The 72,089-nt window shown below is 33.1% G+C and overlaps 1 protein-coding gene across 1 annotated transcript; it reads left to right on the top strand.

Moving 5' to 3' along the window:
* Positions 1-34,374: 34,374 nt before the first annotated feature.
* Positions 34,375-39,959, top strand: LOC149795784 (uncharacterized). The gene is made up of 2 exons (XM_089964136.1): positions 34,375-34,518; positions 39,087-39,959. Exons 1-2 carry the CDS (start codon positions 34,495-34,497, stop codon positions 39,393-39,395), a joined length of 333 nt encoding a protein of 110 aa, XP_089820262.1. The 5' UTR covers positions 34,375-34,494; the 3' UTR covers positions 39,396-39,959.
* Positions 39,960-72,089: the final 32,130 nt, after the last annotated feature.

Raw genomic sequence — 72,089 nt, 5'->3', positions numbered from 1 at the left:
AATCTAAAATTATTGACTATCATTGTGCTTGAATTGAACCACATGGCTTCAAGCCGTGATAATCCAGCGTACAATTAGATAATCGACATCCCTTCACTAGCCATATATCTCGCCAACTGAACTAAAGCAGGACCTTAATCACAACATGCAACCAAACATGTGTTTGGGTATACGTTAAGACCTACATATAACTGAGCAATCTAATTTATTCAAGTCTAAAGTTTACTTTTTATGTTTGTGAAACCGGAGCAATGTGTTCCAATCGTAATGTATAAGCAAAAATATGTGAGATGTGCACAAATAAAGCACATCACATGTTAATGTGACACGATTAAATTATGATAAACTTCTACTAATAAAACAATAGAAATAACCATTATTGAACAATATTTGGAGACCTTTTAGGACTCATTAACTTGTGCACATGATTGTAAGCGACATATAATGTAACATGACATTGTAAGCAAACGTTTCAACCGAGACCTATCAACACTGTACACGTGTTGGTACAGCAGGGTTTCGGGTATTGTTCGAAGATATAAATCATCCAAATAACACAGGAGAGACACAAATTAGGGTCTCTTTGATTTAGTATGAGATTCTGCTCACAATCAGAATACAAATGTAAACGCACGCAGGCGTCCATAAAAGTAAAACATCAAGAACTATAATACTGACATAAGCAAAAACAATACATACAAATCGGTTAGACACTAAAGAGGGGCAGATCCTAAGACACAAACAATAAAATTAAAAACTGATACAAAAATTAGATAAAATGTACTGGCAATCATTATCGACAGGTAAATATAGTTATTTGCGTGATAGTCTTTAAAATCAGGGGATTATATTAGTGGCATAATTAATACATGAACCGTGCTTATTCCAGGCTGTCGTTTATGGCGTTACGTTCTAATATCCTAGCTGAAAAATAAAATCGAGAAAAAAAAATCAAAAAAGATATGAAACATACCAAATGATATCTGATAATAAAAGACGGAATGAATTGGAGATTATGATATAAATGTAAACACAGTTAGCCATGTGAACAATTTTTTTAACCAACACTGACAAAAATGTAATGCATATAGAACATATAATAGGAAATGTGTAAGGTATTATTTATTCTAACCTAAGATTGAGGTACTCTTTAAAATGAAGATAATTAGGCAGTAGAAAATAATAACTATATTATAACGAAACTCAAGGTCATCGTAGGGCAGGAAGTCTTAACGCCGAAGATTGGATGTGGTCAAAACTAGCGCATGTGTAGGTAACTTGTTTAAGGATTTGCAGGTTGTAATGGTCTTCAAATGTCATGTAGACATTTACAGTGAGCACGTGAAAAGAAAGCAACTAGCGTATATGATTTATGTGCATTTTAATAGTATAGTGTCTAAGTTTATGTGTGATATAAACAACTTTTACGGTCAAAAACTGTTCGGATGTACTTAACATCGGAAACAGATGTAGCATGTGTACAACATAAGAGACTTAAGATAGAAAGTGTGACAAGAAACACGTTATTATTTGAAACGAACTGAATGAAGATATATGACACTTTTTAAAACCCTAAGTGGATGTGAAGAAAAAACGCCGAGTATCCGTTCAAGGCTTCCATTGAAAAAAAACCAACATAATTAAAACTGAACTAAAATATAAAATGCAAACAAGAAAACATGATAATGAAATAAATAAAAATGAAGCAACTATATGATGCAAAAAATAATTCAGTAAAAAGCTAAAAGCTAACGACGTTGTATTGTGTAGTTTGTGAACACATTAATCCATATAGAGAATGCTGCATCTAGAGTCTAGATAATATTTTCACGAATCAAAAGATATGAAATGATCTATAAGAAACAATAAAGGAAAGATGCGAATAAAGCTTTGTATTCCATCAACCATAAATACTTTCACGGTAACAATTGTGTTAGTAAAATCAAGAATTCTGTAAACTACGCGAAATATCAAACTCAAGAAAACTATAAAAGGGAATGTCTAAATATTGCAAACATTAGGAAGCATGTTGAAAAGTTATCATAACGTACTCGGAATATGTAATTAATGTGTTGCAAAAAGTGACAAGTAAAGATATTATTTCCGAACCACTAAGAATATATTTTAGCGTATCTATGTTGGTTGGTCCAAAATATGAAATAGTTTCAAATTCACTATTTTATAAAGGTACATATCTGCTGGATGAATATATTCAGTAGAAGATTGTCACAAGATTCCTTGAAAATATTTGGCTTTAAATATATAATTCGTTTATCTTCTGCATTATCCTGAGAGAGACTTCCCTGAAATGGTGTCGAACGGTAACGTGATTATATTTATTTCCTTTGGTTTGGATTGTTATGGTAAAAGGCACAAGTACGTTACTTTGAGACAGGCTGTTAGTGTTAAGACTCTCGCCCAACGACACATACTTGCTTTTCTGAATGAAGGATTCGACCCCTCATCCTTTCATTTGCGAAACCAGAAGCGAGACCACTGAGCCAAAATGTTATCTTCTTCAGTTAGTCATCTCTTAACACGGGAACTAGAATGCATACAATACGAAAAGATAACATACAGAAACTGATCATAGTAGATTTATTATACAAGACCGAAGCGCATTTGATGGTGTCAGAGATATGAGGGACTCTCCACTTAATCATTCAAATGAAATACAGACAACGGTCTTTAATATTTGTAACATAGCAAAACGAGTATGTTTCAAGTTAACGAAATTGCAATTTGGTTAAGAAGTAAAGCGACTCAAACTCAGTCATACATCGTGGTGAAAAGATTACATATAAACTGACACTTTTAATCTCAATCAATAACATTAAAGCCATTCAACTATGCTGTATCCAATGACACTAGGGATACGACAAAGTAAAGTCGGATACGTTTGACAGTGACATGTTTGTGAATGAAGTAAATGATAAATATAGTATCAATAATTAAACTAACACATATATGTTATAATGAAACAAAGAGCATATAGATCTGCTGCATACATTTTATTCAAGACAAACTTAATGCAATTAACGTTCCAAGCTAGTGGTTGAAATAAAGATTTTAATGTTAGGTGTATATCTTAGTAATGTATTAGACATTTAACAAAATAACAAACAAATACATTATGAATACAATAATGTGGGGACAAATTTTATTTAAACGTCTATCATTTCAGGCTATAAGAATAAACTTAAATTAATTCATCATGTAAGGAGGATATGTTGAGTGTTAACGCTATATAGATATTTGGGACACGATGAGAAATCGAATATTTTTTCGCAAGTAAAAATGAACTAATAACAACAATCCATCAGTTTCCAACGGTAAAGCAGATAAAAGAGCAACCCATAACTTCCCAGACACGATTCAACGATCGTGAACATTACTAATAATCCAAACTGTTAAAAATCATCTGATAAAGTTGCCAATATGGAAAGTAGAATAATACTTTATGGTGAGGAAAGAGTTTTACCTTACTGTAATTTTAAGAGCTTCTATTTGCAATGAAACAACTCAGGTCAAATAGAAACGTAAAGATCTTTGCAATAAAGATGCGCAAGTATAATTTTCAAGTAAAAACGAAGAACATTTTTATATTAAAGCAGTTAATCTGAAAATAGTTGTATATTGATTAACGAACATACAATTTGGCGAATAAGATAAAATGAAAAAACTTTTTGAAAATTAAGGAAAATATCACTGAAGATCAGTTCATTGATCACTAATATTTTATACATTGGCAAAGAAAACGTATACATTTTAAATTTATATGTACGTTTTTCTTGAAAGTCACAGACAAATATATTTAAAGGCATCTATGGCTGATGCAATTGCTAACACAATATTGTTAGAAATGTTTATAAAAATCATGGGATATAACTTGGAATATAATAATCAATACACAATCCATTTGTACAATTTGCAATCTGCAGTTTCAGAACCGAGAAAAGACTACTCACAAAATACAATATAGATCTGGTCAATGAAGTAATATGAATCTAGGCGGAAACTAAATTATCTGACTCAAATATAATACAGTAATTCACAGACACAGAAACACCTAGATGGTGATGAAGAATATTGTTACGCATACTATACTACCCAGACACCTAAGATGTTATAGAAGCTTCTACCCTTGTCAAACGGATTTAGCAAATATTCGCAGCACCTGTTATCAAACAATACATGCAAAACATCTTATTTGTTTACTACTGTGAACGTTTACACAAGTATTTGGCCTGATCAATACAAGTATTATATCTTTCATAAATTATGATCTTATGGATAGCACTACGTTTGTTTTAAGTCATATTTAAAATATCAAATTATTATATATCATTGCGTTTCAAGTGATCCATAGTACATCAAGCCGTGATTATCCGGCGTACAAATAGGCAATCAACATCATTTCACTAGCCATATATCTAGCCAACTGAACTGAAGTAGGACTTTATTCAGAACATGCAACCTAACATATGACTAGTTACAAGTTAAGACCTACATATAATTGAGCAATCTAATATATTCAAGTCTAAAGTTTACTTGTTATGTTTGTGAAACCGGAATAATGTGTTCGAACGTAATGGTTCAGAATATTTATATGCAATGAATATGTGAGATGTGTATAAAGACTAATTCAAATATAATCAAGAACATAATTGAATTCAAAGAATAAAGGTTACATTAATTTTTTTCAAAATAGCTGTTTTGTAATTGTTGAAGACAATATGCATTACAAACGCTATCAGAAACAATGAAAACATAAAGACTTCCTAACAATTTATCTCTATTCCACTGACATTCTCTCCTTCTCTCTCTTTCAACTTAGTCGTTATAAGATATTTGCTCTCAAAGTTTATGCAGTCCACGGCTACTTTTTGTCTACTTATATAACAAATACATAATTTAGACTTCTTTGAAAATGATGACATGATGAGACATTTGGACCGAAATATAGATTTATATGAGGTATCCACTGCAATTGTCAAAGTGATAAATGCAGATTGTCTAAAAAATATTCGACGTATCTTCTGGCAATGCAACCGATCTAAGGGCCTTACTGTTTTCTGTTTCAATCAATTGAGGTCATGACTTTTGATCTTGAATATGAGTGCATATATGCTGAACATTTTTGTGTTTGCCATTTTACGGCTGTGAAAATGTTCAATAATATCAATATATGTCCATGGAAGGCTGCTTATGAGACACCTCAGACGATAATGAAATGTGTTCATATTAATATTTGTTTGACTCATTCCTTGTTTTCCAAAACATACTTGACAGCTTTTATTATCAAACTCTTGTCAAACATAACCATTAATCTCTTTCTCAAAGTAAAATAAAGCTGTTAGTGTGTATTGAATGGAAGATGGAAGCTGTCAAAGCTAACCATCCCATATGATTAGCGAATTATATTACATGCTGACCAATTAATTTGGCAAATATGCTAATGCTTAAACTTATATCACACCATGGCGATTAAATTTGTAATGATTATCCACGCACAATTGGAAGATTAGGTGCATGTTAAATGAATATACACAACATTAATTGTCAGAAAATGTATGCTTAATTCATATTTTAGAAGCTTTAAAAATGTATAATTCTAATAAACTATGCTGATTATTATCTCTTTTTCAGGCAAACTAAAATCAAAACTATGCTTGCCATGGACAAAACTATAGTACTCAAAATGTGAACGCTTTATACGTAAGAATGGGATGAATATCTATTGAAAATGTGTATGAATACAATATGGTTACATTTTTTCTTGAATTATATATCTAAATAAGAAGACTCTGTATACAATAATCTCCAACGTAAGTTAATATATTTACTTTGATTATCTAACATACACATGTCTACTAGTTTATAATGTAGCAAAACAATGAGCATCAAGTCCATTTCGGTGCATAACTGGATGAATCTTTTCATATTGAATATCGTTTTACGTAGAAAGTTAGAAACTTTGCTATCATGAACAAGATGAGGATTATCTGTACACAGAATATTGTGGATCATATTTGTGCAACATTTATATTTTATATATATAAACATACGATTGATCCATGTGAAGTGACCCAAGACAGAGTCTGATAGTGACATAAAAATCGCCTAATATAAATTCGTTTTTATTTTACTCGAATTCATTCAAACGAAGACATACACGACAACCCACTATATAGCTGTAGACGACCTATACGTTTTGACTCTTTTCTCCAATTGCTAAGTGTCGTATGTACGAGGAGTGCCTAATATGCTGCCGGTTTTGAAGCTAAATCAATTGTTTCAACATCTTCGCGAGCATGCATCTACAAACGGCTTGGCATACGACTTCGGGATATCTGGTTGCGTAAATCCACAAGAGTAAGACTATACCGGTTCTTCCTTTTGGTAAATGATTGTATTGGTCCTACAATATCCACCGCCACTCTTTTAAACGGTGTATCTATTAATGACATCTGTCCTAAGGGCACACTTGTGACCCTTCCCTTACTTACGGCTTTCTGGCAAACGTCACAAGACCTACAGAACCGTGTGACATCGCCATTAACACCAGACCAGTATAATTCAGCGACTATTCTGCTGGTGATCTTCGCCTTACCTAGGTGTCCTGCCATGATAGTCTCATGTGACCACCCTGTGTACTTGAGATCTGTATCTCTGGGGTGCAACTATTTGCCAATACCTATTATCCTCCGGAGTGATAAACGCCCTATGAATTAGCTGGTTCCTCTGAACGACTCTTGAGTGCCCCCACACTTGCAGTGTTTAATTGCACCGGACGCGATTTTCTCAATAATAGTTTTGAAGGATACGTCACGTTCTTATTCTCGTCTGACTTAGTCGCGCGAAATTCCGGAGATCGATTCAGGGTCTATTAATTTCTGAAACACTATTTTCTCTCGTCAGGTTTGCGCTCGCGTTTCGATTGCCTGGGCCAAATGTATCGTGAAATCTGCCATGGTTGGAAGACGGGAACCTTCAACATTACTGATCGTCATATCGTAAATAGGGTTTTCCATACAAAGGGCGTCAATCCGGTTAGGAAAAGTGGTTCTACCGTGATACTTGCTACGGGAATGCGACCGATCGTCTGATCAAGTAGCATACATGGGGACTCCCACCCGACTATTTGGTCATCCTGCACAAGACTACGTTTGATTACTACACCCGTGCAGCCAGTGTCACGTAATGCTACGACATCTAAACCGTTCACGAAACCTCTCGCGGTTGGTACTCACGCTTCGGGGAAAGTACACGTGCCAAGTGAATAAATACACGGTTCTACCTGCACAAGATTATCAGATATACCTTTATTCTGTATAGCCAGGGCTATCTTATGTACAAGTCTTTTGTTTTAGGACATTTTGCTTGAACATGACCCCATTCCTTACACAAGTAACATTGTATACCCTGATGACCTGTATCCCTAATTGACCTACTTGCCGCAGCTGATTTCACAAGCTCCTATGCATCTGTCTCGAATACTGGTTTCCAGACTTAAAATCTTTTGAAGCCACGTTCTGGGTTCCCCCATGAGCCTCGGCAAAGAAATCGGCTTGCTTAGCCATGTCCTGTACATTTGAGAAGACTTTCTCTTTCAGAAAATGACTTTGTTCCCGCCCAGCTGTGTTCAACAATTGATCTCTGAGCAAGAAATCCGTCAACCCTTCAAACGTTTTCTCCGCTTTACCGCATTCAATACACCGCTGAAAATAGTTCGCTATTCTAACGATGAACTGACCAAAGGTTTCCCCCTTCTCCAGCTTGCTATACCTGAACTTTTTACGGAAACCCAGTTCAGTGAGCTCGTACATTTTTAGAAGTGCTAACTTCAGGACGTCGCATTTGAACACATCGTCTATGGGAAGTCGCGAGAGTACATCCAGCGCTTTACCTTTTAATAAATCACTGAGATGCAGTGTCCCGTCATTTCGACTCCACTTCTGGTTCTCGGCATACCGCTCAAACCGATGAAGATAACGATCCATGTTATCTTTTTCATCGTAAAAGGGGGGTAATTTGGGACACTTTAATTTACTAGAGACAGAATCGTGTTTTCCTTTTCTACATGTTGCTAACTCTACCTTACGTTCATGATTTCGTTGCCTTAATCTTTCTTCTATCTCCAAAACTTCTAACCTTGCTTGTTTTTTCTAACTCAATCTTCTCTCTCTCAGGTCCCCTTTCCCATTCTATCCTTTCCCTTTCGGCCTGTTTTTCTAGTGCTATATTTTCCTTCTCTAATTCTAATCTTGCCAGCTTTTCTAACTCTACCCGCGTTTCCTCTGTTTCCCTTTTTCCCCATTATATTTCCCTTTCCAATTAATTTGCCTTTACCCTTTCATCCCTCTACTTTAACGTTTGGTCCCTCTCCCGGGCATTTTCTTCCTGAATACATTTCCTTAAACTTTCTTCTTCATACCCAAGTTCTTTGAGTAAGGCGACCAAGTCCTTAAGGGATGACATGACTAATAGTAATGTAACAAATATAATTCTACAGAATAGACTAACATTATCTTCCTGATGAAAGCAACCAAAACAATGTTTTGAATGTGTATATACTGAACCCACAGACCTAGAAAAACTAAACAAAATAAAAAACTACTTGAAGATTATCATGTCAAGAAGGACAAACTCGAATATAAACAATACATGTAAACTTTCCCAAACAGGATGATGACGAAACACTTAATCCAACGATTTCACTTCTGACACCATTGTTGCAGAATAGAAACCGAGTGGGTTTTGGATTAAATGAATAACACAAACACAATGTGTGAAAGATCGAAATGTTTGAAATAAATTAATAATGAAAAATATATGGTGTATAGATGCAACGATTCTCTCACTCTCTCAACGTACAATTGATTCAATCACTCTACACAAACATTCACACATTGTAAATAAACCAAACATACGAAGTCAATATGAAATACAGATACAAAAAACCTCATGGACTACACATACGTTTCAAATAATATAATGCACTGTAAGTGAGATTCACATACTATCCTGGAATACAAGAAAGACTCAAACTAATCTCATGTAAATGAAAATGTACCCAATCGAAACAACAATTGGAACAGACATATGATTCTTGACACTTGTACAGTCGTACGATTCATAAGCTGATGAACCGCACAGTTTCACCTGGTCCTTGGGTTGGCCCACGCTTTTATCGGCCGCTCGCACCCTTCACGGATCCACCACATGTATAGTCATACGTATACACACGTGCAAACAAACCCTTGAATTAGCTACGTCTACATCCGTGGCTCCACCACATGTACAGGCATTTATATAAATACATACCTATCGACAGCACGTAGCCTTAAACACTCTGGAAACTCCAGACAGCTCAAAACAGGTCTAGACAGCTCCCGAGAACTCTAGACAGCTCTAGTCAGCTCTAGTTAGCTACAATAAAACCAAACTGACCATAATAAAGGGTTCTCAAAAATCTTTAGATATATGTTACTAATACATTAAACTCGAATATCAACTCTTAATTCATAGTTCACAACGTTTCAAATCTGCCTGGTAATAAATGCATCATTACACTATATGCCATTGCAAACTGACTAAGCTTCGCATATCAAATGAAATATACATTTAACACTTACCCATATGGTTGGAGAACACAATAGAGAGTGTACACTCCTTGACGAATTCCACAACGACCAGTGTGTCGGTTAGAAATTGATCTTCCTTAAATCCACTGGAGAGTGAGTAATAGTCAGGGTAAAATACCCGAGGATATCATGCTTTGAATGTCCTTCGTCGCAAGTAATTTCCGCCGAGGTACATTTTTGGTACAGTCGCGTGCCTGGAAACACACTTATCCACCTTAGATAACGTTGTACGCATGTACAAAGAAAATTAGTTCTCATGCAAAACCAAGTTATGTTTCTGCCTAATTATGTGACAGTATGGTTTTGTAGACCCCATACAATGGAACAGGTTTTGTTTAGGAAATATACACAATGACACCATCGACATCGTCATACAAACTAAACAGTCGTGTAGCCTAGAACGATCTCGAACTTGTTTATTTGCATTATCAACCGCCGCACTTTCTTAAACAGGGTTAAGCGGTTGCACTAGAACATGCCATATGAGACACGTTGCTAAAAACGATTTTTGCAGCGAGCATAGAGGAACTAAAATATCTGGTGTGCACAAGAGAACATGTTTCTTTGAAGTTGTAGACCTGCATGTTTTCAATAAGTTATTTTGATGGCCAAAGAAAGCATTCTGATCAAACTACGTTATGCAATATACAAAATGTTCCCCAATTGTATCTACAAAATTTGCTTTGATTATAGTACACTGGTAAGGAAACTCTTATAGAAATACCGATTTCACATTTGTTCCATCCAACTTCCCTGCCTCTCAAACACGGTGTATTGATATGGCAGTGTCGACAAAGTATAGCAGTCTCGGCTGCTGTATAAATTCATGCAAGTACTCTCAAAGACTTGTGTGCGTGTTTCTTTAAACACCATACTGCAAATTATTTAAAGTAGATATTGCAGGACGTGCGCTCTGCGTAGTGGCTTCTTCGTAGTTGGACTGTCCAGAATGCTTGGATTGGCAGTCCATATCTTCGAACATCTATTGATCCTGTCTTACCTGCTTCGTTGTCTACTACAACACCTTATATGCTGTTTTGTTGGATACTAGTTGGGGGAACAGAGGGCAATATATAGAACAATAGAGGATATATACAATTACAATATCGATATATTCCGCTGTGTCAATCAACAAAACAATGGATGCATATACATATCGTATTAGAGAATGAATGTAACTATTGCCTGAATACGAGCAGGAGAAAATCTTTGGATTTGCTGCTAGAATGCAATACTAGCATACCCTGGAATCGAGACATATCTTTAGAAATCTGTGCAGATCGGATAGTTTGTCTCTGGGCTGCCAAACGTTTTCCAGCATTTTTCAATGTACAGCTGTGTGTGCGTGTGTGTGTGTATGTGTGTGTGTGTGTGTGTGTGTGTGTGTGTGTGTGTGTTACAAGGAATTTTCAACGTCCGTGGGACTGTTTAACCCGGGTACCTGTGTAAATGATGTGGATGGTTACATGTATGTTACTGGTAACTCCGTGTGAGCTATCAAAGTATTGAGACCAGTGGGTCTATTTGGTATATGGTAGGGCGGTTCCCAAGTGATCATTCAGAAGGACTGGAGGAGCTGACTTCTCGAGATCATTCCTCGACCATTGAGTCATAATACCCAATCGGAAATATTCCTGTTCTTCGGTTGGATGCCACCAGATGGTATAGATTATTCATATTGATATATTAATAAATATAATATTGTATATTGTCTCTTTTTTCTTTTCTAACCCTTGAGTGTACTTCGAGCGATAAAATAAATGTATATAATTGCTTCTTATACAATGTCATAAAGAAGGATTCGCTTGGTTTTTTCGAGGTTACTGACGACTATGAGTTTATACAATCCTTTCAAAAAAATGCAGAACACGTGCAGTGCACGCCTGACTCGTATAACTTCAACAGTGCTGAATCTGATCATAAATTAGGGAACGTCAGTGCAATGACGATTATATGCATGCCATAAATAATATATTGTTGCAATCGATGCTACGGTGCTAATAATTAAAAAAGGATTATCTACCTGCAAAACCGGGAATATCTAAGACTGAAGTTTATAACATAATAACATAAATGCTGTAGGAAATAGTCAGAGAGCATGACGACCATACACCTAGCCATGTAAAATAAGTAACATAACGTGCATCGGTTTCATGATGTAATGACTGTGCCTTGGATACATATACATAACCCCACTTATATATATATATATATATATATATATATATATATATATATATATATATATATATATATATATATATATATATATAAACTGGACATTTCTTAGCATTAATATACACATAAATCTGCCACGTCTCATGTTTAGTAAATAAAGGGAAGACTAACAAGTTTAGACTAAACGTAGTACAGCTATATTTAATCTTGATGTGTTATTCGTATTCATAAATGTACAAATTACAAAGTTCTTATATCAATTGTTTTACTGGAAAAATAAAATTGTAAGATATAATCTATAACGTATAACTACTCTAAGGTGATGTGATTTGAAAATAATATATACTTAATTTACGAAGATTATCTAAATAAATGTAGCGGTGTATTACATGCAAACTTCGTGTACTACATCTTTCTTGCGCTTTACACGAAGAGACTGTACCTTATTTTATTTTCTGAATCACCACTTTGCCACGTTTTGTAGGATTAGTAGTACACGATCTATTTGTCGCACTCTTCATATACAGATTCGTAGAAATTCCGTAGTTCCGAATATTCCTTTCGGTGAACTAGATTCGATTGGAATATGTTACAAAATAGGTTTTAAGCAAACTGATGGGCAGAGCTTATGTAATGTTGTATATGCAGCATACATAGAACAATACATTTAACATCACTTTTCTGCCAAGCAATCGATAACACAAACAACATGTCATTACTTTGAAATCACGATTGCGAATCTGCAAATGAGATGATAAAGTCCATGTAAACCAAAGGTGAGGAGGAGACACACTATCAGGTAGAGGTTGAGAGATCAGATAACTCAATATGACTTTAGAACCGTAGTTCCAATAAAGGAATATAAACGAACAGTTAATGATCGTGAACGTTCATTTAATTACCAATATAAGAATCAACAGCAGGAGTAAATAAAAAGAGGCAGATATTCAAGTAAATAAGCCAAATTCAACTAGTGGTTAACAGAATATATACCTACACATTATACAGACAAGCGGTAGTAATGATTCAATACAAACATGCCTATGTAAATCTTGTGTATTACTAGTGGCGACGAGACGTTGTTGACGTTTAAGTGCACGTGACACAGAATCGTAAATGTAAATATCTTTTTGCAGCGATGGATGTTTTTTTTTTTTTCAGATTCCTCTTGCGCTAAATTAAATTGAACAAACCTGAAAGATCACATGCACGTTACTTAAACTGAATTCTCCGAAGTCAAGAATGATACCCTTTAACTTAGATAAAACAAATATCACAAGATTAAAACTTGGGATTAAGAAAGTATTGAACACATTTCAGCTTATTCTGTCCGAACATTTATTTAATGTAAAGATTTACCAAAGACCTAAGGACTACACTATGACATTATTTGGCTCCAAATATAAATGAGGGATTCAATTCAGATATAAATAAACATGACTTCAGTTCAAAGGAAGATGCACTACCACGTCCGTATAATAATGTGTTTACATTGCCAAAAACAAATATGTTGCTCACCATGCATTAGGAATTTTACTTTGGATGACACCATCATTGTCAAAAAGTAATTTTGATCTGTATATTGTATTATACGTTTGTTCTTTTGTATATAAACGATTCTTAGTTGTTTAGATTGGCGAAATACTGCTCGTTTATATGTATTGTATTGCTTACTTCAAACTGGATAGATCGTATCTTTTCCAGCTTGTTCACACTAGTATTAACCAGCAATTAACTGTCAATTATTTTCATCGTTATCTTTCTTATTTTGTTGAAGTTGAGATTATAGTGTATTATACTTTCTTAGACACTTCTTTATTTCTTCCAGATTAGTAATTAGCGCTACTTGCTTCACTGCTTTTGTTCGCTATATATAATAATACATTTCTTAAACTCTAGCTAAAAGCATTATGAGTCGATGAAATCTTTTCTTTTGAACATCTATTTTTTTTTTAAATTCTGAGAGTTTAGTATATTTTTTGATAAACTGTTCCACAAATATTCATTTGCTTTTACCATTGCTCAATATTTTTATATTGTTAAAAGTAATAGCATCCAAAGTATTACGTATTTTATTTGTTTATAATGCTCTTTGCAATTTCAAAAGATCTATTCAATTGAATAAATGCAGCGAGAGAGAAAAGGTGAAAGCACACATTTAGGAGACAATATGTTCAATAGCCATTCATCCATCCATGCATCCATTCAACCATCCATACACACACACATGTAAAGACATACATACATACATACACACACACATACATACATACATACATGCATACATACATACATACATACATACATACATACATACATACATACATACATACATACATACAGTCATGGATTCAGTCATGGTAGTGAAAATGATTTAAAAATGTTCCTTTGCAAGTAAAGCGTATCTAATAATCTCAACACAAATTATTTACAACACAATATAAACGTGCAGCAATACGCCTAATCACATTACAAAGTGTTGGTATACAATTATGCCTTATTCAAATCTGTGTGCAAGAAAAGCGTTTTGTTTTCAGTCAGCCATATTGAATCAGCTCACAGTGGTATGACGCGAAATAGTTGTGTCCCTTATTCAATATTATGACACTTGAATATCACAAGCGATCATTTATATTTAACGGCATTTCGACAGTTTGGAGGAAATGAGAGCTAAGTAACTTTATCTCCGACACATTGAGGCGGCCAACCCTGTTTTGATTAGACCGGTATCAAACCCATGAACCTATGTTTCTTGGATTAATGTTCCGACGTTCACACTCTGAGTTATCTGGGTTGTCTCTCGCCAGATTTATATAAAAGCATGCTCTATTTTCATTAGATTTAATAAACTCAAGAGATGTTTGAGCCTACTCGAGTTGTTTCTTTTTATAAAAAATAACAAGCAAAAACAAATAAGTCACACGTACTGATAACAATGAGCCTGCAAGGCCTTTACAATAGATATAATATATGTATGGAAATTGAGTGTACGTATAAAAGTCTTCAACAGAAGAAAACAATAATTCCAGATCGATATTATAGCATGGGCCAGATCGCAAACTCTTAAATACGGTTCAAATATTCATCAAGTTAGAAAATAATGCTACCTCGATCAGAATATAGGGGCATGAGTCCTATAGTAAATATGCAATCTATAAATAACCAGTCACACTAATAGTAATGATCATTTAAATATCAACTAAGTGAAATATCAAGATGTATATTAGACGTTTGCTAATAGGAAACATACGCTTGTCAAATGATCTGCTTAGAAAGTGTAGCTCACTCGTCCAGCCTACCATTTATGTTGTTCAGAAAGACACATAGGCGCGTGAAAGGTCGACGATTTTTTGCAATATATGTACACAACTATAGCATTATATGCAGTTTGAATGGGTGTTTCAGCAAACGTGCTTGGCTTTTTCTGGATTTAATATATGACAGCATTTTTTCCGATTGGTTTTACATTATTTAAATATTGTCAGCTTATATGAGTGCTAATGGATGAGAACGTGCATTACATGATTCAGTTTACAATGCATATACTTCTTGATTAAAATAGGTCTCATGTTCTGAGCAATACAAATATGTTGCTTAGGGATCTTCTCTAATGTAGGACTACAGGAATTAAAATGAAAATTGTTTACGTTCTTGAATCAAATCACAGGGATATTTTCGCCTGTAACTATAACGACATTGTTAAGAATGTTTTCAGATGTTTACCGGCTTCGAACATGAAACTGCTTCTATTAGAAGTCATTGGTGCGCGTCTAATGGCACATATACGATTTCCGAAGAATTAAGCATTTTAAATAGCATCTCATTAACAATGTTCTCAAACATTATGTTGTATACCTTTCTTGCACTGATATCACCTCTGAACTTCTAAAGTGATCTCCTTTGAAAGGGTCGATCACACATCCTGGCCTATGACTTACCTATTTCAAAAAGAGAACTCATAATTTTAAAAATATATGAACATATTTTAAACACCATTATGGCATTGTTCCATACCATCTGCATACCACTGATTCGTTTGCTATATTACAGGACCCCCAGATTGAGGTCTATACTTGGCACATTCTAGTCGCACTTGTACGACTGTAAAATGATCTGTTCAGAAGAGGAATATTAACAACAACATCTTCAAAATGACAACCACTATCATATTCTCCTTTGAAGCTTTTTCAGTATAAATAAATAGTGATGAGGATTTCTTGTTGTTTCATATTATTGTTATGTGTGGGTGCAACCACACTTTTTCAGCAAATAGTCGAGTATAACATTCCATGTAAAATGGGCTTTATCTGAAGATTTAAGCTGAAACACATTGAAGCTTCTGGACCAATCCAAATGATGATTTTTAAGTCTTAGACAGGTTATTTTATACTTGTGTGTGTCTTAGTGGTATAGAATTATATGTATGAAATTATCACGGCACGTTTAAGAACACTTTAAAATATCATTATTAACTTCTCAAATGACGTGTTTAGAGTGTTTTATAGGTATCAAATTAACTTCTCAAATGGTTTGTTTGCAGTGTTTCTTGATGAGAAGTTAAAAAATATATTGATAATGTAGTACATCCAGTTTTTTATAATAACTTTCTTAAAGTGCATGTTCAAAATGCTATGATACGCACTAAACATAGTTATACAATAACGTATATAATACAAATATATACTAATTATAATATGACTGACTTCAAATATTCGATCAACTCTGGAAATGCAACAATACGTATAATATATTATGTTTGTAACATATTTGTGTTTAACCTAATACGTAGGAACAAACATTTGTATTTAGTTAAGGCATTTTTCAGTGAAATAATATGCTGATAATTTTTTGTACTTTGTGAAATATTTTAAAACTAGAAGTGTCTTTTTTAAAAATTTGGAAACATAGGTTGGAGAGAATGAGATATGGAATTTTGCCCCCCTCACATATTGCACCATGTATTGTTCAATAACATTCCTTGTTGAATAGACTTGCGCGCCAAGCATGCTTATAGAGAGAGAGAGGGAGATAGAAAGACATACAGATATATATACATATATACATACATACATATATATATATATATATATATATATATATATATATATATATATATATATATATATATATATATATATATATATATATATATATATATATATATATATATATATATATATATGTATGTATGTATATATATCTATCTATATATATATATATATATATATATATATATATATATATATATATATATATATATATATATATAGAATGATGTGATGACTTAACCTGTGGACATTCAAAATTCAGTACACTTGACCAGTATGTTCCTGTATATAAATCTTTGTTAGGAATGACTTAATTGGCTTTAACCTTCAGTAAGACATAAACCTTTGCAGCACAGAAATAAAGTACAGCACAGTTAACCTGTATAATCTATTCAACCAACAAATTGTCTATGCAACAAGAATGTAAATGATGAAGGAAAAATGTTCAACTGATATTATGTCTTCATTTGAATATTTCATAAAAAGGGATAGGCGGCACATATTGGATGATATGATATAAGTCAGATAGAGTAATAAGAAGGAAGCATATTATCAAGCATGTAATCCATTTTATTTTTAAACCTGACATCACATAAGAAATGTGACTCCAGCTTTAAATATAATAGGAAACACAAACATAATGATATATGTGTTACAAGTTCAAATGTACATGTTCATAATTGTGTAAACACTTTGCTTCTAAATTGTTATATTTTGTAACATACTTAAATCTTATCACAGTTTTATCAGGATATATTCCATATGTTATCAGCATAAGAAATTCCATTTCACAGATTGCCTGAGGTTCAACTATTGTGACTTAAATTCAAGTGGTTAAATATTTAAATTTGTACACACCCTAAAGTCATGTCTTCTATTATAATTTAAAAATTAATTGATGTGACCTAGTGACTATACAGAGATGCTGTTTTACCCATTAATAACGATTCAGTTCTAGAATAATATGTTTCTTCGATAATAATCACCCAATCATGATACTTAGGAGAACTATTATTACCAGTCAAATCCAGTGCTCCCAAATTAAAACTTTTTAGCTAAAAGGAGAGAGGATACATTAAGGAGGCAGGTCTTACCTAAGAGATCCAACCAATGAAGTTCTTGAGAGTGGTTCAATAATTCATACCTGTGTTTAACTTTTTAATGTATATTGCAACTGCTTCCTTTATATGTTAATGTTCCTTTTCCAAACCACATATATGGTTGTTCGCTACCTCTGGTTCAAACTTGTTCATTAAATACATTTTGTTGATTTTCTGGATATCTTTCATATTTAATGTTGCTTCTAAACCATCAGCAAATTGAAATTCAAAATTTCCATTCTCAAGTTTCCCAAATGGCTTTTTGCAGTACACGTATGTCCTTTCTTTACCCTCCAGCAGTACCATGTAGATTGCACCAGCATTGTACTCCACCAGCCCAACAGCTGTTGGACAGATTGCCTACAAAGAAAATCATAATTGACAAATCATTTTCTTCTTTATCGTTGGGACTGGAAAATAAAGTATTTACTAAACAAATTAACCTTTTGTACATTATCCCATGTGGATTAATGTTACTTTAAAGATACAACTGTTTTCATAAAAGAAAGTCTATTGACTTTTATGTCCAAATTTCTTAAATATGATGTTGGTACCTGAAATGAATAGTCCTGTGCTGATGACAGTGAAGGAATCAATATAGAGTATATGATCACATCATACCATCAGTATTATTCAAGTTTTGTCATACCCTTAGCACTAAATAATCGTTTATTATTGCTATGTGGTATTGATAAACTGTATTCGACATACAACTAGTGATAGAAGAAAAACTGTCTTATTTTCGTCTGCAATCACAGAATGATAAGAAAGCACGTAAATCACAATTAATAAGTACACAAGCTTATGAAAACAATTGTTTTGCCAAACGACATTGCATTTTTTAAATGAAGTCAGTCATTTCTAAATCATATTGGTAGCTCCACCAGAAAACCCAAGGCAACCAATGTGACGTGTTAAGGCTGCACAAACAATATGAATACATTTTGACATCTTTGCAGTAAAGCTCTGGACCCATAAACCATGCCAGAGAATTATAAGCATGTGAAAATATCATGACAAAGAAAGCATGACAGACAGTTTTAGCTTGAATGACGCATGCTCTGTTTTGTTTGCTAACATTTTCAAATATTAGAGGAATACAAATTTATTTTGAGAAATATTATATATAACTGTTTCTTCTCATCACACTATTTACTAAGTTTTATGCCATAGACTATAACAAACTACAACACAAAAGCTAGAACTTAAAGTTAATAAAATGAGTTATATCCTCATCTATCCCAAGGAAAGTGTAAATATTGATAAAATAATACAGTCTTCCAGACATGTAAAGGTAAATTCAGTCATAAATGAATTTCCCTTACAAAACAAAATCAAAACAGATTAGCCTGTACACTGCTTCTCTGCATAATGACTTTATCTCTCTTAAGCATGATTATACAAGACACAGGGCATTTTTATTTCCTTGTAATTTTGGATGTAACAAATTAACTATTAGACTCTTGTGGTGGTTATCAGATGGTTAGTACACTGGACTCTGGTACCAGAGGATGCAGGCATGAACTGCCATGAGCATCACAGAAAGAGATCATGATAATGGTGTACAGGCAGTTCATTTGAGATGTCAAATGGTGGTCTTCAGTTAAGGAAGTGTTAAATCCAATGAAAGTCAAAAGTTCCATAGAGCTTTCCATTGGTATTTGAAAATGGGAGCTACTTATATGGCTGACCATGGAAAATCCCAGTGCTTTTTTATGACATTACTGAAACCTCCTGACCCCTACCTTTCATGACTATGACCAGTGAGTTCTAACTTGTAATGTGTTAAATACTAAAATATGTCATTGTAAATGAAATATTTGTACATAATAACATTGATCCCCTCCTAAGGTAGGTCCCCAAGAATAGGACAGACTCAATTACCATCATGGTTATTCAACATGTGGGTAGTGGTCACTCAGTGCATAAACTGGCACATTAATATCACTTATATTTTCAGGTTTATTAGTACAGACATGATCAGTGATAGTTGCACTATTATCTGTTACTCTAGCTGGGGAGTTAATTAATTGATTAAAGTTGTAAGTGTCCAAGTTACTTATCCAACTTCAAAGGTAATCAAGCTCACACAATATTTGGAGGGTGTGTGTGACTATCATTATAGGTGTCACAAACTAAGACTGTTATAACATGATTCTTTGGGAACTGTACCTTAAGTCACAGTCAGCAAGTTAATGGCAACTTGATTCTGTAGTAAAGAGTGGTGCAATTGATATCAGAGATTGGCTTCTCAGTCAAGATATTTGCTTGCTACTCACCCTGAACAAATTTGCATGCTGAATTTTTCTGGCTTACAAATTTACATATTAACATAAAAATGTATAATATATGAGATTTGATCAAAACTTAATATGATTTGAAAATGTTTTCAACAGATATTAGAACAGCTGAATATGTAATTTTTCAATAAATCAAATAATATAATTCTGTCATTATTGCCTGTAAGGATACACATTGCCATTTTGAATATTTTCTGCCAAGGTAAATTGTAATCCCTATTCCAGTTTATGTGCATTTTTAACTGCAATACATATCCACAGAAAAACATGTTTTCTTCTACAAAAGTCATCACCCTTACACATTATTTTTCCATCTCCCTAACTAGAATCTGGAGAAGAAAAACAAAAACACTAGTTGATAAGATTGTCTGGTCAAATATAAAAATATACTTACATTTCACTTTTATATAGGTATCAATATCTATGCCATCAAAATGTATGCAAATCTTTTCAAAGACGATCTGTTGAGGACAGAAATTCCTTACCCTACAAAAATTATAAATGTTTCTGTATATATTAGTAACAGCTGTGGTAATGTTCCTTTCTCTTTACATCACAAGTATTGTTATTATTATTATTATTATTATTATTATTATTATTATTATTATTATTATTATTATTATTAAGAAATCAAGAAAAAACAAACTTAATACATAACCCTGTCATTTCCATGGAAGAAACCTTCTAATTCTGCTAACATAGTGTGGATCTAGTGTCAGATAGAAATGTATTTATGGAGCTGAAATGGCCCTCTACAGTGCACACAAATCTGGTAGGTTGTCTGATTATTGTGTTGTTATATTATGTATCTATCATTGAATAATGGTTCTCATTTGCAGACAATTAAACCTTTCACTGAAATTTCAAAATAAAAGGTCACAAGTTCTTTAATTTGCGTATTTATTTGACACATAAGTATATATAAAAATTATTTCAAAATTGTTTCAAGTAGAAATATAGAAATTAGTTTAGTAATTTCCATTTTCTATGTAAAGAGTTTTAATAATGAAGTGTTTCAGCTGATTCATTTTGAGCAATTCTATTGCCTATAGCATTCATTTAAACAATATAAATTGTACTTACTCTCTCCTGTCAAACCAACCTCTACTGTCTCACAATCATTCTCCATTTCATCTTTTTCATGAAAATCATAAACCGATAACATTCTTAAACTGTATTTCTTCCTGGCTCAAGTGTGAATTACTAAGCTGGCATTTGCTAGATGAGCATACAATATTCAACCTCTCAAAGCCAATGTGCCTTAGTCCAATAAAATTCTGTACAGTCCTATAGAAGTTCTGACCTTTTGATCTTCGAGGTGGATCACATGGCCTATTACTCTGGCTTTTGATACTAATGGTGATGATATGGAGCTGTTGAAACTATGCTGATTGGACGATCAGTGTTGATTTGTTGGATGACACATTGCTTGTTACAAGATACTGAGTATTATAAAACAAATTATATAATACTGAAGTTCCCATGGTCAAAGTGCTGATCTCACAATGTGCAGGCATTATAACCACGTACAAATCATTTCTAAATTGTTAGTTTTCCTTTTCTTAGACAGTTTAAGAGCAAATATTTCCACCCCATTCCCCTTAATTATTTATTGCCCCCTCCCTTACAAACCATTAGTTCCCTCTTTAGTTAGTCACCCCTCCCTTCAACTCATTAGTTTCTTTTCAATAGTGGACTCTTTGGTAATAAGCTAACTGCCACATGTGAAATATATATGTAATGAGTCAATTAACAAATGGGGAAGGGGAAAAAGTCAGCTACCTCATTATTTTCCCCCTTCAACCAAATAATTTAATTTCATTAATGGGCCCTTTGGTAATACACTTAAGGCATACAAGTGAGATATCAAAATATAATGGTTCCTTTAACTAATGGGGGCGGGCAGAATCAGCTAGCTGATTCTTTCCCCACTACTAATAGTTAGTTCCTTATTAGAAATTGTCTCTTTGATATTAAACATAAGGAAATACCATACATTTAACAGGTCATACAATACATTCGGGGTACAGTGACAGAATCAGCTAGCTGATTATTTCTCCCTACAGCAATTTGTCTCTTTTTATTAATGGACTCTTTCCTAATCTGCTTAATGCCCACATTCTTCTCAGCAAACTAACACTACATTAAAAATGGGGACCACTCCAATGGCCTAAATGGTTAGAGTATTGTTGTGCGTTATACTCGAATAAACAATAACACAGAAAGAGTGAAAACAACAAGCTTTTTAAAATTTAACAATTCATTTATTTTCCTGGAAAAAAATCTGTAAAAATGAAAAAAGGAGAAGAACCTATGGTTTCAAGAATCAAATCCAAAAATAATCTAAGAATAATCCACAAATTAAATTGCAAAATTCCTAGTAACAAATGTTCTAATAATTTCGAGTTCGAATCCTGATGGAAAATCCAAGATGGATGATGATGATATATGCTGTAGTCAGTACTATGCTTATCTACAGTTCCTTGTAAAAATACAAATAATGGCACTCCGGTGTTGGAAATCCAAATTAAATTTGTAAGCAATGTCTTTCCAAAATGTTTGTGTGAGCACTCCTCAAAATATTTCCAGAGAAAAAAGAATTAATCGTTTTGAAATCTAACTAATTTGAAAAAATTATAACTTAAAATCTGGCTACAGCAAAATAACTTGACATCAGTATAAAAAGCCCAAAACTGAAAAATCTCTCTCAAAGCATCTCTATTAAAACTAACAAATATGAGTAATGGAAAAACCGGAATTGTGCAATTATAAAGGGGGGTCACGTGACCGTGTTTGTGCCACGCACACCAAAGATGACCCTGTTGACAACCAATCACTTTACTCCAAGAATTAAAAATAAAAAAATTGTTTACATCTTAAATCATGTAGTCCCATCATGACCTTGGAAACAACCAATCATTTTAAAGTAAAATAGAGCTTGTTTATGAAAGTAGGTACAAGTTCTGAAATAAGGTCAGAACTTAGATCACCACCTGGTGTCTATAAACTAACAGTCAAGGTCAAACAATTTTCTGAAAAAGTATCATCTCTAGGGAATAAATTTACATTATAACAGCATATAATAGAATAAAAAATGTAATACTGACAAACAACTAAATTAAAATAAACATGAATTAAATCAGATATACATAACAGTATCCACCTGTGATGTGAGAGGTTGTGAGTCGAACCCCAGGCTGAGTCTTAGCAAAGACTTATAAAAATGGTACTAGCATCTGCCTCTGCGTGGGTTCGAGTTTCGGATTCAGCCAATGTGAGTATGTGAGAAAGCGTGCCGGTAGCCTCTCGTGGGTCGATGGTTCTTTCCTGGTCTTTTCCCGGGTTCTTCCTCCACCATTAATACTGGCCGCCGTGTATAGCCTATCATGTGCTGAAAAAGTCGTTAAACCATACAAAAACAACAACATGTCTGCAGGATGATGCCTCAGTGCTCAACATCACTATGAACTGCCACACTGCAGACATTGCAGTAATATGAAAGCTACATAAAAAATCCAAATTTCACACACACACACACATACATACACACACACACACACAGAGAAAGAGAGGGAGATGATAAATGATAAAAGAAAGAGGAAGATCAACAGATAGGAAGAGAGAGGAAGACAAACAGCGGAGACAAATATAGAAGGACAGGAAACAGAGGGGAAGAAAATGAAGGAGAGATAGAGAGAGAGGGAAGGAAAGGCAGCAGAAGAGAGAGACAGAGAGAGAGAAGAGAGTGAAAGACATATTATTTAATCTGAGAGAACTTAGAATAGCTATATATCCTCATTTTATATTCTAATTATATATAAAATCCAAGCAAATTAATAAAAACATATAAGCCCACTTGATGACAAATGGGCATTAATGTTGTATTTGGTTAATATGGTGTTTCTAACATTAATATTTAATTTAATATGGCTGGTTTTAAAAACAAATATATTCATTTGCAAAGGGGGAATAAGTTATGTGTATGTAATCAATATGATGTGTCCTATTAGTCTGTTTCATTGTCATTCACTTGATATTAGGGAAACATTTGTTGCTATTGCCTTACTGACAGATACCCTTAGTCAACCTCCATTGAATGTATTAAGACTGGTTTTTGTTTTGCATGTTGTACATCATAGAAGTGGATTGTAAATGCTCTCCAATCAAGAAGTAATACTTTGAATGATTTTGATTTATAAAAGCAGGCTGGTTTTATAATGTGTTTGTAAGTAACTGATCTAGAACTCACGATGTACTAAGCAATTATTGCTAAAAATAGGCATGTTAGGAAGATCCTGTCTATTGTTGCATGGTTAACAAGCATTATCTTGTTCTCGCTAGAATGAAAGATTAATGGTAAATACATTATTTTACAAACAATTTAGGAGTTAAATATCAACACTTTCATATATGACTTTTTATTTAAAAAACTTACTACAATAGTTTCTATAGAAAAAATCCTTGAAAAGTCAGCTTATTTAAAAGATTTTGCAAACCAAATGTTTTGTGGAAATAATTAACATTTTTTATTAGATATTGTTTATGCTTAATAAGGAAGTAAATAATCACCTTTATAATTGCTAATTAAACGCTAATTTAGTTGAAAATGAGAGAAAGGATTTAAACAATGTCTTATGACAGTCAGATTCCTTTGTAGCTTTTATGTCTTCATGATATTTACAAATGTTATTCATATTGACATAGTGAATTAAATTTAATTGATTGATCAATTAATGAAAATAATGTTGTGAAGTTAATGATTATTTATTAGTAAGTGTGTTTATCAGCATATATAATTCATTTATGTCATATTCTCAGAAAAATGTATGAGGATATGTGAACGAAAAAATATATAAATGAAGGTGAACATATGAAAACTTTTAGTTTACTTGGTGTGTTTTGGTAAGGACCATATAATATAAATACAAATCTTTTTAACACAGTTGGATTAAATAATTCAAACAATAGAAATCTGAAATAAATAAGTGATGAAGTTAGGAATATATCATGAATTATAATATTCTCGTAAAAATGAATTAATTGTACAAAATTACACAGGAAAAGTTCAAAAGTAAAACAACAATGAAACTTAATGGCAATCATTTTACCAAATACTATGTTTTAAGGAATGCATTGTGAACCTAAATGCTTGCGGAAAAATTTACAGTAAATGTATCAATATAGATTACATAGTACAGAGTGCTGGGTGACATCAGTATCATAATATACACCTTGCTGCACCCATTAAAGCCATAAAGGAAAGGCTTATACTGCTCTACTTACTATATATTAAGATGCATTAAGACAGCATGGTCTCATCCTGGTAGACACTGTAGAGTCTAAACATTAAAAGTAGACTACTTAGTTGTAATATGGATGTAGACACAAAGCATTTAACAACAGATGTTGAAAAGACAAATGTCAGCAAACTTCTGAAGATACGAATGTCATTCACATTTGAAAACGAAGCCGTAGTGACCTGTTTTCATATGACATAATTACTCATTATGTGATATACCCATATTTTGAATTCATAAATGTTACAGCTGATAATTATATCAAGTGTGACGCAAATGTAGAGTTAAAAATACTCCATGTGTGAAAGTTACAAAGACCTATCCTTTGTGTGGTTGAGTAACTCCCCCTGAGATGCATATATATGCTAATTTTCAGGAGTATAGATAAAATAAAGCCTAATATATTCACCAGATAGTTAGAAAGACAAACAGTTCCAAAGCATGCAAACTAGTCAACAGTGATATATTGTTGGCATGGTGGAGTTATCATCTGTATTGCTGATACTCATTACAATGTGAGTGCAGGTGCAATAGGGTCCATGGCATTGAAGGTGTAATAAACAGATAGCTGAAAATCCATATCTTTGAAGTATTAAATTTGGGTCACACTGATGAACCTTTTTTAGACAGGACTGAAACATTTTCATTGTGGTATATCCATATGCCATAACAATTCTATAAACAACTCACACACCAAATTTCATGAGTGAGTGTGAAATAGAGTTTAGCATAGCAAGGGTGTAATAATCACACAGCTGAAGCAAAGTATGCCATTAAAGCATGAAAATTAAGTCACACTGACCTAATTTTAATTTTGGAATTGCTTGGATTCTCCCTCAGATGCCTCAATATACCAATTTTCATGAGACTAGATGATACTGGGTCAAACATACTGAGGGCATAATGAACCAATAACATGGAATCACATGTTGAGTTATTTCAATATTTTACTTCCCACGATTTGCTAAAGACAGAATTCAGACTCACATAATTTCATGAATTGCACTTAAATGCCCCATAATCCACTTTGTAAATCAGCTGTATTCTGCATGTGAGACATTAAACTTATTTTGATTTAATCTCCCCACCTGCCTACCTATCTATCTTTGAAATAAGTAAAGAATGAATGTTATGATGTATATTATAACAGTACAATACACCACCATTTATTACCAAAATTTTAATCCACCGTGTGGCTCTTCAATAACTATTTTGAAGAGACTCTAAAAGCACTTGGAACACAACATATTGATAGAAGAAATATATACAGTGCACTCTACTGGAACATGGTGGAGGGTAAAATTTTACGGTTAGTCAGTGCAAGTTACATTTTCGTGTTCTTCCTTTCATGTAGCCCAGTGCTAACAGTTTGACATCTAACAATGGTCATACTGATTAGCACCATCTCTCAAATGTCACAGCCTACTTCCCTTGGGAGAACATGGTTAATTACACATTTGTGTAATCTAATCATGATGGCAAGACTTTATAGCCAACCAGGTCTTGGTGATGCACTATGGGCTATTTGTTTGCTACTAACAGTCTCTTACCAATGTTATGGTTCCTGGATGATTAGGATTTTGTTCAGCTGAAAATTTATAGAATTTTTTTATGTAACTTTATATGCATGTCACAACAAATTCGAGATGTTTTTAAATAGGATTTTCATATATCCATATGATCAGACAAAGCAGTACAATGACATAATCTTTATATAGTCATATAGCACAAGCGAAAATATTACATGTACGTTGTTTGTGGCATAGTTCTGTATGCACATAAAATTCACTATAATTTTCACTGGCTAATTTTTTGGTCAAACTGAATGAGTAATTAAACAAACTAACTGAATCTTGACTGAACAATATTTAAAAGGACTGTTAAATTATTTTAATAATTTTAATCTGTAATGTCATGGAACAAATGTAAATTTAAAATGGGTCTGACAATGCTATGAACTATATTTTAATAATCTACTTAACAAATGCATCATAGAATAAATCTAAAATTAGGCTAATTAGGCATTATGAAATTAAAAGTAGAAGCATGTGCAGCTTTTGGAGAAATTGATTTAAGGAATACTTGAAAAGCGTGCACAATCTGTATTTTATCTTCACCACCTGTTAGGGAAATATATATTATTATGTGTACACCCATGGTTGAATATCCATTGCACTACTCTCTTCCAAGGCAATCTGCTGATAAATGTTGGTTGCAGATAAATTATAAAATTAATTCCTTTCATGAATACATCTGTGACTTTATTTTTTCTCAGCTGCACCTGGTATTACAATGAGAACACCAAAATTTATGTTGAGAAATAATTTGGTTGAATTGTTCATATCATATAAGGACCAGAACTTTATTACAGTACAAGTATATAAACAATACAAAGCCCAAGGCTTCTTCGCATCTGGGAAGATATGTTGATTTCCCTCCAGGTCAAAGTTAACAATTTAATAACATAATTAAAAAGTACTTTTAAACAGTCAAGAGAGACATTTAGTTGTATGTGCTTTGCAACTGAAAAAAGGAAAGAGTGTGTTTTGAAAATACAGCTGGGAGACATCACATTGCTTACCACAATTACTCTATGAATGGTAAATAGTATAAACTCTATACACCTGATTGAACAGATATTAACCAGTGTGCAAAACACCTTGCTCTTCGATTTTAAACATTTATTGCACATTCTTGGCTGCATAACTGTAATGAAAACCATCTCAACAATTTGCATTTTTCATACATTGCTATATCCTTCTTTCTCAATATTTTCGCAAGGCTACTAGTTCATTTATAACACGAGTTAAGATAGTTATAAAACGAGTTTGATAAGAAAATTATAACACGAGTTCGATATGTCAGCTGATATGTCAGCTCATCAATAATGCAGTAACTTTCAGCGTGGTTTTTCTTTGCTTATGGCGCTCTCTGTCACGGATCACTGCCATCTCAGTTCTGTCTGCGCGGGTTCGAGTCTCGGGCTTTGCCAATGTGGATATGTGCGAAAGCTTGCTGGCAGCTTCTCGTGGGTTGGTGGTTCTTTCTGGGGTTTTCCCAGGTTTTTCCTCCACCATTAATACTGGGCGCCATGTATAGCCTATCTTGTGCTTAAAAATATTGTTAAATCTTATAACAGAAACAACAAATTCTTTGCTTATCGGACACATTGTAATAACTCTCAAATTAGCTGGTGTCTTAAGACAACATCTCTGATTGCCACCAGCAAATTATTGTGGAACAACCTTCGTAAAATTAATTTAATTCTGTTTTCCATTCCTTGCATTGAATATGTAAGTTTAAAAGATCCAATTATTTCACAGATTCCCTCCTATTACTTTGGTTTGCCCTTCAAATCAATATTGATCCACGTGACTGGATGTAAAATTGCAGACAGTATGATTTAAAAAAGAGACTGTTTGTAAGAACATGCTCTTCAAGTCAATAATAAATGGATACTCACAAATATTTCTATTTGTTATCTTTATATATCAGTCACTCTTTCTATCTTAGCACCATTATATACTCGTTTTTAACCAGAAGTATGTTTATGTAATATACATATGCCAACACATTGATTCAAGCATATACATACCCATGCACCTGATGAAGTGAGACAGGCAGACAGACAGTGAATGCCACAAATGTCCTATACATGCATAGTGATATTTCTCCACATTGTATACTTTAAAAATTCCAACTGTTCAAGGAAAGTTTTTTAAAAAAAATCATCAAGCAGACTGTACGTGTGCCTGTCAGTTTAGGCATGGATGACATTTGTGCATTTTTAAAAGATATATCATTCCTTGATATAACTCAAGTAATTTCATGAAAAATATAAAGAACATTTATAGAAATGCAACAATCAAAATCAATAATAGAAGACCCTTAAGAATTTATAGTTTTTCTTGTTGTCGTCCAACCTCCACTAACTGAAATGATTAAAGCTGTACAAATATTTTCATTATCTTCAAGCAAGATAAATTGCAGTAACAATCGTTTTATGCAGTTATACAATTTCGCAAAATCAAATAATACAAACTAGAGCATGAGGTAGTACTGGAAAGATAATGAAGTTCTGAACAGAGGACACTTATTTTAAAGCTGGGAACACCACAAAGTAGTGGAAAAAAATAAAAGGTGTAAAACAATTGATCAAATATTGATACAATTTCTTTATAAGATATCGATCTTGCTTGCGGAATGTGAGCGGACTGTCACATTTTCTTGATCTACATCTGTCATTATTTATTGAATGAACTATCAGTGAGTTGCACCAAGATGCCCTTCGGTGTTTTCAAGGGGAGATAATATTCATGATATGGTCTATAGGACTGCAGACACTAATTCAACTTCCATAGTAAACCCATACAAGCACCATATTAAAAATTCAATAACTTTAAATTTCTGAATGTATATCAGCACAAATGCATCATTAGTTCCAGCTTATATGTCGAGAAAAACCATACAGGTTTAAAGCATTTTTTGCCTCGAAATGTGTTTGAAATGTGTTTTCAATTCAACACCAGGAGCTTCAGAAAGGAGTTTTCCAGTCACTTTCATCTGTAAAAGGATTGAAATTCAATCAGTTAAATATTGTCTACTTTTTCAGTAACAAGTAAGATAACCACTCAGAATATTCCTTTGACTTAAAGTTTACTTTATCAGACAATCATGGCCAGCCAAAACCATGAGTACCATAAAGTACATGTTTTGTTAATTAATTCCTAGATTGGTTCCAATTCTTATATATCATTAGTACATTGAGTCATGATACTTACTATAATGGAAGAATGGGAACCAATTTAGAAAGGGATGAAGATTACATAGGGTATATTAGTCTGGCCAGGATAATAAAAATAATTTAAAAAAAAAAGAACTGTTTAGAAGCTTATCCTATTTGTAGCAGAAAAAAGAGACTGTCTGTTACTAATTGAATTTCAGTCCATTAAATATTTGACTTTAGAAAATTCATTGCTGAAATTAGCACCCAATTATTTAGTGCAGAATTGTGTTTCAAAATCATGTAGATCCAAAATATGCTGTGAATCATTTGGTTTTCCCTACACATAAGCTGGAATTAAGGCTATGTCTATATTGATTGATTTTGTCATGAGCATTCAGATATTTAGACTTGTACAATTTTTTTTTGGTATTATAGTGCTTCCATAGGTTTACTATGGGACCTGAATTAGTGCTATCAGTCCAGCAACATTTTTATTAAGACCACTATCATGGTGTAAATGTTCCTTCTGTCCAGTGATCACTTCATTGGCCTAGTGGTTAGACTGTCCACCTCTGATGCGGGAGGTTGTGGGTTGGAACCCTGGCCAAGTCATACCAAAAACTTATGAAAATGATACTAACAGCTGCCTTACTAGGCACTCAGCATTAAGAGGTTAGTGTTAGGACTGGTTGGCCTATTGTCAAGATAATGGAACTGGGTGGGACATGATCAACATGTCTGCGGCATGATGCCCCAGCGCAAGATTATCACTATAAACTGACATGCTGCAGATATAGTGATACGACAGCAAAATTGTTTAAAATCCAAACCAGTCACACACACACATCCTTCTGTCTAGCAATACCAGAGCCATCACAGCCCATTACACATGCTCAGTGTTAGGCTAATTTTAGCTCACGTTTGCAAGCCACTTTCATCATCCATAAGACTGCTTTTGGGAAACATAAGTATAATGTGGGCATGGTGGGTTTTATTCTGAGAGGCATAAACCATTAGAGATATATTAACGTATGTTGCAACATTGTACTGCAATTTTTGCCAACTCTTTACATAATCCAAAGAATGACCATTTTCTTTCCTGATCTAGAGAGCCATATACCTGATATGAATAACCTTCATAGCCATATACTGCTTTCTTACAAAATGCCACTTCAACAGTGGAATTGTATTCCTTTCACTGTCTTAGAACTGTGTTTTGAAATCATTAATTAAACATGGAATTTTCATATATTCACGTTATAGCTTGTTAATTGTTTCCTCTGTTGTGTATATATAATATATATTGGTGTTTGATCTTTTGTCTATGACTTAGGGTTTAGGCCTACATGTATTTTCTCATAGTTTAAAAAAAGGATGTTTACTTTGATTTGAGTTTAATACCTGTTTTTTTTTTCCGTGGAAAACTCTGCTGTGTCTTGGGTCAAGTGAAATAATATATATAGGTTTGTAAACAAAGTTCTCGGTCCTGATTTTAATATCAGTCTTAGGAAATCTATGATCAGAGTTTATAGTTGTGTTCAAACATCATTTGGATGGAATTATTTAAGTTATTTGTTGAAATTACAAAGTGCCTAGTGACTTTTTAGACTTTGGATTATTGAGAATTTATATAAAGACATTAAACATATTGGTACATTTGCACATTGAAAATAATTTGAATTAATTGGCAAGATTCTCTGTGTTTGCACTTGTGATAAAATGTTTAGGATTATTTGAGATTTAATTCGTAATACTTTAAGTTCTTCTTAACTTTTCACTTTCTAGCTTAGAGAAATACATTCCTTAATTTAAGACCACAGAGTCATGACATTTCATTAGATATCAAACAATGCTAATTTTGCATACAGGTATGATGTTGATTTGTGTGAAATGATTGACGATACAGACTATGTTGTTTAAAGGGCTCATCATTGTAATGATTAATTTAGACAACAACTGAGCCAATCATGTCTCTATAATTATCGTAAAATAGTTTCCTTCACAATTTTGTTGTTGCATCTATCAAATAATTAGATTAAGGAGCTTTACACAATTGTCTATGGCTTTGACAGGTCCATCCTTATTTTTATTGAGATATAGAGACTTCAGAAAATAGTATGCAAAATAAAACCTGTTGAATAATGATATTATTTAACAACCTGACAAATAATTAAATCCAATCTATATTCATATAGAATATGAAGTCAGTATAACGGTACCATATTTTACATATATGAATGATAAAAGATTGCTAAATGATATAATGATACACTACAAAATAAATAATTTGCCCCTTATCCCAGTTGCATCAATTTGTAGTGTGAATGAGTGAATTAAGTTTTTTTTTTTTGCACAAAGCATGTGACATCTTGATCAAAAGTTTTCATTTCAAAATATATATTCTAATGACCATAGTTTTATATCAATGTTACTTCCAAGATACATTTATTCACATATGGTATCGCCATTTATTGATCATGCACTTTTAATATACTAAAAAACAATATCATACCTTAAGTATGTCTTTATTCATATGCTTTTGACCAAGAAATGACCAACATATGACAAAATAAAACAATATGTACCATGTTTATTTTTTTTAACTTGAGGAGGCATACAAAACACAGGGTTAAATATTTGGAGAGGATTCTGGTGTTCATTGATCTTAAACTAAGTTAGCATTAAATAGTTAGACATTACTGTGATATAAAAGTGTGTGTGCGTGTGTGTGTCTATATATATATATATATATATATATATATATATATATATATATATATATATATATATATATATATATATATATATATATATATATATATATACTGTATAAATAATGAGCTAATCATGTTGCAAAGTACTGAATACAAATAATACAGTACTTTTACTGCTTCTTCATCCTGAAATTATTATGTCACCGTACTACATTTTCTGAAAATTGACTCAATATATTTTTACAAACTGTTCAGTCTTCATTGTGGGAGTCATTGAGTCTCATTTGGTGCACAGTGTAGATCTGCAATGTAGTAAACCCAGTACAGTATATAAATCAAAAAGGCTATCTTGCATAATACACAGGGAACTCAAATAAAGGCTTTATAGCTTTATATCTGGACAGTTAGATGGGGGGGTCTAAAGTCAATTAAATTTGACTGGGGTGAAAATCCCACTTACTGATAACAAGACTGACAGATCAAACAGACATTGGCAGTCAAGAGGCAGAATCAGAGATACACAGCTGTGGCTAGTCCTAGGAGAAGAATGCCATAAACCAAGGCTATACAAATCCCATTTAACAATTTTGAGCCTATCACATAGTCCACTTCGCCTTGAAACTGAACAGGAATGATGAAAGTGTAAGCAGAAGCAAGGGACAAGGAATTGCCAAGAAAACTTGCTGGAAATTAGATCAGTCATTATGAGTATCCATATAGCTTTCATTTTCAACTAATTTTTCAATGAATCATTATGTTTAAAAGATACATATTATTTTCAAAATGGAAATAGTTGTATTAAAGTAAAGTACTTACTACATGTACCATATCCATTTCTGTGGAAGCATTCCCCAGCAAAGTAATTAAAAATAAATTCTTCATTAAATTTAGCACACACGTAATCACACAGCATGCTCAGTTTGGTTTCATAGTAAATTTCATACAGCTTTGTACATTTGTGTTGTGGAATTGACCCTATGGTCACTTATTAGATTTGATCATATGGTATTTAAAATGCAAAATCTGCTTGAAGATACGTGTTGCAGTTTCTTTGTTCTCTTTCACGTTTTCTCTCACTTCGTTTTAAATTTAACATCTGAAATATGTTGTATCAGCTGTGTTATTATTAACAAATAAATACAAATATGTTGATTGAAACAAACATTGAATGTAAAATCAGATACAATGAATAGTTATAAGAAATAATAACATTTTGTCCATTGAACCAGTTATGTGTTATCATCAACTGCTAAATAAACACATGGAGGCAAGTATATTTAAATTCTAAAATGCACACACACACATATATCTTAGTTTTAATCTAACACAGAAAAGGTCACATTGATATATGCAGACCAATAAAGAGTTATTTCCCCTTCAGATATGAATTCAAATGCCTAATTCTGAGAGTTTCACCTACAACATTCATGATGGGAAAGAGCCACTAATTAAGAACTGACATATATGGAAGAAAAATACCATCCATGTTGAAAAGGGCTAGAGATAATGTGAGAATACATAATTTATCAATCTGATTTAACATTATTATTGCTTATATTTTATCTCAACTGGCCAAAAGGCTATGTGGGTTTATGTAATGGTCCAGTGTCCGTTATTTATTTCACATCACCTTCTGTCTTTCAACAGTACTTTGGAGTCCATAGTTCTGATCAATTTTTTAAAATATAAAACTTGGGTTTGTGGCTTAAATCAACACTTGGATAAATCTAATAATGAGCAAAATCCAAGTATATACACGAGGTGATCATGCATCAGGTTAGTTGAGATTATTAACCAGCCTAAAAGCCATACTTCCGCAATATAGGCTAAAATCATTAAGTTGTCCTAGAAGTTTGATGAGTGTTATCCATTAATAATAATAATAATAAGGTGATCCTTCATCTGACTGAGCATGTTACCACCTCATGCAATATTTAAACATATAGTGCAGTTTTACAAAACTTAGAATACAGGCTTATATAAATGAGATCTAGAAGCAAACATGCATACAAATACACGAGGTTATAACCACATGAAACTACTGCTGATTCAATTTTGATCATACTTGACCATTGGGCTTATATAATCAAGCTTCACAATGATGCTTATTATGAGTGTGATAAAGGTATGGTAATGAAGTGACCATGCATCTGATTGGCAGAGTTTCTTATGACTTGCACAAAAGTGTTTATGATCCAATTTAGATCTGACTTGTTTAATTATTTGCTTGTATGTCTCAGGCTGTAAGCAAAGTTTATGCATATAATGTGGTGGTCCTGCATCTCACTAGCCATGTTTGCTTTAACTGCTCTTAAAACTATTTTTCATTAATTTTATTAGACTTGGTAAATAGGTTTATCTCATCAAGATATAGCAAAAGAACAATTTTGTAAAAAAATATTCATGCATATTAAACTCAATTTCTGCATCTGATTGGCTGACCTTGCAAATACTATAAGGGCTCTATTTCTAACAAAAAGATTATTTAGGGTACAGCAACAATAGTTGTTTACTGAGTACGAGGGAATTGGTGTAAGGCAAGGGTACACTGCAGTAGGCCACCCAGGCTGATTTGATAACAGGATTTGAACACAAACATTTTTATCAGGAGTCAAGCACATTAACCATCGATTCGCTGCAGATCCTGCCCCCATTAGTTATCTTTTAATACATAAAGCATTTGTTTCTGTTTTTTTTTTTTGTTTTTTTTTATTATTTTTTTTTATTATTTTTTTTATAGCACACTAACCATCGATTCACTGCAGATCCTGCCCCCCATTAGTTACCTTATAATACATAAAGCATTTGGTTTAAAATTAACATCATAAAATACAATAAAAATAAAGATACATTTATTCTAGAAAGAAATATTGCATGCAACTATGTGACACAAATCAAATTAATGAGAAAACACTTAAACAAATGGCTAAAATTACTCATATGGCTTATATAACATAACAGTTGTCCATTTCACTATGGAGTAGTCAGGTATATCTAGTATTGTAAGAACAGAACCTAAACAATGATCTCCAAACTTTTATCAAATCAGTTGCATACTTAGGTTTGGAAAGTATTACATGGGAATTTTTAAAGATCAAAATGTACCTGCATGTTTTAACCATACCAGAACCAAACTAAAGTTCAATTTGTGCAGCTGCTTTTGCTCATCACGAACATAATTGGGAGTTTCTTTACATTGGTCAATAATTAGTGGCATACGATGACACTTGTTACTAATCAAACCACAGCCACTGATAGCAGACTAAGCACTGATATTTGTATGGTACAGTGGCAATATACAGTCTGTCTGCTGCACAGTTAACCTGCCCAGTAAAATGAAAACATATGAAACAAACTGGACAATTCTGAAAGCCTTACATTTGATTTTCTTTATGTATATGGTAGAATAGAACCTGAGTTGAAAAGGTTTTAATGAAAGACTTTGACATTAAACGCAATGATAACTGCAGGACTTATGGATAGTTAACGATTCTCTCAGTTTTAAACTGGGCATTCCATCCCATGGGGTTCTTAATGTAAACCAAGTGTAACTGATATCATAATGACCTGTAAAGACCATAGCAGCACAACAGCAGGGGACCAGATATGTCCAGATTCAGGAATCATAGACCAGGTTCAAACTAATAATAAGCCACATAACAATTACACATCTGTTAGAACTTAAGTGATGAAGATAACTGCATTAGTATTAATCCTCCTCCTCCTCCACATTATCATCATTATTGAGATGCATCATATATGTTTTATTGTAAAATAGTTTATGCAACATCATTCAGTGAAGACCTTTACTGCCAATTTACCAGTGAACCATTTGTTTCACTGAACATATTTTATGTAGTAACAAGGAGCATCATTTAAACATTATGCTATACTTATGCCTGTATATAAAATGGTAATACTAACACTTATACTGACAATACTACTACTAACAAAAGCACCTACATTGATAATTTGATTATGTTCAATTGGACTTGTATCTAAATGATCACCAGCTATATGAAAAGACATATTTTAATATATAGATATTGGATGGAATACTCGTTACCACAATTGAATAGTCATATGATAAATGATCTATTATTATTTTTAAACAATTTATATTTGCAGTGAAACATACTTTTACATGATCTTCCCTTAAATTTAATTTATAGAGCTGTATACTCTGCATTCATCAAATTACTGAAATGGTTAACAATACAACAACAAATACTGCAACTTCCAGAACCACAAAAATCAAAAGCTATACTTCAAGTGTCTTGCAACTAAATAACTTACTTGTGTTGCTTTACCATGAAAGGAAAAAACAATCACTTTAAAATGTGAGTTTTGTCACTACTAAGTAAAGGAAAATCTATGCTGAAGAAAATATTTTTGTTAATACAGTTTAATGGATCTAAAAATCTCTTTTTTCTGCGGGAGTTTAAAAAATTAAATAAAAAGGTCATGTTACACATTGCTTTGCTCGCACACATCAGGCTCCGTAACGCACATCCAGTTAAGATTTTCAGTAGAGTCTGAATAAAAAATATTTTAATCTGGATGATAATATTCTTTCTCCATTTACATATTACAACACCAAGATTGATTCAAATAAGTTTACATTGGACTATAACACTGAGGATGAGTATGCCTCTTAAGAACTGACTAATGTGCAGAGAATGGAGTTAAATGGAACTTTGATTTCTTTTCAACCATAACACAAGATGATCATTTATTATGAAAAAACCTGAATAAAGTTGGAGTCCATAACCATGACAGTCTTGATATAATACAAAGTCTGTATATTATTGTTGTTTTGTGGTGCAGTTCTGTATATTACAATCTCACAGAAGATCATAGTATATTTTAGTACCATAAAGTTAATTGTATTAATTAGTAATACCTCTTTTGGAGAATGAAAATTGAATAAGATTTAATATTTTGGAATCAGTTGCAATAAAGGAAGGGAAAATATGACTTGACTGTAATATCAAAAATGTGAAATCTGCAAATGGAACACTTGCTTGACTTTACCTTTCAACTATATCATAATACTTATTTTAAATGAATTCATATGAATGGCATTAAACTGGGCTTCAGGCTGGTAGGGACAATGGTCACACTGACTTAGACCCAGGGAGGGCAACCATGTCACCAATTGCCACAAATGGCAAATTGGCCATGTAAGTTTGGCTCAGTTTTGGCATGGTATGATGTATTTCATTCCTCATTCACCACGCTTTTGTATTGTAGTTTGTTATAGTCTATGGCAAAAAACTGAGTAAATAATGTAATGAGAAGAAACAGTTATATATAATATTTCTCAAAATAAATTTGTATTCCTCTAATATTTGAAAATGTTAGCAAACAAAACAGAGCATGTTTCGCTCAAGCTAAAACTTTCTGTCATGCTTTCTTTGTCATGATATTTTCACATGCTTATAATTCTCTGGCATGGTTTATGGGTCCAGAGCTTTACTGCAAAGATGTCAAAATGTATTCATATTGTTTGTGCAGCCTTAACACGTCACATTGGTTGCCTTGGGTTTTCTGGTGGAGCTACCAATATGATTTAGAAGTGGCTGACTTCATCTAAAAAATGCAATGTCGTTTGGCAACACAATTGTTTTCATAAGCTTGTGTGGTTATTAATTGTGATTTATGTGCTTTCTTTTCATTCTGTGATTGCAGACGAAAATAAGACAGTTTTTCTTCTATCACTAGTTGTTTATCGAATACAGTTTATCAGTACCCAATACCAATAATAAAAGATTATTTAGTGCTAAGGGTATGACAAAACTTGAATAATACTGATGGCATGATGTGATCCTATACTCTATATTGATTCCTTCACTGTCATCAGCACAAGACAATTCATTTCAGGTACTAAGATTATATTTAAGAAATTTGGACATAAAAATCAATAGACTTTCTTTTATGAAAACAGTTGTATCTTTAAAGTAACATTAATCTACAAGGCATAATGTACAAAAGGTTAATTTGTAGGTAAATAATTTATTTTCCAGTCCCAACAATAAAAAAGAAAGTGATTTGTCAATTATGATTTTCTTTGTAGGTAATCTCTCCAAAAGCTATTGGGCTGGTAGAGTACAATGCTGGTGCAATCTACATGGGACTGCTGGAGGGTAAAGAAAGGACATACGTGTACTGCAAAAAGCCATTTGAGAAACTTGAGAATGGAAATTTTGAATTTCAATTTGCTGATGGTTTAGAAGCAACATTAAATATGAAAGATATCCAGAAAATCAACAAAATTGATTTAATGAACAAGCTTGAACTAGAGGTAGTGAACAACCAAACATGTGTCATGGAAAAGAAACATGAACAAATAAAGGAAGTAGTTGCAATGTACATTAAAAGTTAAACACAGGTATAAATTATTTAACCACTCTCAAGAGCTTCATTGGTTGGATATCTTAGGTAAGACCTGCCTCCTTACTGCATCCTCTCTCCTTTTAGCTAAATAGTTTTAATTTGGGAGCACTGGATTAGGCTGGTAGTAATAGTTCTCCTAAGTATTATGATTGGGAGATTTTTATCGAAGAAACATATTATTCTAGAACTGAATCGTTATTAATGGGTAAAACAGTATCTCTGTATAGTCACTAGGTCACATCAATTATTTTTTAATTATAATAGAAGACATGTCTTTAGAGTGTGTAAATATTTAAATATTTAACCGCTTGACTTTAAATCACAAAAGTTGAACCTCAGGCAATCTTTGAAATGGAATTTTTGATGCTGATAATATATGGAATATATCCTGATAAAACTGTGTTAAGATTTAAATATGTTACAAAATATCACAATTTAGAAGCAAAGATTTTACATAATTACGAACATGTACATTTGAACTTGAAACAAAAAATATCATCATGTTTCTGTTTCCTGTTATATTTAAAGCTAGTGTCACATTTCTTATGTGATGTCAGGTTTAGAAATAAAATGGATTACATCTTTGATAATATGCTTCCTTGTTATTACTCTATCTGACCGACCGGTATATACTATCCGGTGTATACTATCGTCCAATATGTGTCCCCATCCCTTTTTATGAAATATTCAAATAAAGGCATAATATCAGTTGAACTTTTTTCCTTAGTTCATTTACATTCTTACTGCATAGACAACATGTTGGATGAATAGATGATACATGTTAACTGTACTGTACTTTGTTTCTGTGCTGCAAAGGTTTATGGCTTACTGAAGGTTAAATCCAATTAAAGCATTCTTACAAAGATTTATATACAGGAACATACTGGTCAAGTGTGCTGACTTTTAAATGTGCACAAGTTATGTCATCACATCATTTTATAGCAAAACTTAACATAGCGTTCCTGAAATAAAACAATTTAAAAAAGTTTTAAATTTACAGTTAAAATAAGGATATTTAAAGGCCATATGTTAGTATTGTTAAAAATGTGTGTATTTAATAGCAATTTGGTATTATTTCTTTGAATCTACTCATTTCCTATGGATTACAGCTCAGAAAATGTGTATTTACTAGACAGTATTCTGATTACACATTTATGAATGGTATTGTTGGCACACATTAGAATGGGATGGTGGTTGGTGGAATTGAAATAAATAATTTACGTCATGAATTTATGTATAAAACTAATCTTAGAAAAACACTGGGATGGTTTGGTATTTTGTCATTCATTAAATTTTAATGTTACACTTTAGTTCGGTGATCTATTATATACATTTTAAAATGGCATGCAACAATGAGTAGTCTAACATAAGGATCAGATGTGTTCTTTATAGGTGACCTTATATACAGATGAGTGTAATGTGCAAGGATTTAAGAGAAAGACATGATATAACAGAATGAGAGAGAAAAAGTAAATGAGAGAGGAAGGCAACAGATAGAGAGAAAAAAAAATAGTTGGCCAAGTACATATCAGTAGATGGATAGGTAGGTGGATAGATAAAAGATTAGTAAGACCTAGCACATTGCAAGACTACAATACATTTAACTGTATATGCAATAAATATAACTAAAGGCAGTTGTTAAAATCAGTCAGGCAGTTGAGATTACAAACAAGTCATATTAAGTGTGGATGAAGAGTTTAGGGCTGGGAAAATAATCATGGTCACAGTATACAAGTATCCATGGATGCAAAAAGACCTGCAGGCAAACTTGACAGAAAATTCAAAGGGGAAAGGATGACTTTTTTATAAGCAGGTGGCCACTAAACCAGATTTTGACTACTTATTACCAAACTCGACTTGCTATTAAGAGGGTGCCCTACAGCACGATTCTACTGTATAAACACTTGTAAAGAAATACAGTAACATTTTCTTATTTATCATTCCAAGCTTTTATTTCAATCCTGCCAAACAATGGCTAATCATCCACTTATTCAAAAATGTATTTTATTTCTTTGATCCACACCTTAAGTTTATGACAATAGTTTTTGCGGTCATTAAACAAATATTTGCTAAAAATCTATTTCTCGAAAAAAAAATTTCTACCTAAAAGGTCATACATTTATATTATGGTACGAGACACTCAAGTGGATAGCTACATTTGGCGAATTATACAGCTTTTAAACTTTTCAATTCTAACAGCCAAACATGCAACATTTACTAAAAGCTGTTGCTGACACCAGCCAAATTTTGGCCAAGCATAGATTTATCCAAGATTTGGTTTCTGTCTAAAAGTCGTACATGTACATTATGGAAAGGGACAATGTTGCAGATAGCCAAATTTGGGCTAATCATAGTTGCCTAGATTTTGGTTTTGTACAGCCACACATGTGAGTTATACTAAGAGGCATTGCAGACACTAACCAAATTTTGGCTAAGAGTACATTTATCCACAATTTGGTTTCCACCAGCCTCACTGAGTATGGCAACAGGAATCCTTAGTCAAAGTCTGGCTTATTTAAAACCTACCTAGCTCCTCCAACATACAGTAAAGCTATTGAATAGTAATAGACCAGATACTGGTCAAAGATTCTCAGTATGTGCCTTTGCTACTTTGGGTTAAGAGATTTTAGCCCATAGCTGAGGCCTGATTTGATTAAATGGAAAAGCTCAAGTGAAATCGGAAGCTGTTAACATAAGAAACATAATGATATTATTACAAAAGCAAACAACATGAAATTAGAAAAAACATTACAAAATTAAAAACATGCTGAGAATATTCCAGGTAGGAAACATTATTAGATCTTGAAGTTTGTTCTTGCAGTCGAAATAAGTGCGTTTTGAGAGCCTTCTTGAATGTGACCACTGTATCTTTGTGTTTAAGTTCAGTGGGCAATTCATTCCACGTTGCTGGGCCCTGGTATGCAAAAGAACGCTGTCCATATGACTTTGTTTTCATAGTGGGAATAACGAGTATACGATTGTCAGAAGTGAACGTAAGTATCTTGCTGGTGTTTAGACATGGGTGAGGTCAGATAGGTATGTTGGACAGGAGTCCGACAGTGAAATGTAGCACAGAGAACACATTTTGTGTTTGATTCTGGATCGAATGGATAGCCAGTGTAGGGTACAGAGCAGCTGGGGGGTGTGCTCTGATCGTGGTACTCTAGGTATGATCCGAGCAGCTGTGTTTTGAACTTTTTGAAGTTTCTGGAGTAGATATTGAGATGAACCAGACAAAATTGAGTTACAATAGAACAGTCTGGAAGGTACTAATGAAGACACAAGTGTTTTAGTGGCATCAACTGAAATATATTTGCGAATTGAGCTGATGCGTCTCAGCTCAATATATGCAGCCTTGCATATGTTCATGACATGTTGGTGCAATGTGAGAGTACTGTCCAGAGTGACACCTAGGTTTCGTACTGATAGTGTGAATTTAATGTTGGTGTTGCTGATATTTATTGTTTGAGGTAAAGGATGTGAATGAGAAAGTCTTTGTGTTGTGATCAGAATGGCCTCAGTTTTATCATCATTCATCTGCAGCTTGTTACGTGTCATCCATAATTTCACATCAGAAATGCATCTCTCTACACCTTGGATGGTAGCATCAACTTCAGTTGGGTGGCTAGATTTGTATATTTAGGTGTCATCAGCGTACAGTTGGTGAGACACTGGATGATGACCTATGACACTTGAGAGCGACTGAGCGTACAGAATGAAGAGAACAGGTTGAAGAACAGACCCCTGTGGAACATCACAACATAGATCGACTGGGCTAGAGTTTATTCCATTTGCAGATACAATTTGTGTCATGTTGACCAAGTAGGACTTGAACCACAGTAAGGCTGTATCATGAATGCCAAATACATGCTGGAGACGGTGACGTGAATTTAGATGAGATACAAGCTGGGATAGAACAACCTTTTCTAAGATTTTTGAAATGAATGGGAGATTAGAAACTGGGCAGTAGTTCTTTAAATCGTTATGGTCTAGTGTTGGTTTCTTAAGCAGAGGCTTTACAATGGCAGTTTTGAAAAATGATGAGAATTCCCCAGATGAAAGAGAGGTATTAATTACATGACAAATGCGCTTTTAGAAAGATCTAAATTTTATAGATTATTCTGTCAATATACGATAATAAGCAAAATCAAGCATAAATCCAGTGATCAGGTTTGTCACAAAACTATTCAATTAAGCATTCATTTATCAAATTGAAACGGAACGATTTTGTTTTAGCATTAATAGTTACAAATGTATTGAAAGGCTCTGTTTCAAATGACAGCGAAGATAGAAGGTGAACGAGATTAGTTAATCTGCACATGGATGTGAATTGACAAATGAAAATATAAGTAGTTAATCAGATATAATCAAAAGACACTTTGATAATTAGGAAAAATACTATTTTAGTTGTTTTCTGATTGATCTCACTGATTTAATAGAGTTAGGAAAGCAACCTTAGTTTTAATCATATATATATATATATATATATATATATATATATATATATATATATATATATATATATATATATATATATATATATATATATATATATATATATATTTATTTAAGGAAAAACATACTAGCTGATCATTCACCTGAAACATTCAATGATTACCCTCTTTGAAATTGATTATAGTAAATAAAATCTGCTGATAAATCATTGTTAGATATGATTTTAACACTGAAGTGAAGATATTTGGTATAAGGCAGACCAATCGTTTTTTAGGTTGTAAACTGCATTACGTTTGGATAATTAACGCAATCTGATGGAATTATGGGACACAATCTGAGCTAAAGTATTAAGCAAGTATTATAAAAAGATATGTCAGTGCGAAATGAAATTTGAGACAATGAATGTGTATAAGTGACTTGTGTTTTAAATATATATATATATATATATATATATATATATATATATATATATATATATATATATATATATATATATATATATATATATATGACACATTGTAATCATATCAAATGTACCAAACCAGACTTTTCAATTTGCTAATATGAGTGACATTACGGCAAGGAAAATAATTTTATTTGATGTGAATTGTTTACTAATGATGGTATATACTGCATCATAGTGTGTAGCAACCGTATTTATGATCAAATAAAGAAAACCTTATATTTTGTCATGAAATGCCACAATTTATCCATTGCATTAATGAACGAAGTGATGAATACAAAGTAAGAAGTGTTGAATTAAGTCAAGTGTTATCTCATGACAATATCAATTTTAAACCCGTTCGCCTTTATAGTGATTTGCAGCTTAGTAGTTTTGAAAGGCACACGACCACTATATACTGCTTTATCTGCGTATATTTGATATGCACTTTTGTTTTATATGTGTGGAAATATTATGTGACTTGAAAATAAGCTCTCGAGGTTTTGAGTTGTACAAAATATTAAAATTGCCTTGCCTCAAAAAGATTTTTTTAACTGATATATACAAATGGTAGCACAACTGCGACATAGTAATGAAATGGCACGTGTCAAAATTTCAGGTATGTGAAAATGGTGCTACAGTTACAAATTTGACTTACGTCAATCAGGCCAAATATTCCCGTAATATCTCTGCCACAGTGAATTATTGGAATGTGATCACGGTTCGTAAAGGGCTGGTACGTGCACGACAACCATGACTGTTAGGTAATATGAGGCAACGTTGTCGGCTCCAAAGCCATTGGATGTTTTTAAAGCAGAGCTAAATTTCAATCTGTCAGCATTTATATTAAAAAGAAATAAAAACTTGAATATATGGGACAGAAAAAGAATCCTGGTTTGGCAGGAAATGGGTTCAACATGATCGGAGCGGAATGTTTCTGATATGTGACCCCATTTGAAATTAATCCTTATCTTGATGATACAAGCACGAATCCAGGTGCGTAAATAATCAAATTGACTGTGTACTAAATATACATAAGCGTGCTAGTGAGGGATGGGCTATAGCGTATAAACTGCGCAGCAACATATTAGCTTGGGTACATTTAACGATAATTATAACTCATGGGACAAACCGATGAGTCGTTTTAATTATCTGACCGGATAATATTCTTTTCAGCAAAAAATGAACTCCGATTTTATCCAAACTACTGGAATCAAGACCAGCCATGAATACAGCGGTCATACCATGCTGACAATTAACAAAACAAAAACAAAATAAATGTAATATTTATATGTTAATATCATATTGTTTCTCTTAACCTTCTAGCAGCTGGTGTAGATTTTTCTGACCCACAAGTTTTGTTACTGCTTCAGCTTTTCTTGTTTGAAATAATCTTCTAACTGCAATTATCGCCAAAGATCATCCACATGCTGCAAAAGGGGTCTTACAGGTGTTTTATAAGACACTGCGTTGATTTCACCTCCAGTTTAATTTAAAACATATTCCTATATAACCTTTTGCGACCTGCTTTATTTTACTTCGAATTTCCATATTGGACTCACCAGTTCCTTATGAGAATGGATACAATAGCTAATATAGTCATAAAACCGCTAAAACAGGAATGCAAATGATTAATTTGATTATTCTTCTTAAGATATTTATACAATTATCTGAAGACACTTTATTTTGAAGGGTTTACCAACAAAGAAACCCAACAATACGATGCATAATTAGGGACAATATCGGGGTTTCCAATTTGTTAATTTTGATTTTAAATTTTTGCCTCCAAAGTTTAGGAAAATAATACCTTATGATGAATAGGCTCAGAATTTGAGAATTTATGATACTTGTTGCGTTAATACTGGAGTTATTTCCTTAGGTAGCCTAACTGTTTTTCAAATAGGCGCGTTTATATATTCCTTAAAGTATCAGATTAGATAAGAAACACTCTCAGCAGTTTTAATGAATTTAGTGTCCATTATGATCATATATTTATCTTTTTAATGGCATTTTTATCAATTAAGTACTTTTTTAGAGTTATCGCAAGTAGTATTCACGCATATCGTCTTTGAGAAGTTAAATGAACTTCTTATGTTCCCTATGAATAGCAATTATCAAATGCGAACTAGACAAAACACCATCTAAATCGATATTGATTGTACTACTTGCTATGGGTTTTCTAAAGTTCACTCATTCTTGTTGGCTTCATTTTATGAAACGCTGTAATTTTAATATCTTTTTATTTTACCCGTTCAATCCTATGTCACCTTTTCTTTTGCTGTGCATTCATTTATTTATTTACTCTTGAGAATAATTAAATTGTAAGCTGCTTTGAGCCTTGCTACAGTAAATTTACTAACAGATCATTTATTATATAAACCATTAAATGTATTCCGCACTAAACGTTGTGCACTGTTTCTCAGTTACTAATTTCAGAAATAAGAGAAATAAAGCACATCACATGCTAATGTGACACGATTAAATTATGCTAACCTTCTACTAATAAAAGCAATAGCAATAGCCATTATTGGACCATATTTGGAGACTTTTTAGGACTCATTAACTCGTGCACATGATTGTAAGCGACATATAATGTAAAATGACATTGTAAGCAAACGTTTCAACCGAGACCTATCAACACTATACACATGTTGGTACAGCAGGGTTTCGTGTATTGTTCGAAGATAGAAACCATCCAAATCACTCAGGCGAAACACGAATTAGGTTCTCTTTGATTTAATATGAGATTCTGCTCACAATAAGAATACAAATGTAAACGCATGCAGGCGTCCATAAAAGTAATACATCAAGAACTATAATAATGACATAAGCAATAACAATACATACATATCGGTTAGACACTAAAGAGGGGCAGATCCTAAGACACAAACAATACAATTAAAAACTGATATAAAAATTAGATAAAATTTATTAGCAATCATTATCGACAGGTAAATATAGTTATCTGCGTGATAGACTTAAAAATCAGGGGATTATATTAGTGGCACAATTAATAAATGAACCGTGGTTATTCCAGACTGTGGTTTTATTCGTTACGTTCTAATATCCTAGCTGAAAAATAAAATCGAGAAAAAAGTCAAAGAAAGATAAAGATATGAAACATACCAAATAATATATGATGATAAAATACGGGTTGAATTGGAGATTATCACATAAATGTAAACACAGTTAGCCATCTGAACAAGTTTTTTTAACCAACACTGCGATAAATGTAATGCATATAGAACATATAATAGAAAATTTGAGGTGCCCTTTAAAATGAAGATAATTAGGCAGTAGAAAATGATAACTATATTATAACGAAACTCATGGTCATCGTAGGGCAGGATGTCTTAACGCCGACGATTGGATGTGGTCAAAACAAGTGCATGTGTAGGTAACTTCTTTAAGGATTTGCAGGTTGTAATGGTCTTCAAATGTCATGTAGAGATTTATAGCGAGCACGTGAAAAGAAAACAACTAGCGTATATGATTTATGTGCATTTTAATAGTATAGTGTATAAGTTTATGTGTGATATAAACAACTTTTACGGTCAAAAACTGTTCGGATGTACTTAAAATCGGAAACAGTTGTAGCATGTGAACAACATAAGTGATTCGAAGATAGAAAGTATGACAAGAAACACGTTATTATTTGAAACGAACTGAGTGAGTGAAGATATATGACACCTTTTAAAAACCTAAGTGGATGAAGTATCCGTTCAAGGCTTACAATATAAAAAAAAATAATTAAAACTTAGCTAAAATATAAAATGCAAACAAGATAGTGAAAAAATACAAATGAAGCAACTATATGATACAAAAAATAATTCAGTAAAAACCTAAAAGCTAACGACGTTGTATTGTGTAGTTTGTGAACAAATTAATCCATTTAGAAAATGCTGCATCTAGAGTCTAGATAATAATTCCACGAATTAAAAGATCTGAAATGATCTATAAGAAACAATAAAGGAAAGATGCGAATAAAGCTTTGTATTACATCAACCATAAATACTTTCAGGGTAACAATTGTGTTAGTAAAATCAAGCATTCTGTAAACTACGCAAAATATCAAACTCAACAAATCTATAAAAGGGAGTGTCTAAATATTGCAAACATTAGGAAGCACGTTGACAAGTTATCATAACGTACTTGGAATGTGTAAACAATGTGTTGTAAAAAGAGACTAGGAAAGATATTATTTCTGAACCAATAAGAATATATTTAAGTGTATCTATGTTGGCTGGTCCAAAATATTAAATAGTTGCTAATTCACTTTTTATAAATGTACATATCTGCTGGATGAATATATTCAATAGAAGATTTTCACAAGATTCCTTGAATAGTATATATTTCTGTAAATATTTTGGCTTTAAATAAATAATTCGTTACATTTTATGCATTATCCTTCCATAAAATAGTGTCGAACGGTAGAGTGATTATATTTCTTTGCTTTGGTTTGGACTGTTACAGGAAAAAAGCACAAGTAAATTCCTTTGAGACAGGCTGCTAGTGTTAAGACTCTCGACCAACGACACATACCTGCTTTTACAAATGAAGGATTCGAACCCTCGTCCTTTCATTTGCGAAACCAAAAGCGAGACCACTGAGCCAAAATGTTTTCTTCTTCAATTAGTCATCTCTTAACGCGGGAACTAGAATGCATACAATACGAAAAGATAACATACAGAAACTGATCAAAGTAAATTTATTATACAAGACCGAAGCGCATTTGATGGTGTCAGAGATATGAGGGACTCTCCAATTAATCATTCAAATGAAATACAGACAACGGTCTTTAATATTTGTAACATAGCAAAACGAGTATGTTTGAAGTTAACGAAATTGCAATTTGGGTTAAGAAGTAAAGCGGCTCAAACTCAGTCATACATCGTGGTGAAAAGATTACATATAAACTGACACTTTTAATCTCAGTTAATAACATTAAAGCCATTCAACTATGCTGTATCTAATGACACTTTGGATGCGACAAAATAAAGTCGGACACGCTTGACAGTGACATGTTTGTGAATGAAGATGCATACATTTTGTTCAAGATAAACTTGATGCAATTAACGTTCCAAGCTAGTGGTTGAAATAAAGATTTTAATGTTAGGTGTATATCTTAGTACTGTATTAGACATTTAACAAAATAACAAACAAATACATTATAACAACAATAATGTGGGGACAAATTTTATTTAAACGTCTATCATTTCAGGCTATAAGAATGAACTAAAATTAATTCATCATGTAAGGAGGATGTGTTGAGTGTTAACGCTATATAGATATTAGGGACACGATGACAAATCGAATATTGTTTCGCAAGTAAAAATGAACTAATGACAATAATCCATCAGTTTCAAACGGTAAAGAAGATAACAGACAACCCATAAGGTCCAAGACACGATTCAACGATCATGAACATTACTAGTAATCCAAACTGTTAAAGATCATCTGATAATGTTGCCAATATGGAAAGCCGGAATAATACTTTATGGTGAGGAAAGAGTTTTACCTTACTGTAATTTATAGAGCTTCTATTTGCCACGAAATAACTCAGGTCAAATAGAAACGTAAAGATCTCTGCAATAAAGATGCGCAAGTATATTACATGTATATTTTCAAGTGAAAACGAAGAACATTTTTATATTAAAGCAGTTAATCTGAAAATAGTTGTCTATTGATTAACGAACATACAATTTGGCGAATAAGATAAAATGAAAAATCTTTTTGAAAATTAAGGAAAATATCACTGAAGATCAGTTCATTGATCACTAATATTTTATACATTGGCAAAGAAAACGTATACATTTTAAATGTATATGTACGTTTTTCTTGAAAGTCACAGACAAGATATATTTAAAGATATCTATTGCTGATGCAATTGCTAACACAATATTGTTAGAAATGTTTATAAAAATCATGGGATATAACTTGGAATACAATAATCAATACACAATCCATTTTTACAATTTGCAATCTGCAGCTTCAGAACCGAGAAAAGACTAGTCACAAAATACAATACAGATCTGGTTAATGAAGTAATATGAATCTAGGCGGAACATAAATTATCTGAATGAAAGATAATACAGTAATTCACAGACACAGAAACACCTAGATTTGTAATGAAGAATATTGTTACGCATACTATACTATCCAGACACCTAAGATGTTATAGAAGCTTCTACCCTTGCCAAAGGGATTTAGGAAATATTCCCAGCACCTGTTATCAAACAATACATGCAGATAATATTATTTATTTACTATTGTTAAAGTTTACACAAGTATTTGGCCTGATCAATACAAGTATTATATCTTTCATAAATTATGATCTTATGGATAGCACTACGTTTGTTTTAAGTCATATTTAAAATATCAAATTATTATATATCATTGCGTTTCAAGTGATCCATAGTGATTCAAGCCGTGATTATCCAGCGTACAAATGGGCTATCAACATAATTTCACTAGCCATATATCTAGCCAACGTACCTAAAGCAGGCCTTTATAAAGAACATGCAACCTGACATATGATTGGTTACAAGTTAAGACTTACATAGAATTGAGCAATCTAATATAGTCAAGTCTAAGGTTTACTTGTTATGTTTGTGAAACCGGAATAATGTGTTCGAACGTAATGGTTCAGAATATGTATATGCAACGAATATGTGAGATGTGTATAAAACCTAATTTAAATATAATCAAAAATAAAATTGAATTAAAATTATAAATGTTGCATTAATTTTCTTTCAAAAAAGCTGTTTTGTCGTTGTTTAAGACAATATGCATTACAAACGCTATCAGAAACAATGAAAACATAAAGACTTCCTAACAATTCATCTCTATTCCACTGACATTCTCTCCTTCTCTCTCTTTCAACTTAGTCGTTATAAGATATTTGCCCTCAAAGTTTATGCAGTCCAGGGCTACTTTTTGTCTAGTTATATAACAAATACATAATTTAGACTTCTTTGAAAATGATGACATGATGAGACATTTGGACCGAAATAAAGATTTATACAACGTATCCACTGAAATTGTCAAGGTGATACATGTAGATTGTCTAAAAATATTCGACGTATTTTTTGGCACAGCAACCGATCTTAGGGCCTTACTGTTTTCTGTTTGAATCAATTGAGGTCATGACTTTTGACCTTGAATATGAGTACATATAGGCAGAACATTTTTTGTGTTTGCCATTTTACGGCTGTGAAAATGTTCAATAAAATCAATATATGTTCATGGAAGGCTGCTTATGATACACCTCAGACGATAATGAAATGTTTTCATATTAATATTTGTTTGACTCATTCAGTATATGTTTCCCAAAGCATACTTGACAGCTTTTATTATCAAATTCTTGTCAAACATAACCATTAATCTCCGTCGCAAAGTCAAAGATAGCTGTTAGTGTGTATTGAATGGAAGATGGATGCTGTCAAAGCTAACCATCCCATATGATTAGCGAATTATATTACATGCTGACCAATTAATTTGGCAAATATACTAATGCTAAAACTTATATCACACCATGGCGATTAAATTTGTAATGATTATCCACGCACAATTGAAAAGTTTAGGTGCATGTTAAATGAATATACACAACATTAATCGTCAGACAATTTATGCTTAATTCATATTTTAGAAGCTTTAAAAATGTATAATTCTATTAAACTATGCTGATTATTATCTCTTTTTCAGGGAAATTAAAATCAAAACTATGCTTGCCATGGACAAAAATATAGTACTCAATATGTGAGCGCTTTATACTTAAGAATGAGATGAATATCTATTGAAAATGTGTATGAATACAATATGGTTACTTTTTTCTTGAATTATATATCTAAATAAGAAGACACTGTATACAATAATCACCAACGTAAGTTAATATATTTACTTTGGTTATCTAATATACACGTGTCTACTAGTTCATAATATAGCAGAACAATGCGTATCAAGTCCATTACGGTGCATAACTGGATGAATATTTTCATATTGAATATCGTTTTACGTAGAAAGTTAGAAACTTTGTTTTCATAAACAAGATGAGGTTTATCTATACACAGAATATTGTGGATCATATTTGTGCAACATTTATATTTTATATATATCAACATACGATTGACCTAAGTGGAGTGACCCAAGCTAGAGTCTAATAGTGAAATAAAAAATCGCCTAACATAATTCTTTTTTATTTTTCTCGACTTCAATTAAACGAAGACATACACGACAACCCACTGTATAGTTGTAGACGACCTATCCTTTTCTCCAATAGCCAGATGTCGTATATACGAGGATTGCCTTATATGCTGCTCGTTTTGAAGCTAAATCAATTGTTTCAACATCTTCGCGGGCATGCATCTACAAACGACTTGTCATACACCCTATATGTTCGTATTTGTTACATATTTCGTAGCATATATTTCAGGGTACAATTAAATTTATCTACCAGTCCATTGCACATCGGATGGTATGGGCTAGTGTTTAGCTGTTTGATGGAAAACAGCCTACTTATTTCACCCATGATATCAGAGGTGAATTGGGCACCACCATCCGTAAGGATTTCTTCTGGCACCCCTACCCTACTGAATATATCAACCAATGCTTCAGCCACCCGTTCTGTTTCAATAGTTGGTAACGCTACGACTTCGAGATATCTGGTTGCGTAATCCACGAGAGGAGGACTATACCGGTTCTTCCTTTCGGTAACTGTTTGTATTGGTCCTACAATATCCACCTCCACTCATTTAAACAGTGTATCTGTTAATGACATCTGTCCTAAGGGCACACTCGTCACCCTTCCCTTACTTACGGTTTTATGGCATACGTCACAAGACCTACAGAACCGGGCGACATTGCCATTAACACCAGGCCAGTATAATTCATGCTAGACTCATGTGACCCCCCTGTGTACTTGAGATCTGTATCTCTGGGGTACGACTACCTGCCAATACATATTACCCTGCGGAGTGATAAACGCCCTATGAATTCATTCCTCTCAACGAATTTCTTGCTGCCCATACACTTGCAATGTTTAATTGCACCAGACGGGATTTTCTCAATAATATTGTTGATTGATTCGTAACGTTCTTGTTCTCGCTTGAATTAGTCACGCGAAATTCCGGAGATCGATTCAGTGATTATTAATTTCTGAAACGCTATTTTCTCTCGTCAGGTTTGTGCTCGCGTTTCGACTGCCTGGGCCAAATGTATCCTGAAATCTGCCATGGTTGGAAGACGGGAACCTTCAACATTACTGATCGTCAGATCGTAAATAGGGTTTTCAATACAAAGGGCATCAATCCGGTTAGGAAAAGTGATTCTACCGTGATACTTGCTAGGGGAATGCGACCGATCGTCTGATCGAGTAGCATACATGGGGACTCCCACCCGAGCATTTGGTTATCCTGCACAAAACTACGTTTGATCACTACACCCGTGCAACCAGTGTCACGTAATGCTACGACTTCTCGACCATTTACGAAACTTCTCGCGGTTGGTACCCGCGCTTCGGGGAAAACACACGTACCAAGTAAATGAATACATGGTTCTACCTGCACAAGATTATCAGATATACCTTTACTCTGTATAGCCACGGCTACCTTATGTACAAGTCCTTTTCTTTTAGGACATTTTGCTTGAACATGACCCCATTCCTTACACAAATAACATTGTATACCCTGACGACCTGTATCCCTAACTGAAATACTTGCCTCAGCTGATTTCACAAGCTCCCTAGGCATCTGTCTCGAATACTGGTTTCCAGACCTAAAATCTTTTGAAGCAACGTTCTGGGTTCCCCCTTGAGCCTCGGCAAAGAAATCGGCTTGCTTAGCCATATCTTGTACATTTGAGAAGACTTTCTCTTTCAGAAAATGACTTAGTTCCCGCCCAACTGTGTTCAACAATTGATCTCTGAGCAAGAAATCCGTCAACCATTCAAAGGTTTTCACCGCTTTGCCATATTCGATCCACCGCTGAAAATAGTTCGCTATTCTAACGACGATGAACTGACCAAAGGTTTCTCCCTTCTCGAGCTTGCTATACCTGAACTTGTTACGGAAACCCAGTTCAGTGAGCTCGTACCTTTTTAGAAGTGCTTCCTTCAGGACGTCTATGGGAAGTCGCGAGTATACATCCAGCGCTTTACCTTTTAATAAATCACTGAGATGCAGTGCCCAGTCATTTCGACTCTACTTCTGGATCTCGACATGCCGCTCAAACCGATAAAGATAGCGATCCATGTTATCTTTTTCATCGTCAAAGGGGGGTAATTTGGGACACTTTAATTTACTGGAGACAGAATCTTGTTCTCCTTTTCTAGCTGTTGCTAACTCTACCTTACGTTCATGATCTCGTTGCCTTAATCTTTCTTCTATCTCCAAAGCTTCTAACCTTGCTTTTTTTCCAACTCTATCTTCTCCCTCTCAGCTCTCCTTTTCCATTATATCCTTTCCCGTTCGGCCTGTTTTTCTAGTTCTATATTTTTTTTTCTCTAATTCTATGCGTTCTAACCTTGCCCGCTTTACTAACTCTACCCGCCTTTCCTCTGTTTCCCTTTTTCCCCATTCTAATTCCCTTTCCAATTAATTTACCTTTACCCTTTCATCCCCCTACTTTAACCTTTGGTCCCTCTCTCAGGCATTTTCTTCCTGAATAAATTTCCTTAAACTTTCTCCCTCATACCCAAGTTCTTTACCTACGGCGACCAATTTCTTAAGGGATGACATGACTAATAGCAATATAACAAATATAATTCAAAAGAAACTGACTAACATTCTCTTCCTGATGAAAGCAACCAAAACAATGCTTTAAATGTGTATATACTGAACCCACAGACCTAGAACAACTAAACAAAATAAAAAACAACTACTTGAAGATTATCATGTCACGAAGGACAAACTCGAATATAAACAATATATGTAAGCTTTCCCAAACAGGATGATGATGATTCACATAATCCAAAGATCTCACTTCTGACACCATTGGTGCAGAATAGAAACCGAGTGGGTTTTGGATTAAATGAATGACACAGACACAATGTGTGAAAGATGGAAATGTATGAAATGAATTAATAATGAAAAATATATGGTGTATACATACAACGATTCTCTCACGCTGTCAACATACGATTGATTAAATCACTCTACACAAACATTCACACATTGCAAATAAACCAAAAATATGAAGTCAATATGAAATACAGATTGAAAAAACCTGATGAACTGCGCATAAATTTTAAATAATATTATGCACTGTAAGTGAGATTCACCTAATTCACGTATTTACTACGATTAAGATTCAAATAATCTTAAGGTATTCAAATGTGCTTCAAATAATGTTATGCACTGTAAATGAGACTCACATACTATCCTGGAATACAACAGAGATTCAAAATAATCTCATGTAAATTAAAATGTACGAAATTGAAACAACAGTTGGAACAGACATATGCTTCTTGACCCTTGTAGAGTCGCACGATTCATAAACTGATCAACCGCACAGTTTCACCGAGTCCTTGGGTTGGCCCACGCTTGTATACATACGTATCGACAGCACGTAGCCCTAAATACTCAGGAAACTCCAGACACCTAAAAACAGCCTTAGACAGCTTCAGACAGCTCTAGACAGCTCTAGTCAGGTCTACTCAGCTCTAATCAGCTCTAATCAGCTACAATAAAAACCAAAGTGGTCATAATAAAGTGTTCTGAAAAATCTTTAGATATACGTTAATACATTAAACTCGAATAGCAACTCTTAATTCATAGATCACAACGTTTCAAATATGCGTTGTAATGAATGTATCATTCCATTTTATGACATTACAAACTGAATAAGCTTCGCATGTCAAATGAAATATAAATACAACACTTACCCCTATGGCTGGAGAACACAATGGAGAGTGTATTCTCCTTGACGAGATCCTAAACGACCAGTGTGTCGGTTAGAAATTGATCTTCCTTAAATCCATTGGAGAGTGAGCAGTAGTCAGGGTAAAATACCCGAGGATATCATGCTTTTAATGTCGTTCGTCGCAAGTAATTTCCGACAGTGCACATTGTAGTACAGTCGCGTGCCTTGAAACACTTATTCACCCTAAATAACGTTGTACGCATGTACAAAGAAAAATAATCGAATAGTCCTAAGACAAAACCAAGCCATGTTTTTGCCTAATTCTGTGACAGTATTGTTTTGCAAACCCCATACAATGGAACAGCATCGTGTACAAAACAGGCTTTGTTTAGGAAATATATACAATGACACCATCGACATCGTCTTACAAACAAACAGTGGTGTAACCAAGCACGATCTCGAACTTATTTATGTGCATTATCAGCCACCGCACTTTCTTAAAAAGTGTTAAGCGGTTGCACTAGAACATGCCATATGAGATACGTTGCTAAAAATGATTCTTGCAGCGAGCACAGAGGAACTAAAATATATGTTGTACACACGGGAACATGTTTCTCTGAAGTTGTAGACCTGCATGTTTTCAATGAGTTATTTTGATGGCCAAAGAAAGTATTCTGACCAAACTACGTTATGCAATATATAAAATGTTCCCCAATTTTATCTACGAAGTTTGCTTTGATAATAGTACACTGGTAAGGAAACTCATATAAATACCGATTTCACATTTGTTTCATCCAACTTCCCTGCCTCTCAAACACGGTGTATTGATATGGCAGTGTGGACAAAGTAGAGCAGTCTCGGCTGCTGTATAAATTCATGCAAGTACTCTCAAAGACTTGTGTGCGTGTTTCTTTAAACACCATATTGCAAATTATTTAAAGTAGATATTGCAGGACGTGCGCTCTGCGTATTGGCTTCTTCGTAGTTGGACTGTCCCAAATGCTTGGATTGGCAGTCAATATCTTTGAACATCTATTGAACCTGTCTTACCTGTTTCGTTGTCTACTACAACACCACATATGCTGTTTTGTTGGGTACTAGTTGGGGGAACAGAGGGCAATATATAGAACAATAGAGGATATATACAATTACAATATCGATATATTCCGCTGTGTCAATCAACAAAACAAGGGATGCATATACATATTGTGTTAGAGAATGAATGTAACTATTGCGTGCATACGAGCAGGAGAAAATCGTTGGATTTGCTTCTAGAATGCAATACTAGCATACCCTGGAATCGAAACATACCTTTATAAATCTGTGCAGATCGGATTGTTTGTCTCTGGGCTGCCAAACGTTTTCCAACATTTTTCAATGTACAGATATGTGTGTGTGTTACAAGCAGTTGTCAACGTCCGTGGGACTGTTTAACCCGGGTACTAGTGTAAAAGATGCGGATGGTCATAGGTCTGTTACTGGTAACTCTGTGTGAGCTGTCAAAGGTTTGAGACCAGTGGGTCTATTGGATATGGGGTAGGGCGGTTCCCAAGTGATCATTCAGAAGGACTGGAGGAGCTGACTTCTCGAGATCATTCCTCGACCATTGAGTCATAATACCGAATCGGAAATATTCCTGTTCTTCGGTTGAATGGCACGAGATGGTATCGATTATTCATATTGATATATTAATAATATAATATTTTATATAGTCTTTTGTTTCGTTTCTAACCCTTGCGTGTACGTCGAGCGTTAAATTAAATGTATATAATTGATTCTTATACAGTGTCATAAAGACGGATTCACTTTTTTTCGAGGTTACTGACGACTATGCGTTTATATAATCCTTTCAAGAAAACGCAAAACACGTGCAGTGTACGTCTGACTCGGATAACTTCAACAGTGCTCAATCTGATCATAAATTAGGGAACGTCAGTGCAATGACGATTATATGTATGCCATAAATACTCTATTGTTGCAATCGATACTACGGTGCTAATAATTAAGAAAAGGTTTATCTACCTGCAAAACCGGGAATATCTAAGTCTGAAGTTTAGAACATAATAACATAAATGCTGTAAGAAATATATAGTCAGACAGGATGACGATCATACACATAGCTATGCAAAATAAGTAACGTAACGTGTATCGGTCTCATAATGTAATGACTGTGAATTGGATACATATACATAACCCCACTTACATATATATATATATAAACTGGACATTTTTAAGCATTAATATACACATATATCTGCCAAGTCTCATGTTTGGTAAATAAAGTGAAGACTAACAATTTTAGACTAAACGTAGTACAGCTATATTCAATTTTGATGTGTTATTCGTATTCATAAATGTACAAATTACAAAGTTCTTATATCAATACTTTTTCTGCAAAAGCAAAATTGTAAGATAAAATCTATAACGTATAGCTACTCTGAGGTGATGTCGTTTGAAAATGATGTATGCTTAATTTGTGAAGATTATCTAAATAAAACGTGCGGTGTATTACATGCAAACTTCTTGTACTACATCTTTCGTGCGTTTTACACGAACATACTGTACATTAGTTTATCTTCTGAAATACCAGTTTGGCACATTTTGTATGATTATTAGTACATGATCCATTTGTCGCACTGTTCGTCTACAGATTCGTAGAAATTCCGTACTTTCGAATATTCCTTTCGTTGAACTAGATTACATTGAAATATGCTACAAAATAGGTTTCAAGCAAACTGATGGGCAGGGGTTATGTAATGTTGTATATGTAGCATACATAAAACAATACATTTAGCATCACCTTTCTGCCAAGCAATCGATAACACAAACAATATGTCCTTACTTAGAAATCACGATCGCTAATCGCGAAATCAGATGACAAAGTCCATGTAAACCATAGCTGAGGAGGAGACACGCTTTCGGACAGATGTTGAGAGACCAGATAACTCAATATGACTTTAGAACCGCAGTTCCAATAATAAAATATAAAACAACAGTTAATGATCGTGAACGTTCATTTAGTTACCAATATATGAATCAACAGTAGGAGTAAATAAAAAGAGGCAGATATTCAAGCAAATAAGCTGAATTGAACTAGTGGTTAACAAAATATACACCTACACATTATACAGACAAGCTATAGTAATGATTCAATACAAACATGCCGCCGTAACTCTTTTGTGTTACTAGTGGCGACCAGACTTCGTTCACGTTTAATGGTAAATGTAAATATTTTTTTGCAGTGATGGATGTATTTTTTTAGAATCCTCTTGCTCTAAATTAAATTGAACAAAAACGAAAGAGCACATGCAACTTACTTAAACTGAAATCTCCGAAGTCAAGAATGATACACTTTTACTTAGATAAAACAAATGTCACAAGATTAAAACTTGGGATTAAGAAAGTATTGAACACATTTCAATTTATTCTGTCCGAACATTTATTTAACGTAAAGATTTACCAAAGACCTAAGGACTACACTATGACAGTATTTGGCTCCAAAGATAAATGAGGGATTGAATTCAGATATAAATAAACATGACTTCAGTTCAAAGGAAGATGCACTACCACGTCCGTATAATAATGTGTTTACATTGCCAAAAATAAAATATGTTGCTCATGATGCATTAGGAATTATACTTTGGATGACACCATCATTGTCAAAAAGCAATTTAGATCTATATATTGTATTATATGTTTGTTCTTTTATATATAAACGATTCTCAGTTGTTTAGATTTGCTAAATACTGCTAGTTTATATGTATTGTATTGCTTACTTCGAACTGGATACATCGTATCTTTTCTAACGTTTTCACACCAGTATTAACCTGCAATTAGCTGTCCATTATTTTCATCGTTATCCTTTTTATTTTGTTGAAGTTGAGATTATAGTGTATTATAATTTCTTAGACACTTCTTTATTTCTTCCAGATTATTAATTATCGTTCCATGATTTTACTGTTTTAGTTCGCAATACATAATCATACATTTCTTAAACTCTAGCCAAAAGCATTATGAGTAGATGAAATATTGTCTTTTGAACATCTATTTTTTTTAATTTTCTATAGTTTAGTATACTTTTTTGATATGTAGTTCCACATGAATTCATTTCCTTTTACCATTTTTGATAGTTTTATATCGTTAAAAGTAATATCATCCAAAGTACTGCGTATTTTATTTGTTTATAATGGTCTTTGTAATTCCACAAGATCTATGCAATTGAATAAATGCAGCGAGAGAGAAAAGGTGAAAGCACACGTTTAGGAGACAATATGTTCAATAGCCATTCATCCATCCATGCATCCATTCAACCATCCATACACACACTCACATATACACACACACAAATATATACACACAAATAAATACATACATACATATATATACATATATACATACACACACATACATACATACATACATACATACATACATACATACATACATACATACAGTCATGGATTCAGTCATGGTAGTGAAAATGATTAAAAACTGTATTCGTTTGCAAGTAAAGCGTATTTAATAATCTCAACACAAATGATTTACAACACAATAAAGACGTGCAACAATACGCATTATCACATTACAAAGTGTTGGTATAAAATTATGCTTTATTCAAATCTGTGTGCAAGAAAAGCGTTTTGTTTTCAGTCAGCCATATTGAATCAGCTCACAGTGATATGACGCGATATAGCTGTGTCTCTTATTCAATATTATGACACTTGAATATCACAAGCGATCATTTATATTTAACGGCATTTCGACAGTTTGGAGGAAATGAGAGCTAAGTAACTTTATCTACGACACACTGAGGCGGCAAACCCTGTTTTGGGTAGGCCGGTATCAAAGCCATAAACCCATGTTTCTTGGATTAATGTTCCGACGTTCACACTCTGAATTACCTGGGTTGCCTCGCACCAGATTCATATAAAAGCATGCTCTATTTTCATTAGATTTAATAAACTCAAGAGATATGTGAGTCTACTTGAGTTGTTTCTTTTTTATAAAAAATAACAAGCAAAAACAAATAAGTCACACGTACTGATAACAATGAGTATGCAAGGCCTTTACAATATATTACTCGGCTTAGATATAATATATGTATGGAAATTGAGTGTACGTATAAAAGTCTTCAACAGAAGAAACCAATAGTTCCACGTCGATATTATAGCATGGGGCCAGATTGCAAACTCTTAAATACGGTTCAAATATTCATCAAGTTAGAAAATAATGCTACCTCGATCAGTATATAGGGGCATGAGTCCTGTAGTAAATATGCAATCTATAAATAACCAGTCACACTAATAGTAATGATCATTTAAATAGCAACTAAGTGAAATATCAAGATGTATATTAGACGTTTGCTAATAGCAAACATACGCTTGTTAAATGATCTGCTTAGAAAGTGTAGCTCACTCTTTCAGCCTACCATTTATGTCGTTCAGAAAGACACATAGGCGCGTAAAAAGTCGAAGTTTTTTGCAATATATGTACACAACTATAGCATTATATGTAGTTTGAATGGGTGTTACAGCAAATGTACTTCGCTTGTTCTGCATTTAATATATGACAGACTTTTTCCCGATTGGTTTTGCATTATTTAAATATTGTCAGTTTATATGAGTGCTAATTCATGAGAACGTGCATTACATGACCCAGTTTAAAATGCATATACTTCGTGATTAAAATAGGTCTCATGTTCTGAGCAATACAAATATGTTGCTTAGGGATATTCTCTAATGTAGGACTACAGTAAATAAAATGAAAATTGTTTAAGTCCTTTAATCAAATCACACCGATATTTTCGGCTGTAACTATAACATTGTTAAGAATGGTTTCAGATTTTGAACTAGATTACATTGCTTCGAACCTGTTACTGCTTCAATTAGAAGTCACTGGTGCGCGTCTAATGGCACATATACGATTTCCGAAAAATTACATTACCCATTTTAAATAGCATCTCATTAACAATGTTCTCAAATATTATGTTGTATACCTGACTTGTACTGGTATCACCTCTGAACTTCTAAAGTCACTCTCTTCAATAGGCAATACATCTACTGTGTTAGTCTCTTATCACGTGACACGGTAACATTGTTATTTGTGGGTGCAACCACATTTTTCCAGCAAATAGTCGAGTATAACATTCCATGACAAATGGGCTTTATCTGAAGATTTAAGTTGAAACACACTGAAGCTTCGGGACCAATCCAAATGATGATTTTTAAGACTTAGACGGCTTATTTTATACGTGAATGTGTCTTAGAGATATAGAATTATATGTATGAAGTTAGCACGGCACGTTTAAAAACAATTTAAAATATCACTATTAACTTCTCAAATGGCATGTTTAGAGCGTTTTACAGGGTATCAAATTAACCTCTCAAATGGTTTGTTTGCAGTGTTTCTTGATGAGAAGTTAAACAATATATATAATGTAGTACATCCATTTTTATAATAATTTTCTTAAAGTGCATGTTCAAAGTGCTATGATACGCTCTTAACATTGTTATATAATATTACAACGTATATAATACAAATATATACTAATTATAATATTACTGACTTCAAACATGCAATCAACTCTGGAAATTCAACTATACGTATAATATATTATGTTTGTAACATATGTGTGTGTAACCTAATACGTAGGAACAAACATCTGTATTTAGTTAAGGCATTTTCAGTGAAATAATATACTGATAATATTTTTGTACTTTGTGAGATATTTTAAAACTAGAAGTGTCTTTTTTAAAAGATTGGAAACATAGGTTGGAGAGGACCAGATATGGAATTTCGCCCCATCACATATTGCACCATGTATTGTTCAGTAACATTCCTTGCTGAAATTGATTGTTTCATAAGGTTATTTTAGTGAAATACAGATATTGTAAAATGCATTTTATGTCGTAAGCTGCAAAATACAGATTAGACGAAGTTGCAAATATGACAAGTATATTAATACATGAACCAAAATGAAGTGAGAGCGAACAATGTGGGTATTAATATACAATATAGAAACGAAGACGTTAAATACAAATTCAAGTTTTTAATGTAAATGCAAAGAAACGCAGAATTTGATGTATAAATTATTCAATAGCTATTTCATACATATGGGTGGCGCGTAAAATTATTTTTTACGAGGTATTTATATGAGTGTTAAACAAAATGAATAGGACACCAAATAAACAACATCATTGTAGGATTTGAAGAAACATACGTTTATACTGAATCCACTGTCAACGGGCATAAAAATGGAAATTCTAGTAATGTGTAAATCATATTTAGACTTTTTAGACTAATATATATATATATATATATATATATATATATATATATATATATATAATATTCACCCAAATTATCTGATTAGTGTTCATTAATTTGCAATTCAGATATTTGAATAACAGTTGATGGTCATAGGTTCCAATCCTGGTTTGCAAATACATAAACGAAATAAGCTGCATTAGCTTGGAAGTAATGAAGTCTTTCAATGCGAAATCCTTCTCGGAAATCTTTTAATAACTATGCAGGTTGGATAATGTTCAAACGATATATACTTGTACTAAACGTACTCATTTAGAGTTGCATTATATGACTGTGAATCGATACAAATTTACATTAGTCCTATATTGACTCCTTAAATGGCAGAGAATAGAGTCTATGCGAGTAAGATAGCCGGCAATTCTAGAAAACTTACATTTACAATATATACATACTAATCTATTAAACAAATACAAGGTTACATTCTGAACAATTTATCGATACATGATCTTTAAAGTTGTTAATTGTGTTTTTGTTTCAATTTGTTTAGATTCATCAGTACCAATAGATGATCACGCTAAGATAGAATAATGAATTAAATAGAAAAAAATAGGACATTAAAACTTATCTGGTAGGTTTCCATTATTACAGATCAATATATCACAATGATGTTATGAATTGTTTCTTTAATAATTTACATATTGAACTACAAATAAGACGGTGGCTCATTATATATTATACAGTGTCATGATTGCCTGGAATTTAATTCTTTAATGTATATACACACCATTAACTGTACATCTTACATAATGATAATCGCTGTCTTTCAATCATGACAAATTAGTAATTGAGATACATGACAACTGTTAGGATATTTTTTATATACGAGGGTTGATGGAAACGAATCAAATGTAAACAAGTGTAATTAATGCAACCTACCACCATACTATTTGCCCGTCTGAAAGGTTTAATGTTTAGATGTGAATTCAATGAGAAGATTAAATGGTCATCAAGGGCTTATTGACGTCTTCTTTTCTTTATCATATATGTATATACGGTTTAAAATGACAGAACAGTCCGCTTTAGAACTGAACGTGAATCTAAAATGCTAAGTTACGCTAAGAGATACATTTACACAGATAAAATTTGACTTGGATGCTGTTTCTGGACCAAATATTATTGTTGAATATAAAATGCATAGAGATTTTGCTGTTGATATACAAAGTAGACAAAACGATCTCTTCTAAAAGGAATAATTGATTTTGTGAAAGTATATGTGAAGCTGTACTCCCCGTGAGGAAGATCGTAATTCAATACTTCATATGGAAGAATTTCGGGAAATCCTGAACAAAATAATTACGAAGGCAAATGCATTATACACGTGTGCTGCCAAGACTAACTGATAAAGAATAAAGAACAAATGGAATGAATCGTAAACATTTGCAAGAAGTTCTTTCATGAGTACAATGTAGAAGGTTATATTTTCTAAAGTAAGACTATTAAGTATGATGAATTTTGGATATCCTCTTTGAACCTAGACCAAGAGACAGAACGTTGCATGGAATCGCACGTCTTTAAAAGGATATCTTACCAACTCTGATTAAATGGTTATTCTTTTAAAGTGTTGAAGGGTGTTGAATAACAATGATTCATTTCCATGTCATGATTTTGTTAATGACTCCATTATATTTCCTTGAGCTGTGTTTATGTATGATACTCAAAACAGACATTAAATGTAGTTATAGTTGTACATAAATCTTCGATAAGACAGAAGTGTCAAACTTATTCTTGCCTTATGAATTGAATATGTATACAAAATTGATACATCTTTCTTCTGTATTCTCACCATATACATGCATTGTATTAATTCATCTACAGATAAGGTCCACATCATTTTAGTTGTAAATTCAGTCAAGATTATCCTACATATCTTCAGCACAAACTAGGATGCAACATATAGAGATATAATGATCGGGATATTTGGAGAACATGATGTATTCGAAACCAGACAATTATGTTATTTAATAAACGAGCTTTTGCTTTGCTAGGCTAAAACAATGTCCCATACAAAAAGCTGAAACTGTAGGAAAATAACTCTTCGAAGTTTTGTGAAAACTTGTGAATGCTATTATTTTATAGAACATTTCTGAAATATAATATCAATCTAATATACGTTGTGTAACATTATTTTATATTGCAAAGCCGTTGGTTGAGAAAAGTGAGTGTTTGTTCAATAAGAGTTATTTTGAAAAATGAAATAATGTGAAAACATCGCTAATAAAGAAAAGTTTAATCATACACGCGCCTATGAGATTATACATTTGGTCTATGCAATTCAAAACGTACTGTAATATATTATGCTTTTGTAGAAATTCATAGCGCCAGGAATAATACTTAAAACTAAAACGATTCTCAGTAGGCTGGAACTTTACCACAAACATAACACATGAACTGTTAATAAAACATCATGTCCTGCAGAAAATGGAATATCTAATTTGTAAGTCTTACAAGGAAGTAACCGAGCAGGGTGCAGAATAACAAGGCAATATTACCAAGAAGACATTACCGTCAATATGGCGTTGAACAGTAACAAAGTAGTAAGCAAACCCTGACTAAGAGAGGATCAATGATAAAGGCTTGAATAAATGATTACCAGCACACTGTAAGATTTAATGCGAAAAGCAATGTGTCCACATGCTAGATGAAAACTAGATCTGCGTTGATAATGAAAACCATCGATAATTCCACTAATATGGAATAATACATGTTAATGACCTCGTTAGCAATGGTGATGAAGGTACTAGCTTCAATGAGTGTTGGTACAGCATATTATCGTCTTTACAAAGACCACCTAACGTTACAGGAACACTTGGGGCGCGGACTGAAGTAAAATGATTATATACCAAATACTAATCGATAAAAAGGTGATCGGAAATGTAAAATGAATACATAAAAGCAAATAGATCCGCTGTATATCACGAGTCGACTTCAATACAAAATATTACTAAATATTCTGCTGGCAAACTCTGGAACGTCAAAAATAAATTAATATAACCAGGAGCATACATAAAATCCTCGCAAGTACAACGGTGTCTTTGAGATTTCAACTCAAGATCTAGAATATTATGCTGGAGATGTCATAATCGAAATGAATGGCTAGAAAATAAACGCACTGCAATCACTGTTATTATCAAACACACTGATTCATCTAGCAAGATTATAAAGACAGCAGAATACCAACCAATAAAAGCCTTACTCTTCATGCCCACTTTATGAAACATGCGTGTAATCAATATAAAATATACTATTTTGTCAGGACAGTCTATTTATATTTGTGTTGCAACAACATTTTTGCTCAATAAGAAATACAGCCACTTTTCACTATTGTATTTGTGAAACGCTTGTTTTCTTCAGTCCACCTTCATTAAGAAAATAAAGTTTTAGCAATGCCCGATGATGACCAGATATTTCAAAACACGCTTAATGACTTATACAGAAACTAATAATACAAATACACTACAACAACGTGCACTAATATCCCCCCCATGAAGAAGGACTAAATTAAAAATCAAATAAATAACATACGTTGTGACAATCTCTCTCTCTCTCTCTCTCTCTCTCTCTCTCTCTCTCTCTCTCTATATATATATATATATATATATATATATATATATATATATATATATATATATATATATATATATATATTAAACACATGCTAAAATACATTCAGTGAATATACATTTAAAATACAACCTGCTGTAAAGGGCTTAGCAATATATTTAAGAGATACACAATACAAGTACACCCCAAGTGTACAGGCAATACAAATATTGTAAAAGCTCATAACGGAATAAAAATTAACAATATTAGACTGAAACCAAATATTCACAAAAAATAAAAAGAACTTCTTTCATTCCTGGTTAATATCTCCAAACTAAAAAGTAACAAACGAAGAAAAGTTCGTGAACAATGCAGTATCGATTTCGTAAATGAATATTGGTCTGTATATATTGAAACACGTCTTTATTTACTTTATCCAATCATTTCAAACAAAAGGTATGTATCTCAATAGTGGAAATCGGTGATTATCACACATTCCATTTATGGTTTATTTGACTTCTTCGAAATATATCTGAATGTTTTTTTTCAATTCGTTAACATGTGTCATGCAGAATATACCAATCTATCAAGTAAGTAAATTGTAAAATAAATTGAATGGGAAGTGCAAATGAGAAGTCTGTTTCAGTTGTAAAAACCAGATAATGAAAACATAAGCAATTTGGCGGTCGTAATAGTTATGACGTGTCATTTTAAATAATTTATTTTACCTAGCATCTCTTTGTTATTGTTGTTTTGTAGTTGTAGGCTTAAACGCAATTTTTCAGCACAAAATGGGCTATACATGACGGACAATATCCATCGTGAAGGAAAATCCAGGAAAACCCAGGAAAGAACCACGAACCCACGATAAGCTACTGACAAGCTATCTCAAATACCCACATTGGCCGAACCCGAAACTCGAACCCACGAAGACAGAGGTGAGATGGCAGTGATCCCTAGCGATAAGCGCTTTAGAACATTTGGCCACTGTGGGTCCCGTGACTCACTGAGTTCAACGTGGACAACAGATATTATCTAACATGACTTTTTTCTTATTCAAAGCCACCATGGAAAGAAAATGGTGATGACTATATTGCTTCGCACTTGAAAGCACTGCTAGATCTATTCCTTCCAAATTGATGGATAGTGTGTACACCTTCATTATATACATGGTCTCATCATATTATATAAATCCAGAAATTACACGAAGATATGCAAGTATAGGTTCTGTGTAACATCATTTGTGTACAATTTGTATGTTATTAAGTTATAACATTGCCATTTTTACCTTTTTCTGTTCTTAAATATGCTTTGCTCTCTCTCTCTTTCTCTCTATCACTCTATCATACACATGCACATACAAACAAATCTAAATTTAATTTGTATTTCATTTCATCACAATGACAGAATTCACGAGGTGAAAATGCTTCAGATGTAAACAGTGTTCAATATTTACCTCTTTAGTAATAAACCCTATCGATACTAATTGGTAAGTTGAGATTTGTATTTTAATTATATATTTATTTACTTTTATAATGTTTCTCACTGCTATTGTTTTTGTTCAGTTAGATAATGATTGCATTTATAGGATGATCCCATGCGTAAAAATAAATAATACTCTCAAGGCATCAATGCACACTTTTTTTAGTTTGAGTCTCCAATTTGTATAACTAATTTTGTACCTATTTGTTTGGTATAGTATTGATTCACTGGGAAATGGCTTTGCAAACCACATGGTCTATATAAAATACATATGATCCACTTAAATCCTAAAATTATGTGGGATCTGGAGGGGTTTAGATGAACTCCTTCAGAAAGTCTGCCACTTGGATATATATATTTCTACGCACTCTACGAGTAAACGAATACCTCAGGTACATGTGATCGGACATCACGTTTTATAGTTCCCCACAGCGCTTGGCAACACGTTGAAGGCAAACGCAAGTCCAGTTGCACCACTAAAGTTGTACTAACCATGGAAATTGATATACAACATACATATTTGAGGCCGTTTAATACTAAATACGAAATATTTCATCTCTGAATCGTTATCAAACTGTTTCTGATATATGTTTGAACTTATGGTGAATATTGTAATTTGTGGAAAGTTTCATTGGACATATATAAAATGGTTTACATGTCAATAACCTTAAGGTAATGGATGTTATGTTTAGAATAAAGAATACTAATGGGTTATTGAAGTCTTTTAAAAAGTAACACGCATTTTTACGTATATATATCTGAGGAATAAATCAAGGGTACATTCTTCTAGTTCCTGAATAACTTTCACTAATACAATCACGTTATGGGTTTGATAATTCAGTACTATATTTGTCCTATGAATGCTAATACATTTCAAAGTCGTAATAAACACTGGACGTTTAATATATTGCTACATGATAAATAGTATATCAATGAAACTACACATGTACTCAATAGAGGAAAATTTCATTATTATAATGACGTTCCTGGCAAATTAGCTGATTTATCCAATGCCTTATTATCAGTGACTTTAGTTTTGTTTAATTAAAACTGTTTGAAACGCAAGTAACCAAATAATTACTTTAAAAAGGGATATGGTTCACTCCATAAAGCACTAAAAGCATACAAAGAATAATCAAGTGAACGTGTAATACAATACCTGATTATTATCAGAAGGGAAATGGTTTACGACAGTGTGTACTTTTACAGCGATGAAATGTTACAGTCTGATTTAAATAAAAGCCCAAAGGGCAACATACTAGATGATTTTATTTCCACCAGACTACAGTTTCGGCCCTTAAAACGACGAAGTTATGCCATACTGATTGAAAATGATCTAACACAACAAGATCGTTAGCTAATTTGGATTTATAGGCCAAGTTTTGGCATACAGAATCTGGTATTTTCTACATAATATATACTTATGATATATATACAGTGCATGTGCATAGCTAAACATAGCAAACATATACAACAAATATCATCCAGTATTAGCTTTAATTATAATGTCTGCACGTCCTTCTGCATCCGTTGTAAATGGGTTAAAAATTAATTAATGTATTTATCAGGCTTAATTCTTAAAGGAGGATGTTGTTGAGAAATCAAAAGCATGATAATACATGCTACCACGCAATACATCAAATGGAGAAAATATAACTTAATACATTGTCCAATATATTTGTTGGAAACATACTTTCATTAATTTATTAAAATTGTTTTCATAAATCTATTTCCGTTATACTTTTTGTCAAATCATGCAGGATTATATTAAGGTATAGCACAATCTCATGAACTATTAGAAACTACGATTCTCGTTCAAAATTTTATCAATATTATGATACAAATTAGGTATAACTATATATCCTTACTTTTTGAGGTTGTGTATATAAACAGTGTAACTGTTTGAAAGTAACATTTTAATGCCGCTTGGTCTCAAAACAGAAACATTTGCAAACAATTTGCTTTAGTAGTTGGTACATTGCTGAAGAATGTCAATATATAGTTCATAATATAGTTGGCAGTATATATTACAACAATAGCTGTCAGGTTTTATTTTAATTTAGACGATATGATACAAGCTATTTATGACAGCAAATTTTTAAAAAAAAGTCATAAGTCTGTTAGTCAAAGGAAAATATGAATATTGTGCAAATTGTAATTAACGACTTTAATTACTTAGTAATTATAATGGACGAACGCCAAGTGAAGTCGTTGTAAAGAGAACATCCTAAACCGTAGCAACTGTTAATATGCGCTTTGCACGCTTATTCCATAGACATAATTGCCAAACTATGTTCCGAAATGTGCTTGAAATGCTTAACATACATCTTTCCACATCGACAACATTAAGTAATACGTATGAAAGGCTGCTTTGAATATTCATTTGATTCATCTATCAGCCAAATACCAATGAATCGGAGACATGAGATTTAGTAACTATGTGCGTTGACAAGGTTTGTTAAAGGTGATGCGTAAATGAACATAACCTAATGTTATAAAAAAAATTGAATGATTAGAGTTGGTATTTATATTGGAGGGTAAAACAAAGATTTGATAAGGCTATTGTGGCCAAAGGGATTAAATGTATCCGATGATAATTTAGCAAAATGCACACCTTAGCATATAGTCTCGATCGTGTTTCAAATAAGATGGTCTTTCGGAGACTGTAATAAATTATAAAAAATACCTAATATGTATATATATATATATATATATATATATATATATATATATATATATATATGAATATGAAAATACACGAAAAAGTGCTAAAATAAAATAAATGACAAACATACATTTTTTGTCGCCCATTTACTGTCGCCGAAAGGTAATACTATGTACGCTCAAGCAAAATACCAACCTTTGGGCGACCTATCGCTGAATAGTACATGTGTCGCCCAAAGGTTTAGTATATATCTCGCTAGGTATAATTTATATGTGTCACCTAACAGTATTATATACAGTGTATTTCGCTATTACGATTACCAGCGAGACGGAAATAAAGTGATCGCATGCGTTGGACGGTCTGAATATCTGGGTTCTGCTGTCGGAATCCATACAATATTGGCTTATGTGATTACTTCTCGTAATCAGGCGGCTGTTTTAGTATACTTTTTAAACGGGACTGGAATAACTGGCCGTAATCCGGAATAGCGTAATGGTTTTCATTCGGACTGTATAAAGTTTTAATCTTAAAGATAGGCGTGGTTATTTAGATATAGCTCGATTTTTCAAATATTTTGTAGAAGAGATTGTTGTTTAATTTTTTTATTATTTACTGTATATAGCAATCATTATGTACATGAATTCCAGATGATTATACGTATTTTTAGTATATGCTAGTCTGCGAATCTGTGGATTTTCCATTCAAAATATTTTTTCATAATTCACTGGAGTCGGTTGCTAATGGGGTCACGGGTGGCCGAGTGGTCTAATGCACTGACCTTTGTTATATCACTGTCATTACCCTCCGTCCGCATGGGTTCGAGTCTTGACTCTACCTACGTATGCATGCGAGAAAGCTTGCCAGTAGCTTCATGTGGGTCAGTCGTTCTTCCCGGGTTCTTCTTCCACCACAAATAC

The sequence above is a fragment of the Sinohyriopsis cumingii genome, chromosome 7 (genome assembly GCF_028554795.1).
Source record: "Sinohyriopsis cumingii isolate HCF-2022 chromosome 7, ASM2855479v2, whole genome shotgun sequence".
Classification (NCBI taxonomy): domain Eukaryota; kingdom Metazoa; phylum Mollusca; class Bivalvia; order Unionida; family Unionidae; genus Sinohyriopsis; species Sinohyriopsis cumingii.
The sequence above is the reverse complement of the archived record's forward strand: the minus strand, read 5'-3'. Positions and strand labels throughout refer to the sequence as shown.

Excerpts from the sequence above, each read along its gene's own strand:
- LOC149795784 (XM_089964136.1), top strand. The coding sequence starts at position 34,495 with ATGTTGAAAAGGGCTAGAGATAAT. Across the intron at positions 34,519-39,086 it reads TGAAAAGGGCTAGAGATAAT|GTAATCTCTCCAAAAGCTAT; the intron begins GTGAGAATACAT and ends TTTTCTTTGTAG.